Source organism: Arachis stenosperma, chromosome 6 (assembly GCF_014773155.1).
Source record: "Arachis stenosperma cultivar V10309 chromosome 6, arast.V10309.gnm1.PFL2, whole genome shotgun sequence".
Lineage (NCBI taxonomy): Eukaryota > Viridiplantae > Streptophyta > Magnoliopsida > Fabales > Fabaceae > Arachis > Arachis stenosperma.
The window spans coordinates 14,658,030-14,718,977 of NC_080382.1; the positions used below are offsets into that span (position 1 = coordinate 14,658,030).

At 37.1% G+C, this 60,948-nt stretch overlaps 8 protein-coding genes across 12 annotated transcripts; 6 read left to right on the forward strand and 2 right to left on the reverse strand.

Annotated features, from left to right (window-relative positions):
* Positions 1 to 1,055: 1,055 nt before the first annotated feature.
* On the forward strand, positions 1,056 to 1,625 carry LOC130932935 (oleosin G-like). The gene has a single exon (XM_057862402.1). The coding sequence runs from the start codon at positions 1,065 to 1,067 to the stop codon at positions 1,518 to 1,520; it is 456 nt and encodes a 151-aa protein (XP_057718385.1). The 5' UTR covers positions 1,056 to 1,064; the 3' UTR covers positions 1,521 to 1,625.
* A 13,535-nt stretch (positions 1,626 to 15,160) lies between these two features.
* LOC130933068 (disease resistance protein RGA2-like) lies at positions 15,161 to 18,479 on the forward strand. The gene has a single exon (XM_057862568.1). It carries the CDS (start codon positions 15,222 to 15,224, stop codon positions 17,808 to 17,810), a length of 2,589 nt encoding a protein of 862 aa, XP_057718551.1. The 5' UTR covers positions 15,161 to 15,221; the 3' UTR covers positions 17,811 to 18,479.
* Positions 18,480 to 20,638: 2,159 nt separating this feature from the next.
* On the forward strand, positions 20,639 to 25,226 carry LOC130935489 (protein FAR-RED ELONGATED HYPOCOTYL 3-like). 2 transcript variants are annotated; one of them, XM_057865254.1, is made up of 4 exons: positions 20,639 to 21,123; positions 21,894 to 24,084; positions 24,169 to 24,315; positions 24,647 to 25,226. In XM_057865254.1, the coding sequence occupies exons 2-3, from the start codon at positions 23,041 to 23,043 to the stop codon at positions 24,280 to 24,282; spliced, it is 1,158 nt and encodes a 385-aa protein (XP_057721237.1). In that variant the 5' UTR covers positions 20,639 to 21,123; positions 21,894 to 23,040; the 3' UTR covers positions 24,283 to 24,315; positions 24,647 to 25,226. The 2 variants fall into 2 exon arrangements, with proteins under 2 accessions (XP_057721237.1, XP_057721238.1); XM_057865255.1 differs by having other exon boundaries at positions 21,913 to 24,084.
* LOC130933724 (protein FAR1-RELATED SEQUENCE 5-like) lies at positions 21,907 to 23,034 on the forward strand. The gene has a single exon (XM_057863343.1). It carries the CDS (start codon positions 21,907 to 21,909, stop codon positions 23,032 to 23,034), a length of 1,128 nt encoding a protein of 375 aa, XP_057719326.1.
* Positions 25,227 to 25,630: 404 nt separating the features above from the next.
* LOC130936355 (uncharacterized) lies at positions 25,631 to 28,592 on the reverse strand. The gene is made up of 12 exons (XM_057866419.1): positions 28,467 to 28,592; positions 28,290 to 28,368; positions 27,792 to 28,193; positions 27,564 to 27,692; positions 27,368 to 27,465; positions 27,194 to 27,278; positions 27,019 to 27,093; positions 26,835 to 26,924; positions 26,613 to 26,747; positions 26,368 to 26,489; positions 26,172 to 26,241; positions 25,631 to 26,081 (listed from the first exon to the last, which is right to left on the reverse strand). Exons 1-12 carry the CDS (start codon positions 28,571 to 28,573, stop codon positions 25,884 to 25,886), a joined length of 1,590 nt encoding a protein of 529 aa, XP_057722402.1. The 5' UTR covers positions 28,574 to 28,592; the 3' UTR covers positions 25,631 to 25,883.
* Positions 28,593 to 29,448: 856 nt separating this feature from the next.
* On the reverse strand, positions 29,449 to 31,451 carry LOC130935964 (uncharacterized). 2 transcript variants are annotated; one of them, XM_057865908.1, is made up of 3 exons: positions 30,970 to 31,451; positions 30,391 to 30,867; positions 29,449 to 29,903 (listed from the first exon to the last, which is right to left on the reverse strand). In XM_057865908.1, exons 1-2 carry the CDS (start codon positions 31,283 to 31,285, stop codon positions 30,419 to 30,421), a joined length of 765 nt encoding a protein of 254 aa, XP_057721891.1. In that variant the 5' UTR covers positions 31,286 to 31,451; the 3' UTR covers positions 29,449 to 29,903; positions 30,391 to 30,418. The 2 variants fall into 2 exon arrangements, with proteins under 2 accessions (XP_057721891.1, XP_057721890.1); XM_057865907.1 differs by lacking the exon at positions 29,449 to 29,903 and having other exon boundaries at positions 30,126 to 30,867.
* A 5,156-nt stretch (positions 31,452 to 36,607) lies between these two features.
* On the forward strand, positions 36,608 to 39,548 carry LOC130936486 (disease resistance protein RGA2-like). Of its 2 annotated transcripts, XM_057866559.1 has the most exons (2): positions 36,608 to 37,759; positions 38,150 to 39,548. In XM_057866559.1, exons 1-2 carry the CDS (start codon positions 36,769 to 36,771, stop codon positions 39,382 to 39,384), a joined length of 2,226 nt encoding a protein of 741 aa, XP_057722542.1. In that variant the 5' UTR covers positions 36,608 to 36,768; the 3' UTR covers positions 39,385 to 39,548. The 2 variants fall into 2 exon arrangements, with proteins under 2 accessions (XP_057722542.1, XP_057722541.1); XM_057866558.1 differs by having other exon boundaries at positions 36,608 to 39,548.
* Positions 39,549 to 40,175: 627 nt separating this feature from the next.
* On the forward strand, positions 40,176 to 43,133 carry LOC130935190 (putative disease resistance protein RGA1). Of its 2 annotated transcripts, none has more exons than XM_057864793.1 (2): positions 40,176 to 42,144; positions 42,679 to 43,133. In XM_057864793.1, the coding sequence occupies exons 1-2, from the start codon at positions 40,344 to 40,346 to the stop codon at positions 42,912 to 42,914; spliced, it is 2,037 nt and encodes a 678-aa protein (XP_057720776.1). In that variant the 5' UTR covers positions 40,176 to 40,343; the 3' UTR covers positions 42,915 to 43,133. The 2 variants fall into 2 exon arrangements, with proteins under 2 accessions (XP_057720776.1, XP_057720775.1); XM_057864792.1 differs by having other exon boundaries at positions 40,177 to 42,589.
* Positions 43,134 to 60,948: the final 17,815 nt, after the last annotated feature.

Sequence of the window (60,948 nt, forward strand, 5' to 3'; positions counted from 1 at the left end):
TTTCATAAACTTATAAATTTAAAACGAAACATTAAACAATTTCTGAAAATTCATTAAAAATTATCCTTCGACTCATTAGCATCTAAAGAATCATTACTGGGAATTTTGACTTTGAAAAAGTTAATATACAATATAGCTCTCCAAAGTGACATAAGAGTTAAAATTTAATTTTTTTCCGAGTCAGAAGTAACAAATAGTTATATATTATAAATGACCAACTATATTTACAGAATATGTAATTTTTTTTATCACTTTTAAAATAAATATTTTTAGAACTAAAAAATCAAAAATAAAATAATTTATTTATAAACTATTATTAATATAAATATTCATTATTTAATTTTTTCTTTCAAAAAATATTTAACTAAGTTGTTTATCTAAATTAGGTCTTAACATATCCATAGAAAGTGATCCACATTCAAGGAAAAAAAAATATAACTTTATTTTTGAAGTTAAATCCCTAATAAGGGCATTGTCTACCACCATTATTTATATAAAAAAAATAAAATAGAAAGAGATGTGAAACAAATTTAGTTAAGAATACAAGGGATAAAATTTGTTTGCCTACCACTATTATTTATATTTATGGATAAAAAAAAGTATAAATATTTAATAAATAATAACATAACAAGTACACTAATTTTCAGCTATTTCATTAAAACAAACAGGCAAGTTTCGCTAACAACAATTTCTGTCTGCCACACCCCTTATTCATACAAATCTCTCATAATCCCACAGTATCGAAAGATACAGAATAGTATAAATATTTTTTTAAAATCATATCTAAATTAACAAATTTGTTAGGTAGAGAAATAAATGAGTTAAATATCTGGGCAAAAAATAAATGAAAAAGGAAAAGTCCTAATTCGATGCAAGGAAACGAGATAGAAAAATGCAAGAAAGAAACTCCACTTTCACTGTTCCACATACCCTTTTTGCATGTCGCCAAAATATCATCTTTTCTCTAACACTTGTCTCTCTCACTCTTTCCCTCTCTCTTTAATTTACACAACACAACAATACCATTCTTCTCTCTCATTCCTTCACCACCATTCTCAATAACCATGGCTGACAGACCTACCTTCCAAACACCATTATCACCGCACCATGCATTCCTCCGAAGGCTCCAAGATCACACTCCCAACTCCACCCAGCTCACCGGCCTTTTAACCCTTCTCATCACCGGTTTAATCTTGCTCCTCCTCACCGGCCTAACCGTCACCGGAACCGTAATCGCCATGATTTTCTTCTCCCCCTTGATAATCATCTTCGGTCCTATTTGGATCCCAATCGGAACCCTATTTCTTCTCATAACCGCCGCCTTCTTATCCATGTGCGGATTCGGGATCGTTCTCGTCACCGCAGTGTCTTGGATGTATCGTTACTTCCGGCCCGGTTCCGACCGGATGGATTACGCTCGGAGCCGGATCTATAATACAGCCACCCACGTCAAAGACTACGCTAGAGAATACAGTGACTACTTGCAGAGTAAGGTCAAAGATGCTGCACCCGGTGCTTAGCTTCTTTATGATCCGTTCATTCAAGACGCGATCCAAACCGGTGTTTGTTTAGACCGATTTGGATCGAATAATGGTGAACCGGTTTTTATAATTTTTGGTATTGTTATTTTTATGGTGTATAACTATTACTATTCTGTAAAAGTTAATTATTCCCTTCTGCTGTTATTTTATTCTTATGTTGATTCATTTCTTCCTTTTTCTTAAGGGGTTTTTTTGGGGGTGTGTAATTTTGATAGAGACATGAGAATTGCCATCCATATCCGATTATGTATGTTTTTTTCACAAAGAAGAAATGAAAATAAATATGTCAATCTTAAAATTCCTAACTTCAAACTTTGATTGGGATAGATGACATAATAAAAAAGTTGGATGATATAGATTAGAGTTGTGGGCTCAATTGACACAATTTTAATACTTTTGCTTTGCAGCATAATGCATTAAAATAGAAATTTTTAATTATATAGAAGGATGCTATAATATAAATCTTGATAACAAAAATACAATATTAAAGTTATATTCTTTGAAATTTGACTTTAGAAACACATTATTCTAATTTAAAAAATTTAGAACACAGAAAGAGTGTGTAGCTGATTTAGAGAGTAATAGAAAGGTTAAAGAATAAGATAAGAAAAATTAGAGACTGCTTTGATTTGATTGGAGATTCAATCAAATTAGAATTCATAAATTCACAACTTGAAAATTAAAACCATGAAAAATAAAGGAATTGTATAACAAAAAGCACTGTGCACTATCAATCAAATGAATATTGATCAAATTTGTAAAGCTGAAATAAACAGAATAAAAAAAAGGGTAGCTGGCAGAATTCTAAGAGGAATAGAAAGAACAAGTCGAGAACAAGAGAGAGCTTATTTCCACGGCTATTTATAGTACAAGTGCGTTTATAAATTCTTTACCATTGGAGATAGGTAACTACTGCCTACTGCCAGCAGCCGTTTCATACTTTGTGCATGAGGCCGAAGTTGTGTATTTAACTATTGGAAAATTTCATAATACCCACAAATTTGTGACCAACAAACTTAAAAAGTGTGAGGTTAAAAGGGGGATATCACTATTTGTGTTTGTATAAAGTAGTTAAAAAATGAGGTACGTGAGAACACATCTTAACTATTTATCCGTCATATCTATTTTATTTTCCATCTCCATTAGCTTTTTAACCTAAATAAAATAAAAATATCATATTTACCAACTACCATATTATTTTAAACTGTAATTTATTACATGTATACATCGTTTATCATAATTCATATATATTATTTGTACATAGTAAGCATTACTGTTTGTATATGAATTGTATTTTTTTATAGCGATTTACATACATTACGAAAAAAGATATGTATGTAATAGATTTTATATTGAGATAATTTTATAAATATGATTTTTTTTATTTTATCTAGGTGAAAAAGCTTTTACATTATTGCTTTTTAATTTTTATCATTTCTCAAAATTATTTAAAATTATTATCTATTATGTATTACTAATTTTACAACTAAAATATGTCACATGTCACGTTTTTATTGTAATTAAAATAAATATTTTCCTTCAAAATTAAAGAATTCTATATATCCTTCATTCTCTCCCTTTTTCTATCTTTCTTATTCTTTCACCCATTTAATCTCTCTTATATATCATTATCAATGACTAATTACAAATTTGATAATCAAAATGTGCATCATGATATTCTTTAATTGTAACTAAAATTAAAATATAGCTATAATATATTACTAATTTAACAACTAAAATATATCACATAACACTCTTTCATTAAAATTAGGATGAAATATTTCCTTCTAAAATTATTATATTACTAATTTAACAACAAAAATATATTACATGACACCTTCTAATTAAAATTGGGATAAAATATTTTCTTCTAAAATTAATAAACTCCTTTTTTCCATTCTCTTATCTACCTCTCTCCTTCTCTATTTCTCTTTACCATTCCTACTTTATATATAACTTATAATTTATATTTTATGTTTTATATTATTAATTTGACAAATCAAAATATATCACAATATATTCTTTCATTACAATTAAAATAAAATATTTTTCTCCAAAATTAACAAACTCACTCTCTCCTTCTTCTTCTTCTTCTTCTTCTTTATCTTTCTCTCTCATTCTCTATTTCTCTCTACTTTTCTATTCTACATAAACTAGAATTAATAAAATAATATAATTTAAATAAATTTATAAAATTATAAAATACATTAAATTTATAATTAAATATAATTAAAAAAATAATTCTATAATATTATTCACATAAAATATATATTATTATATAATATTTTATTAATTTTTTATTTAATTTTAAATTTTTACCGCTTATCTTTTTAATTTATATTTTCATTTCCTTCAGATATTTATCTTATGATTAATAATAAGAATCAAGATTCAATTGTTTCAAAAAAAATTATTTTTGAGTTAATTTTATAACTATCAATATAATATTTTATTCTAATATCTAATTATATTTATATATAGAAAGATAAAAATATTACTTTTAAAAAACAAGTATGAAAATTAATTATTTTTATTTGTGTAATAAACTTAACACCTAATCAAATATAAAAAATTAAATAACTAAATTCTTTCAAGTTTTAGATAACAAATGTTAAAGTTAATTATTAGTAAAAAATTAAGATATTTCATATAAAAATAATAATTAAATACTTATTATTTGATTTTTTATATACAGAAAACTTTGATTTTTTTAGTCGACGAAGATTATCACCTGTGACCTTTTTATAAAAGTTGTTTAATTTTATAAATTTTTTGTACTATAATCAATAATATCAAAATAAAGCATAATTTTAAAAAAATTATATTACTGAAAAAAAAACTAGTATTCACTAAGTTTTTCATATAAGAAAATAAAAAAAGAAAAATTAATATCATTTTATTTTTCAAAACTTTATGACTTTTTCGTACGGCGGTGGAAATTAATGTAACGACTTTTGCTGTGATGCACATAGAGTGGACCGAACCCAGTAAATTCGAGCTTGTTTCGGTGTAACGTGTGATTCCTAGATTTAGCAAACGATATGCTAGCTCTTTAGGACACAACTTATCGATGCTGGAGTTTGAAAAGCTGTAATTCTAAAATTTGACATGAGACCGATTGATACCATAGATATGTACAACAAAATCAAAGAGATTATGAGGCGAAAGTGTTTAAGGGGATTGACGAACGAAGTGAAGAGTGCTATGTATATCTGAGTGGTCAAGGGAAGGAGAGTCGGAAAATATCAACCATATCATTTTAACACACACGTATGTTGTAATTTTTGCACCCGATTATGCTTCTTTCTCATGTTTGGTAAAAAGGTTAAAACCATGTAACATTTTTCATACTATATCAATTTTCGAGGGTGAAAATTTTTCTAAGGAGGTTAAAATGTAACATCTCAAGTTTTTTTTTGAAATATTTTACATATACCCTCTAATTTTATCAAAATATCTAAACTACCCTTTACCTCTTTTCTAAACCCTAACCCTCACACACTACACACACAGGAGAAGCAGAGAGTGAGGATCGGGAAGAAGAGAGGGGAGGAAGGGACGGCACCGGTGGAGCTGGGAGCCGCCATCGCCGTCGTTGCTGTGGATCAGGTAGGGAGAGGGAGAAGGAGAAGGAGTTCGAAATAGGGAACGGGAGAAGGAGAAAGGAAGAGGCGCGAGAGAGGAGGTGCTATCCCGCCGTCCTCGCCGTCGCCCCTAGAGACCGTCCCTGCCGCTGGAAGGGGAGCTTCGTTGTTGCCGTCACGGCTGCGGGTATGGGGCTTCGAAGAGAGAGATAGGAGCTCGCGGAGGAGAGAGAAACACAATGGCTAGAGAGAGGAGAGTCTCGTGAGGAGGGGAAGTTGGTACGCCTCCACCGTTGTCACAAGTTGCACCACCACGCCTCTGGTCACCTGGAATCGCGCTGACGTCGCCGGAAGCCGCCGTTGGAAACTCTACAAGTTTACCCTAGCTCATCTTTGCTTCTGCCTGTTCTGTCCTTGCCGATGGGGGGTCACCGGAGCAGCTGATGCTGCATCCTCTTATTTCCTTTGGGCTGTTGTTGAGGTTGCTGCAGTGAGAAATCGAAGTTGTTGCTACTACCTTGGTCCAAATTTCGTGCTCTTTCATTCCATTCTACTTCAATCTTCCTCATCTTTTATCTTGGCACTCTGGTTTGGTTTCTTCGGTCCCTTGGGACCAATTTGTGAGTAGACTTTACATTTATAACCGTTAATTTTTTTGGTTTATGCTATCCTGAGTTTCTAATTATATTTATAAAACTATTGTTGAAAAACTTTGATTTGATTAGAATAATTAATTTATTATAATTGAAAAAAATATTTTTATGAAGCTCATATCTTAGAAATTTTATATGAGACTATATATATGTTCGATGAAGTTTTATATTATTTTAGAACATTTGATTTTACTCGAATATATATACTTTTGAAGCATTGAAGTATTTGTTAGTACTTACTGACTTTGATATTGGGAAATATGTTTGAAATTACTTATGATTGAAGAAGTTATGATTAGAAAAGATTTCTTATGAGAAAGTATCATTTGATTTGATTGAATACCGTATATTTGAAAGATCGAAGATTTATTATATTTGAATTTATATGTTTTGAATTGCTTTGGGAGGCTCGTATTAGAAAACCGTAGTTAACGGCGGTTATGACATTAACTTAGATGCATCTAACTCAGACTCCAGCTAGCAGGGGTGTTGCTAGCCTAACGTGTAGGTCACACGTTAGATCTGTTATTCTGTTAGGGCACACAAGAGGAAAGGGCTACCCATAGAGGTGGAGCCGCCCAAGTGTGAACTTTTGATTTGATTTCTGTATGAGAACTCCCTTATTGATTCACTTATTATGATCAATTACTATTTTCTAATTAAAAATTACATCAATAATAATGTTTATATGGTCTCATGTGGATTATAAATGTATTGTCTAGTCACTGAGTTACAAAACTCATTCCGTTTTCCTACAAATATTTTTCAGGAATAAATACTTGAATATGTGAGCCCTTCTATTTAAGAATTATGATCTGCAATGGGTATCTGTTCCTTGTTGAGTTCCTAGACGTTGTATGCTCCATATGTCACAGGTAGGATTCAACCATTCTTAATTATTTTAATTTTTATTAAAAATGTATAACTATTTATTTTAGAACTTGTAAATTATTCAAAATCTTTGTAACTTTCTTATTTAATTTATATTTTAGTTTGATAGGCTTGCTAGGGAACTGTTTCTCTGAGCACCAGTCATGGTTCATTTTAGGCCGTGACACAGTTAATTAGTAATAACCAGGGACGGATTTATACACATTGTAGTGGGGGCAAGTACTCCCACTACAATTTAAAAATTTTTTGAGTAATATATGATAATAATATTTGTTTGCCCTCGTTAAATTATTGAATTTGACCCCACAATTAGGTGTGTACATGGCCCGGCCCGGCCCCCGAACACTTTAGGGGCTAATTTAGTGTGATTTCATCGGGTCTAGAGTCGGGTAAGTGTCTCAAAAATAGACACAGTCATTATTTCGGGTCGGGTCTGGGCCATAGCTCGCGTCACCCGAACTCGGCCCGGTGGCCCGGTCATCATACACAATTAATATTTTGTGTTACTAGTGATGGATGATGGCTATTCTTATGTGGAATTTAAATATTGTAAACCTTAATATTTTGTGTTATTAGTCATTATAAGATTATAAGTTAATGTTCAATGTTTAAAATGCATAAGACTTTAGACTAATGGATAATATTGTGTTACTTGTATTGATTTAAATATTTGGTATTATTAGACAAATATTAGTATTGATTATGGTTATGCTTTAATTTTAGAGAAGGGTTGATTCTTGTTATATTTTTTAAGTGAATTTTACTATGTGAATTGTAAAATAATGGTTGGACATTAAGTGATTTTTACATGCTAAAGACCCGATTTTCACCTGGTTTTTACCCAGTTTTCACCCGGCCCGAAAGTGCGTAGGTTTCATCGGGTCTAGGATCGGGTTAGGGTCTAAAAATTAGGCCCGGTCTATATTTCGGGCCGGGTCTAGGTTAAGTCAAACCCGGTGTGGCCTGGCCCATGTACACCCTTACCACAATAATTTTTTACTCAATTTTTGGTATTTATTAGTCAATTTAAGAATTTTATATTAGATGTTTATTAGAATGATTAATTCTCAATTTAAATGAGATTTCTTAAAAATAAATTCAAAAGATATTATTTATCTCTTTTTAAAATTAGTTTTAGTTTTTCCTGTAGCAATTACATTAATTAATTTTTTTTAATTATGAATATCACTGAGAATTGGTTTTTGATTGTATGAGAAGTGAATTTCTAAAAAATTATTTAGTGATATATATAGAAGAGAGATATTTCGATTGTATTGTTAGAAAAAAAGATTACTCAATTTTTAAAAAAATATGAAACCTAAAAAATAAAATTCTAAATTATATATTATTATTTAAATTACTATTTTAGTATTTTAATTTTGTAAATTATATATTTTGAAGACTAATTATATTTTTTACAATAACAAAATATAATTATAATAATAATAATTATGCTATATGTACATAAAAAGTAACTATCCGTATAAAATATATATCGATATATAAAATATATATTGAAAATAAATTAAATAATAAATATATTTATACACAAATATATAATATTTAATGAATAATTTGATAGCTGATTTTTATGCACATATAATATTTTTTATTATAAAAATGATTAGAGTTTATCTATTTTGTGTTCTAAAGGCACATATTAAAATTCATTGAGAATATTTTTATTAGAAATACAAAAAATTTAAGTTTTTAATATATTTATTTTGCAGTTATTAAATGAAAAAATTCAAAGCTTTCCACTAATGATAAGCTTGTCATGTGCCCTTAGGACACGTGTTAGCTAAACTTAAATTATTATGGGAAAATTACTCTAAAGGACCGTTAGGAAGACTTAATTATTAAAAAGGACCTTTAATATTAAAATTATTAAGGACCAAATCTTTTTATAATATTTAAGAAGAAGAACTAAATCTTTTTATAAGAAGAGAAATATATTCTTAACTATTTTTTTTATTTATTTTGTATAATCTTTAATATATGCTATTTGATTTACAATGTTATATAGATATTTATGAATATTCACTTGGGATTAATTAGTTAATTAATTTAAAAAGAATTACTCTAGAAGATTGTTAAGGAGATTTAATAATTAAAATATTAATTCTTAACTATTTTATTTATTTATTTTTTATAATTTTTATATTAAAATTTTTTTTTCTAAAATTTTGGTAATTTTTATTATTTATTTATTTATTTATTACTTTTATGATCTTTTGTCTTTTTTTTCGTTAGGTAAAGATCATAAAAATAAAAAAATAAATAAAAATAAATAATTAATAAAAATTACTAAAATTTTAAGAGAAATAAAATTTATCGACATAAAATTATAAATAAAAAATAAAAAAAATTAAAGATATATTTATCTCCTTATAAAAAGATTTGATTCGTTTAGTTAAATATTATAAAAAGATTTGATTCGTTTTCTTAAATATTATAAAAAGATTTGGTCATTCTTAATAATTTTAGTATTAAAGGTCCTTTTTAATAATTAAATCTTCCTAACAGTCCTTTAGAATAATTTTCCTAATTATTATTATGTTATATATAGTTTGCTTTTACTGTCAAAATTTTTTGGATCCGTTACTAATAATAACTATATTTTTGTATGAGTATAAAAAATATTTGATGTATAAATAGTATTTTTTTCTATTAAATGTTTATAAATTGTTGTTGTAAGTTTGTCAGATGAATGATCATCTATACTTAGAGCAAATATTAGTTGAATCCAAAAAAATATCCAAGTCTTGCGTAATAATATATTAATATGACCATCTAAGTATCAAATAATAACATGAACAAATTAAAAGAAGGTCTACATCTATAATTGACCAAATATTTTTGTTAGTGCTTAGGATAAGTCAAGTAGCAAAGTTTGGTGCACATATATTCCATTTTATATTCTAATATTTGTTTTATATAATCCAATATTATATGTGCATAATCTAATTTTTAAATTTTTTATTTTAATAAATAAATTAAAAACTTAAAGCACATGCTTGAACCTAACTCATCAATTAATTTAGTTGTATAGGTTAGTATTTCTCTATTTTTATTCTAGTGATCGATTTTCATTCTACCGATTTATTCAGCAAAAAAATAAGAATGATTCTAAATGGAACATATTATTTGTTTGTTTAAAATTATTAGGCCTTGATGGAGATTGCAAACACAATAAGTTCAGTCTACCAATATGCAACAATAACTAGCAATAGCTACGAGATAAGAGGCATACAAAATCACTACAAATTGGTGATTAATAAGAAGGAATATATTCATACATCAAGAAACAAAATTATGAGGATAATATTTCACAAAAAAGAGTTCTAGCATCAACAAACAAAGTTCCAACATCCAATTTAAAAAAGAAAACAAGGTAATTCCTAAAGCTTGTTTAGTTTTTCTCGGTAATGTTACTGTGGTGTCTCCTGCAAGCTCATGTTCTCCAATGCCAAATTTAGTCCCTCTAAGGTTGCATTGGCCACAAGATTTCCATCCTTAATCTTGACAGGGCTAACCTCAGAGAGAAGGTCCAAACATCGTAGTTGACATACCTCTTGAAGCAGGGACTGAGACTTACAATACCCTAAAATAAATTGTTCGGTGACATCATTCGGATCCGTTTCATCATGGCAGGTTTCCATCTTCCACTCATCATTCTCACCTAAAAGCCCAAATATCGACCAAGCATAAGCTGAAGCCTGCATCATCTCAATCAAACAATTTAACAAATAAAGATTGGCATCAATCAAATTGTACTAAGAAAAGATCAACTAAAAAGGTAGATGATTATACATACAGGATATCCAGGTAATGATGATTCATCAGATTGGGAATGAGGAAACTTCAATTTCAAGTTGGAAATCTCATTTCCTATCATAGTGGTGTATGGTTCTGACAAGTCAATCGTGCCAGATGCCTTCTTAGACTCAAACCTCAGTAGAGAGAACCAATTTGAAGCATCATTTAAGGCGTCCATGGCAAGGCGTTGGCCTTGGATGGTGGTGAGCTTGCAGGAGAGAGCAATGCGGGTGCAGAGGGCTACCAGGTTGAAGAGAACAGAGGCCTTCTCCAAATGGATGTTATGCTGAGAAGAGTGCTGTTGCGGGCTGATGGCATTGTACCAAACAAAGATAGGTGGGTTGGGTGAGGCATTCATAGGGAAGAAAGGCTCAATCATGCAAAGGCATTTGAAATAACGGATGAGGCAGTCACGGTGAAAGGGTAGAGAAAGGTCATCATGCAGCATCTCATTGCGCAATTTGTGTAGCATTTCGAGAAGGCCTTCTACTTTCTTTGCCACGCTCTCAGAGTATTTGAGGACAAAGTAATTGCGCAGGGACTCGTAGAGATTCAAGTGCTCACTCTTCTTCAAAGGAAGGTATTGAAGAATATCTGAAAACCACGGAGACGGCGAAGATGAGAGGATTGCGGAATTTGTTGGATAAGGAGGAGGCATGTCCCATGGGTTAGCCACCAGCTTTCCATCCTTGACAATCTTGAAAGGATTGAACTCGGAGAGGAGGAGGTCAAGGTATATTTGTTGTAGGTTGGGTTTCCTGCAAATCCCTCTCACTACTATCTCAGTGACACATTCTGCATCACAAGAATTGACCGATGAGTATACTTCAGTAGCAAGTATCTGGGTAGGATGGATGATTCCCTCACACGAAAAGCCTTATTCGCCTCCGCCTTAAAGAAGTCCAACTTCTGGGAAAGATGAGTTACCAAGGTTTTGCCTTGGTCAAAACGGTAGTCATGTTTCCGTCCAGCCACACCCAAAACCGCAAATATCAGACAATTTGCTTTAAGATAAAACCAACAAACCTACATCATCATCATCAATTTATCATCAATAGAATGAAAAAATAAATGTAAAATCAATCAAGAGTGAAGACTGACCGGGCTAAACAATGGGGCACATCGGTGTCGTTGGAGAGCGTAACTGGCGTGGTTGTTGTTGAGTTGTTGCCGTAATTCGAGCTCGGAAGCCTGAGCGGAGAAGAGGTGGTGCAGAAACTCCGCGAAGTGGACAGTCAAATCGAGGGTGGCGGAGACCACATGCTTGGCAAAAACCTGCCAGAGTTTGAAGAAGAAATTGGCGGCGACTTTGAAGGATTCCATTGCAAGATGACGGCCAAGGGCGGTGGTACGGTCGCAAGAGGCACCAATCTGGCTGTAGATGGCTCCAAGGTTGAAGAGAACAGCGGCCTTCTCCAATTGGATGGCGTTACGCTCGGAGGAGACCCCTTCCTCATGCTCAGGGTTGATGGCGTCGTACCAGACAAAGATGATGGGATCGGCGTCGGCGTCGGCGTCGGAGGAGAGAGAGGTGAAGAGTGGCTCAACCATGCAAAGACATTGGAAGTAGTGGAGGAGGCAGGCACGTTGCATGGGAAGGGAGAGGTCCCCTCTGCGCTCCACCATGTCCCTGCGGCATTTGTTTAGGGTTTCCAGAACGCTTTCAACTTTTTGTGCATCGCTCTCGGAGTATTTTGAGGCTACCAACTTACGTAAGGGCAGGTACAGCTCCACCGGATCAGTTTTCTTCAGTGGAATTGACAGCATCGTTTCCGGATGATCGTTGCTCATGGCCACGTCGAATGAGTGAGTATATAGGATGTGATACGATTAGGAATCACAGAATTGGAATTAGAAATCATCCTATTCAATTTATGCTTCACGCAAAGGTACCTCCTAGTTAGCATGAAAAAAAAAGGCCTATAACATGGGATTGTTTCTATTTGAGATCATGTCAGACTCAAATTATTGTTGGGCTGACTATGGAGAGCTCATGAAGTGAAAGAACATAAAATGAGAAGACACCACATCCAATTCAAAACTTTAAAGTTTTAACTTAATGGGTCTCTCATCTTATAAACTCATCACTCTTCCATACTTTCTTTGATGTGGAACTAACTTCAACACTCCTCACACTTGCAACACTAACAATTATGCCTTATGACACTCTGATTGTAACTCGCGTAACTCGCGAATCATCCATTCCAAAAGTCAAAAACTTGAATTTTTAGCTAAAAATACACGATTGATTTTATATCCAATACTCAATCTCCTTTTGGGCTTCAAGTATGAACAAGGCACATGCTTATCATTCTTGTACTAAAATTCAATTTTTATTTAGAAGAGTAAGCCACCTATCCTAACAGTTTAATAAGAAGTTAAGGAGTTCTAACATACCGCAAATCTAATGACAAATGATAGGCTTTTCACTACCTCAATGATCCAACTGGTCGATAATCAATTCCTCTGCTATAATACCACAGCATTTCCCCTGTTTTCATTCCATAGTCCTTCTGCAGTGAGGTCTGTAAAAACCAAAGAAAGCAGGGATACAATCTTGAAGTTACAGATGGCAATGCCTTTAAATTATATGCACCAAAAGGAACATTGAACATAGCTATGGAGTACAGAGGTACATGAACTAAGCTGCAACAATACACAAGTTTTTGCAATTACTATATTCTTGAATAAAGAAGGGCTGCAACTTCTCTCTCTTTTTTTCCTTTGCTCGAAAGAACTTATCGTATCATATTATTGTTGTCTTCAATGTAATTTCTAAAATTTCTGACAAGATTAGTTATTTCATCAGAGCATATATTCCCTTTTTCTAAGCCTTATAAATCCATGTGCCTTCCCAAATGCAAGGAATGAGAGAAATAGCTAAGACCACAGGGAACTGATTGATAACACACAGAAAGCATTACAAATTGACGTTCTTAAAGAAGAATCAACTGAATCTGTAAAACCTTGGAAATCGTTCACAACTGTCCACAAGTATGAACATTCTGCTTCTTTAATTTCTCCTGTAAAACATACCCTATACCAGGAAGTGCATCAACTGGAAGTTGATTTAAATGATCATCAACCTCAAAATGTAACTTTCTGATTGTCAAAATATACCAGAAAATGTTCTTCATCTATCTTTGTCTGAATTTGATTTGTTTGGCAAATCTTTCGATCTAAACTTATTAGGTGTGAGAACTCTTGTATTTCCTTTTAGGAAGTAATGAAGATGGAGTAGCTAATGGAAGATGAAGAAGAATTGTCTTGACAACCCGGATTGGAGTCAAAGTGCCTTTTGTTTTCAGTTTCCATAATGTACACTATTGTTCTTGTTTTGTTTTAAACTATATGTCTTTGATGGTTTTTCAAGTTTATGTATGTTCTTTTGTAATTATTGTACTTTCTCTTATCAGATGGTATTTCAAGAAGTCTGATTTAGTGTTGCCACGATTAGAAATTCTCTACAAATTAGATATTAAGTTACAATCTGAAGGAAGGACATGCATGAATGATATTATCTAACTAGCTGAAACATATTTAAGTAAAGAGTTAGCGCAGGTAATTGAAATTGTGGAATTTCTCAAGAACTTGGATAGCATTTTATTTGGTGTGATGATTACTATGGACTAGGTGCACCGCACGAGCACTAACATATTTGACATGTGCTGCTATGCTTTTATCTTTTCCCATTATATTGCACCGGTTCTAATTGTTAAAAGTTTTATTTAGTACAAGACATTAGACTTCATAAGTTCACAACTTGAAAATTAAAATCTTGACTTGCATTTGGATAGATGAAAAAGCTTGATAAGATATGCATTGGAACCTGAAGTTGTGTACTAATTGACAATCCATTTAGTGTTCTCTGGATTTGATGAATGGGATGCAAAAGATCATAAGTAAAGTTCAAGCTAAACCAGATTAGTAGAGGGAAAAAAAATGACAAATAATTACCATTAACAATTTTTTTACAGGAGAAATCTTCAAAGTTCATCAAACAAAGCACTCTTGTAGCAGAACTAGATTGGAGAACATGAAATTTCAATGCCACATATATAATAAAGTAATGCAATTTGGACTAAGAAGCATAATTTTCACAGGGCGGTTTTGGATAGATTTTGAGCAAAAAACACATCCGGTCAGTAATTTAATATTTATCATGCTTAGTCTTCATTGTTATGTATGTTACCCCGATATTTATCATGCTTAACCCAATATCTTTTGGACCTGTTTGAATCTGAACACCTCTACCTACCTGATATTAATTAGAGCAGCAGTGAGAACTATTTAAAATACAGAATGAGTCATGCTATGTATTAAAACAAAGGATTTAATTTTAGTTAAAATGTTCCCATAGTATTCATACGAATAATTAAATCATATTGAAAAAAGAATATCTATTTGTAAATTAGTCTTTTGAAAATACATCTAATGATATGAATTGTGATATTAATTTAACATTTTTTAAATAATTTGTTTAACCAATATTTTAAAGACACTTGAGTTTGCTTCATGTGATGCTGGCGTGTTTCCGCCAATTACATTAATCTCTTAATATGTGATTGGTTAACTCTTTAAACTCGTGAAATAAAAAACTGCATTAGCATCCAATGATCCAAGAAGACTTTGGATTTTAAAATTTGTAATTTATAGACTTCGCTGCTGAAGATTGAAGACTCTGACTGCGTTCATCTTCTGCATACTCTCTCATATCTTCTTCGATAACCATCATGGCAGAATCATTCATCTTCAGCATCGCTGAATCACTCATAACTAAGCTTGCTTCTCGTGCATACCAAGAAGCATCTCGAGTGGCTGGTGTCTACGATGACCTCCAAGACTTGAAAACCAGTCTCTCTTATGTGAAAGCTGTGTTGTTGGATGCTGAGCAGAAGCAGGAGCAGAACCATGAGCTGCGGGAGTGGCTGAAGCAGATCAAGCTCATCTTCTATGATGCTGAGAACTTGCTTGATCAAGTTGACTGCGAATCACTGCGCAAGCAACTGCGAATCACTCACAAGGACAAGGTAGGTGGCTTCTTCTCGAGTTCTAATCCACTTTTGTTTCGCTATAAGATTTCTCAACGGATCAAAGAGATTAGGAAGAGATTAGACAGAGTCGCGGCCGATAGGGATAAGTTTGGGCTTCAAACAATTGCAGCTGACAGGCGAGTTGTGCACAGGAGGGAATTGACTTACTCCCATGTTGTTGAGTCTGATGTCATAGGAAGGGATCATGATAAAGAAAAGATTGTAAAGCTCTTGATGGAACCGAGTCTTGACAACAATGCTGGCTCTAAAGATATTTCTGTGATTCCCATTGTGGGAATTGGAGGTTTGGGAAAGACCACTCTTGCTAAGCTTGTCTTCAATGATAAAAGGATAAATGAGTCCTTTCCATTGAAAATGTGGGTGTGTGTGTCTGATGAATTTGATATCAAGCAATTGATTATTAAAATCATCAATGCTGCTACTCTTAACGGTACCACTTCTGGAGATGCTCATGTTGTCCAACAAACCTTGAAAGACTTGGACATTGAACAATTGCAATATCTTCTAAGAAATAAGCTTGCTGGTCAGAAGTTCTTACTTGTCTTGGATGATGTATGGAGTGAAGATCGTGCCAAATGGATTGAACTGAGAGATCTCATCAAAGCGGGTGGTGCTGAAGGAAGTAAAATTGTAGTGACAACACGAAGTTACTCTGTTGCTTCTATAATGGGTACTGTGCCTTTTCATGATTTACAAGGTCTTTCTTTTGAGGAATCTTTGTCTTTGTTTGTGAAATGGGCTTTTAAAGGAAGAGAAGAGGAAAAGTACCCTAATTTGGTAATGATTGGAAAAGAAATTGTGAGAAAGTGTAAAGGAGTTCCTTTAGCAATAAGAACATTGGCAAGTTTACTATTTTCAAAATATGAGATAAATGTTTGGGAATCACTTAGAGATGATGAGATTTGGAATTTACCACAGAAGAAGGATGATATCTTACCTGCACTAAAATTAAGCTACGATCAAATGCCATCCTATTTGAGGAAATGTTTTGCTATGTTCTCACTTTTTCCAAAAGATTTTGAATTTCAGAGTCATGGCATTCATGCACTTTGGCGTGCAGCAGGTTTGCTTCCATCACCAAGCAAAAATGAAACTTCACTAGACATTGCAAATCGATATCTGAGTGAATTAATGTCAAGATCTTTTCTTGAAAATGTTTCTGACGTAAGCACATACTATTACTTTTTTATACATGATTTAGTGCATGATCTTGCACAATATGTTGCAAACGATGACTACCAACTAATCAGTTCTGAAAATCCAAATATACCAGAAAATGTTCTCCATCTGTCTTTTACTGAACTTGATTTGTTTAGCAAATCTTTCAAGCTAAACTTGTCAAGTGTGAGAACTATACTATTTCCTTTTGGAATAGAGAAAGCTGGCAATGAAGATCTGTTAACTACATGGGTGTCAACTTGCAAATACTTGCGATACTTGGATCTGCGTGATTCCACATTTGAGACTCTACCTAGATCAATCAGCAAATTGAAACATTTAAGATTTCTTTCACTCAGGAATAACAGAAGAATAAGGAAACTCCCTGCTTCTATTTGCACGCTCCAAAATTTAGAAGAGTTGCATCTTCGTGGGTGTGTGGAGCTTGAAACTTTGCCAAAAAAGTTAAGAAACTTGATCAATCTGCAAAGAATATCCATAACCTCAAAGCAATCTGTCTTGCCAGAGGGTGACATTGCAAAGTTGGGTTCGCTTAAATACTTAGATATTTATGCTTGTGACAACCTGGAATCTGCATTTGTAGGGGTAAAGTTGTCTGCCCTTCGATTTTTGAGGATTATGAGGTGTAAGAATTTGAAGTCTTTGCCACTTGACACGCACCATTTTCCTCAACTAGAGCAATTCACTGTCGATGAATGTGGTAATTTTGAACTGTCAGATGGACATGAGGACATGAACTCTGTCTTGAGGTTAAAGACAATTTACTTTAGCATGGTGGTGAACTTCCCTTATTCTCTCCAGGGATATGCAAACACATTACAAACTTTGGTGTTTGCAAAGTGCTACGAGCTGGAGGTGCTTCCTGAATGGCTGCTAAATATGACTTCTTTGAAATATCTTCATATCTGGAATTGTCCAAAGTTGATGTCTCTCCCTAATGGCATCCCTCGCCTTACAGCCCTTGAAGTTTTGCGAATCCAAAATTGCCCTGAATTATACAGAAAGTATCAGCCACATGTTGGAGAGTATTGGCACCAAATATCCCACATCAAGCATGCTGACATTAGGAAGACATGGAGAAGTCGCTAATGGAAGAGGAACATGATTTCTATGACAACCAAGGCTGATGTTCAAGTGTCTTTTATTTTCATTTTGGTGATTGTTTCAGTTTTTGTTTGCTGCTTTTTGTGATAAACTTTTTCTATCATATACTGTAATTTAAAAAATCTGTTTTAAATGATGTTTGTCTTGGTTGAAATTCTCTACAAAATCAAGTTAGGATATCAAAGAGGGCCAGAGGGGCATACATATATGATAATTTATTATTTTGCTGAAGCCTGTATTAGTGTACATAGTTAGCAATGATAATTAAATAAAATAGAATTTCTAAATAAATTTGTATGGCACTTCATCACTTGTGATTTGTAAAATTATGCCAAGTACAGGCACCAAAGCCAATGGTGGTTAGCTCATCAGCTTATGCATAATTCAGATATGTCCATCATACACATTTAAATTTACTGCTATATATGTTGTCTTTCTTGGCCCTGACAAATTAGAATTGTTAACTTCAAATCTTGATTGGGATAGATGGTATAACAAAAGCTGCATTGTGGACTAGAGTTGTGAGCTCAATTGACACAATACATTACTAATCACTAATGATGCTATTATAAGTGTTAAGGATTATTTGATGCAAGCAATGTAAAATATCTTTGGCGAATTTCATGCTAAACTACATTAGCAGTGAAAGAATGGGGCATGGCTGCTTTAGAACAAGAAGGCAGTTTGGATTGATATTAGCAGCATAGAGCATTAAAACGCATATTTCTAATTATATAGAAAGAAGGACAAAGGTGATGCTATCATTATAGATCTTCATAACAAAAATACAATTTTAAAGCTTTGATTCCTTGTCTTGGGGTTTGACTTTAGGAAGACATTGTTCCGATTTAAAATGCTTAAAAGACAGTCAAAGAAAAAAAGGAAGAGTGTTTAGCTTTTTTGTGAGATTATATATTAGAAAGATCAAAGAATAAGAGGATGAGAAAAATTGGAGAACAGCAGTATTCGCTACTTCAATTTGATATGTTGCAGATTCAATCAAATTAGAATTCATAAATTCACAACTTGAAGGGATTTTATCACAAAAAGTAGCACGGTGCACTAACTAACAACCAAATGATTTTGATCAAATTTGTAAAGCTGAATAAAACACAATAAGAAAAAAAAGGGTGGCTGCCAGAATTTAAGAAATAGAAACATTAAAGAATAAAATTATATTTAAGAGTGAATACTCCATCTGGCCCTGACAGTTATCCGAAAAAGACAACGAGGTTACCAAGAAAAAAAGAAACACCCAATCCGCTCCTTATCTTTTTTTTTTGACTGATTAGTTTCTGTGCAAAAAAAAAATAATATTGACTTTTTTTTGGTATAAGGGCTAATTAGTCCCATAAGAGTAAAGCTCAAGGGTCGGATTGGGTATTTTTTTTGTCAAAGACCTCGTTGTCCTTTGAAGTAATTGTCAAGGCTGTTATGGATTTTTTTCAATATTTAAAGAATAAAATTTTCATTTTATTTTTTCAAATGGCTGTAGAAATCTATTTATAACATTAAAAAAAAGAATAATTACCCAAATCAGTCCTTAAGAAAAATTAATACACAAATCAATTTTCAACGGAATTGTTTTGGACATTAAACCGACGAAATTTGATCACTTTTGAACTGCCCAAAAAACATCTTAGATTAGAGGGAATTTTCATTGGCAGTTAGAGGACTTAAATACTGCCTGCTGTTGGGCCACCATGAGGAATTTTCGATCACTAGAGAGATTTCGAAGTGGCACCAAGTGAGAGAATATAAAATAAAAAAAATATCATATCCAATTCAAAACCTTAATGATAAGTTAATGATCTTTTATTTTATAAACTTTTCACTTTTTCTTGTTTTCTTTTTTATGAGACTAATTTCATGCACTCGTTAGCAAAAACACGCTAAGATATGGAAGATAGGTTTTTACCAAAATCTCCTCAGCTAGAGAGATTGTAGTAGCTACTAGTTATTACATGCTGAGGAGTATTACTTCTTGGGAAGTGCTATGGTGCTGAGTGGAAGATTCCTCAGCAGGTGAGGATGCTGGTTGTTTGCACTTGGTAGAGACACCTGTCCTGGAAATTAATTAAACCCCTCTGCATGTGTCGCATCTGGAGGCAGGTACTGCAGGCACGGTCCCACAAATCAGAAGGAGTTTTCCAAAGCGGAGGTTGTTAACAGGTTAGGTAAGATTAATTAATAAATTAATTAATTGGAAAAAAAATAGTGAGATAGAGTAATTTTTTTGTCTTCACATTCAGGCTTCAGCAGGTGGACAAAAATAGATGGGCCTGGAGGAAGTTAACGGTGATGGGCGAGAGATGGACTGCAGCCTTTTACCATTGAGGTTCAAGTGATCCATGGGGTAAATTTTGCTAAGATTGATTAGAAAAAAAGAAGGGGGCCTATCCTGTAGAAATCCTCTATCCCCGCTGATTTGTGGAGTGAATATTCATTTTATTATTTTTTTTTACAAGTCCACAGATACTAATTCCAATTTTTTTTTATTACTTACAACATTCGAAACGACTTTTTTCATGAATTATTTTTTTAATTCTCAATCAACTATTTCAATTTTACGATTCTATTTATACATAACATCTTCTTTTTAATCCCTCCTTATTAAAAAACACCATGAACTAACTAACTATAAAATCACTTAAACTTTGCTTAAACATTACGTTAATAGACAAAATTAACCCATTAAAGTGACCCTAAAGATTATAAAAGATAAAAAATTTGGGATACAGGGAAGTGTATTTACCACTCTAAACACCGGGCTCAACTATTTATAAAACTTGGCATTTAAAACCTTGTAACACTAGACTCAAATATTAAGGGTAATGAGGCATCCTTTTCCTATGCCTACATGCCCAATCCCCTTTTTTCCCCTCCACACCATTGGATCTTTTCATCACAGCCCAACTAATCTTCTTCCCTATTCTTCTTAGAAGCTAATGAAATTGAATAATTTATAAGAAAATTGAAACCCTAGCCGTAGCTCTCGTGGAGGTTATAGTGCGCCGGCGTTCTGCATATGTGGCTTCGGTGGTGATCGAGGTGCCGAAAACGTGTAGGATCGCAACTCCGAATTGTAGCTCGTTTTCCCACGTACTTGTCTCCTCAGGCGCGTTGAAGCCGTCGTGCGATTGCCGATCTTGTTCGCGTCTTCTGTCGGAGTTATGCATCGTGCACGTCTCGTCCGGTGACGCACGGTGGCTGTAAATTAAACGACTTCGCATTCCCTGGTTGCCCTGAAGAGTGCTCTGATTCAAAGTCTGCCACATCTTGAATTCTATTAAAACAAGTAAGTCTTTGAATCAGTAGTTGGTTGGATATTTTGAATACAATGAAATAAAGTATACCAAAGATATTGTCTCTCCTGTTTGAGGTGGTTGTTTAGCTGTGAAGTATGTTATTATAATTATAATTTTACTGCACTCGACATGCATGATGAAGTGGTATTACCATGTGACCGGGTGGCTTCATAATTGGTAGCAGTTGGATAATTAGTAAGTTAATTGTGTGAGAAATTAAAGTAAGTGGATGTTATTGTATTTAGTCTTATCGGGGTTATTATTGATGGATTTTGTTGATGATTAGTTTCTTGTAAACCGAATGGTTTGTACCTCTAAATGGGAAAACAAAATCTGCACAACAGTATATACAAAAATGGTTTGTTTTGTTATGGAAGTCAATTTTTGTGTGTTGGCCTATTCAAAATGTGGATGCTGTTCTGTTGTGGTTGTTGGGGTTTATTTCTGCTGGAATTCAGATTTGTTTGTGATAAGTGTTGAAACTATTGATGTGGGTATGGCCTATTTTTTTTAGCTCCAGGTCTCCTAGTTGTTGTGATGAATGCTCAAATAGGAAACCTTGTGAAAACTATGTTTGATGTCCTGGATATAAACTTCATCATGAAAGCTAGTTCGTCAAAGTTAGGTTGTTTTGTTGTAAGAATGTTCTTGGAATAGGTGATTCACTGGTTAGCGAAGTATTGTTTTTGTTGTAAGCATGTTTGTTGGGTTTAGTTTTCACTGTGTGGGAATATCCTCTTGTTATGTAATATTGAATTAGGTAAACTATTTCAATGGAGGTGTCTTTGAGCGAGGCGGATGCTGATTGTGGAGGGAGTGATGGTGATGTTAACGAAGTAGAAAATTCTGATTTGGAAGACCTCGCTGGACTAAGTGTGGATGACATCCTGAAGAAGGTATGGGACAGCATTGAAAATGCATATGAGTTCTATCGGGGTTTCGGAAAATTGCATGGATTCGGGGTGCGAAAGGGTGACTCAGGAAAAGACTGTGACGGGAATGTTGTAAGGTACATGTTTTTTTGTAACAAGGAAGGGTTGAGGGAGCGTAAACACTATGACAGGGTTGACCGAACAAGGGTACACAAACCGGAGACAAGAACCAACTGCAAGGCAATGTTATCGGTTTATTTTGACAAAAATGATAAGCATTGGAAGGTTAGGAAGTTAGTAACCGAACACAATCATGACCTGACACCGGCTGGAATGGTGCACCTGATTGCCAATCATCGTCGGTTAACGGAAGTTGCAAAGAGTCAGATAGCCGGTATGCAAGCTCATGGTATTGCGACCTCTAAGATTGTAGGGTACATGGCTGGTACGGTCGGGGGATATTCGATGCTGGGGTTCCTGAAGAAGGATGTCTACAACTATGCTGACAAAATGCGGCGCATTAAAGTAGCTGATGGCGATGCGAATTCTGCTTTAGTTTATCTAGAGGGAAAAGCCGAGTCAGACCCCATGGCAATCGCAAAATATAACGTGACTTCTGACAACAGGCTCGCGAATCTGATTTGGGCCGACGAATCTAGCAGAGTGGATTACCAATTCTTTGGCGATGTTTTGGCGTTCGATTCAACCTACAGGAAAAATAAATACAAGAGGCCGGTTGTTATTTTCTCAGGATCAAACAATCATAAGCAGACCACCATATTCGGGTTTGGGTTGTTGCTTGATGAAAGTCTGGCGTCCTATCGGTGGATGCTGGAGAATTTGATGGAGATCATGTGCCGTAAGAAGCCAGCTGTAGTGGTGACAGATGGGGAGAAAGCTATGATAAAGGCTGTCTCTGAAGTCCTCCCCGAGTCGACGCATCGCTTGTGTGCATGGCATGTGGAGAAGAACGTCACATCGAATGTCAAGGATGATGAATTACGTGGGCTGTTCAGAAGATGGTTGTAAACGGACATGGCAACAGATGTATTCGAGTCGGAATGGGAGCAAGCCGCCGAGGAATATGGACTCGGCCAGAAGCAGTGGTGGTGCCAGATGTATGGGAAAAAGGAGATGTGGGCAAGTAGCTATCTTCGTGACAAGTTCTGCGCGGGGTACCGGACCACATCCCGATGTGAAGGAATTAACGCATATGTAAACAAGTTTTCCAAGTCCACCCACACAATTTTTGAGCTCGTGCAATGCTTAGAGATGGTTGCCCGTGAATATCGGAATAAGAAAATGCTTCTCCAGTTTCAATCCATAAACTCGGTTCCGGTCATGACAACATGCCTGAGAAGTCTTGAACGACATGCCGCTTCGGTGTACACCAGAGAAGTTTTTGGTGATGTAAAGAAGGAGATCGAAGGGGTTGGTGCCTTGATCCTGATTAGAAGAAGGAGGATCATGAATTCCATGATATACACCCTAGAGGAGTACGAAGAACCTGATGTCCACATAATGTCATCATTTGGACGGTCAACTGGGAAGTTAAGTTGCCAGTGTAATTTCTGGAAGAAGCATGGTTATCCATGCAAGCACATGTTTTTCGTCATGAAGGCAGAGCACTTAAAGGAGATTCCCGACAATATAGTTCTGCGTAGGTGGAGAACTGATGCAAAGTCCGCTGAGCAGTACACAGAAAATTGGGGGGACTATAGTGAGCGTGGTGTCATCCTTCGTCACGGGGCTCTCCATTCCGCCTCGCAATGGCTGTTTTTCCTAGGGGCACAAAGGTTGTCCATTTTCCAGAAGACTATGCGTGGAATTGAAAGTTTATGTAAAGAGCTAGAGATGGACTATAGGGCATTCGGTTCTAGCATGCACCGGACCGGAGAGAACGTTCGTGAAGCCAATCCGGTTGTAAGAGATCCAGTTGTTGCTAAGACAAAGGGTGCCCCGAAAATTCCAAAGAAGAAGGCCCTTGGTAAAAGGAGGCGTTGCACCGGCTGCAAGGGCTTGGGACACACAAAAAGAAACTGTCCAGACAGGGGTACCGGTAGACAAGATCCTGATCAGGTTACTTATTTAATTTGTAAGGTTAATTTGAAAATGTTTAAAGTTGAAAAAATGCATCTGTTTAGTATTATTTTTTTGTCACAGGCCGAGAAATGTGGGGAAATTAATGCCACCTGCGTAACCTCCAACGATGATTGGGAGTCTCTCGTCGGTGATAATCTATGTGCTGAACCCAGGGGCAAACTCAATGCGGACTAGTTTGAAGGGTTCGGAAAAGCAACAACGGTTAAGGTATCATTTTAGAATGAAAAATGATGAAAGGAATATATGATCAGTAGTAAGGGGTTAAGGCCAAATATAGTGTGCTGTCCACTGGCGGCAAGAGTTGCTGAATGTTAACATAAGTATGTTGTTATCTAAGTTATGTCTGTGTGGTTGTTATCGTACATTTAGTCCTTCGTGGGTTAACTGGGCTGAATAGTTGGTGGCATGGTAGGATACTAGTTAACTTTCCATTATGTATGACATGCTCAACAGATCATTAACTCCTCATGCTCGACGGTGTTTAGTTTCATATGATATAGATGATTATATATATGATGAGTAATTTATTCCCTTGCAGATGCATCGTGGGATTTGGCATTCCATAGGAGGATTCTTTTAACAACTTGCCAATTTTACGCAGTATGTTGGTAGAGGGTGCAAGGAGTGTGGTTCGAGAATGACCCTTGTATCGAAGACCTCTTTGTATATGGGCAACGCCAATTTAAATGGAGCCCTTATCTGTTGCCAACTGAATCCGGTTTTTTTTTTCTTTTGTCGGTTATTTCAGTCCTTGAAGTTATGCTTGTTTGTTTTTTTTTATATTTTGTTGGATAGAATAGTTGGTATTTAATTTTTGTTTTTGGGTATTTTCATGGACACACAATTCGTGCTTCTTTAGGTTCCCGTGGATTGGTGTTGTTTCTTTTCATAATACTATTTCTCAACATGTGTATGAAATTGATGGATCCGGAATGAAAGCCCATCACTGTAGTGCAAGCTATGTACGGGAAAGAAATAATTTAATGGCTTTATAATTTTTTTTTGTACCGTCATGAATAAGATTTCGTTGGACAAGGTTTTCCATGGGAATGAAAGCATTATGAGAGTTACGTTTCAGGATATTCATGCCGTGAAATTATAAAGCCCACATTAAACCGGAAACGAGTTAGTAAAAAATATAAATTAATAAAATACTTAATTAAAAAAATGTGTTCAAAGATTTAATAAATTTTTAATTGTCGGCATTTTTAAAATGTAAAAAGTTATTTCGTTAATTTTAATATTCTTAAATTAAATAAAACGTAATTACGATTTTAAATTAATATGAAAATTTAATCAAAAAGATTACGATAAAGTAATTATAAATTTATGAAAATCATAAACTTTATAAAAGTAATCAAATAATTTAAGTAATTTTAAATTAATGTCTATTTTTATTCATGTGCATTAATTTAATTTCAGTTTTTACTCAAATATAACTAATAATTTATCTAATTTTTTTTATAATGGGTCTAAGTGCATCAACTCATTAGAATGCTGTAAGCATCATTGAATTCTCCTTTCCGTCACAAGAGGAACATTTACGTTGAACTGTACATTCCAATAGTTCTAGGTTGTTTCAACCAAAACATTCTTAGAGCTACATCAAAATATATTCCTCATACTGTTTTTACAAAATAAGCATATTATGGTGCCTAATATCACATACTAGTTTGATATTAGGTTCCCTAATACGCTGTCAAAATACTTAAAGTTCCATAGATGTAGAGCATGAGACTTAGGAATTGAAATACAACTAGTAGTTATAGGACATGTCAAATTGTGATGCTCTGGCTAGGAGAATCTACTGCCATAGAAATTTTCTTTCGCCCCTTTTTTTCCTTCTTAGCGGACCGTTGCATTTGAATATCCCAGTGACGAACTGCTCTGCGACCTACGTCATGAGCAATGGGATTATAAGGTCCCATCACCAAGTCTAGTGCAAGCCTCATTCTTGTGTGATCGTTGACATCCTACGGAACAATTACAGTTAAATAAGGATGTGGAATGGGTTGGGACTCAATTAAATTATGATTATGAAACTGAGTCCTTATGTAAGATACCTCCAATTCAACGTTTCCCCACACCCAATTCAACATCATCCATTGGCAAACCCAAATCCCACAGTCATTCCTGCGCGTTATTAACAAGCATAAATTAATCAGCAATGGGTGTACTGCCAAATTAGGGAATAGTTAATGGAGATGCATCCCTTAATGCAAATGCAGAGTAACGGGCAACATATATGGTGATGCTTACGATCCTTCAGGTTGCTGGCCTATTGGGGGCTCCGAAACATCAAAAGTTGATGGGTGTGGTTTGAAATGTTCTTCATTCTTCCAAAATCTCTTGTCCTCTAGCATGTTTTCCAGAAAGAAGGCCTGAGACCATGAATAAGTAATGTAAGTTATTAACCAAACAGCAGCATTTCCAAATGTGATTAAGAGTAATATGCAAAGGCAACATATGGCTACGGTGAACTCTTCAGGTTCGGCTAATCTTACCACGAACTTCATCTGTGAGACCCTTGCATCCCGGCGGTCGCTGTCCTTGGCGGAGTCGAGATAAAGCAACTTACAGTTGACAAGGTCTACCACCATTAAAAACCAATGGTTGTCTCTGTGCATGGGTACATATATCTATGGCCCAACATTCACATAAATTCACGATTAGAGTCGCTAGAAAAACAGACAACACAAAAGGCTTTAATGCGATCAAGAACTCACCATCCACAAGTCATCTGCATATCCCATGAACCTATTGCGGATAAACTCGAAGGTGTCGATGTTGTGGTTTACCGGGCTAAGAGCAACTTGCTGCAATAGAAGTAGCAACAAAATATAAACCACGGTTAATACTAATGAGGGGAGGATGAATTATTGAAAATATAGGTGAGGTCGTTAGACGTACAGAAAAGGTCGTCGGAAGATAACAGGACTCCTTCCTATTTTCATGCGTTAACATAGTGCAAGCAAGGTTTATAACCTGCATATTCATGAAATGCTTATATATCTAAATCGTTGTCGGAGGTCTAGTTAGTTTGGTCATCGGCTTAGGGTTTTGACACAAGGGAATTCATACTTACATCGTCGACGATCATATGCCCCGGCCGGAGTGTCAGCAGTGCATCCCGGTCTCCACGGGAGTTTTCATCATGTACAAGGACCTCCCTGCGTAACATTGTGGAATGTTAAGTCAAGAATAGCGCCAACAGGACAATATGTCCACAGTATTTACTAGGCCTAATCCCCATACGCACCTGTTGTCCAGGTCCGACGAGAATATGTATGCTGCAACGGCGAGTTCCTTCCCGACGAAGTGCATTCCTTGTGGTGGTCGAAAGGATAGGTTGAGGCACTAGTAAAAGAAAATACAGCTCGATCAGAAAAACAAAGTAGTGCTCCACAAGAGGTGGTTTATGTTTTAACCATGCATATCATCGAGGAGAGTATTACCCGAGGCATGTCTTCAGCGCCGTGGTGACCATGGTGAGTGTGGTAGGTGAAAGGAGTCCCCGGCTCAGTTTGCTTCAACTCAGATCCAGCTGATGATGTGGAATCCAGATTCTCAAACGTAAGCTTCCTCTGCAGAGTAAAGCAACAACGACATGGCAATACATGACGAGACTTAAAAAATTGCAGACGTATATTATGTACCCCATTGGTTAAAAAATATAATGTTACCTTCATTGACATGGCCTTCGTCTTTCCTGTTGCTGCTTCACTGGGTGCTTCCTCACGGTTAACGGTACAGCGTCGAGGATTCCTTGCGGTTGAGGAAGCCAACTTCTCGTTCGAGCGCGTCCTTTGAGTATGGAACTTTCGGCCCTTGGAGGATTTCTTTTCCGGTACATCTTTTACTTTTTTGTTGACATTACCTGGATTTCTTTTACCAGTCCTGATAGAGGCAGCGACCGGTGCTTTGGAGTTTTCCTCCCCAAGTTGGTCATACCCCCTCGTATTAACAAGGGATATCAATGACTGAATGGCCTTACCATGATCTGCCAGTAGGTCGGTAATGGTCCGTAACTGGTCATTGTGAGTCTTCAGAATAGTTTTCGTCACCCCCCTGTCCTCCAAAACATGCTGCGTTCAAATAGTAGTTATATTTGAGGCTTGAAAAACCCAATGTTGAATTCTAAACTATGAAAAAGAAAACCTCAAGGAATATGTTATGTTTACCTCCTGAACCGTGTTCAGAACCGTCAACATCTTCTCCTCAAGTGATCTCCCCCTATCGTCCGCCCCTTTAGCGACCACGCTGATAAGTATGGAAAAAAATTAATGGCAATCCTGTAACAGGGGCACGAGGCCCTAACTTGAAACAGTTACATTAAATCTGAAGGTCTCTACTTATACCTTGCTAGAGAGACGTCGACGTCCGTGGCGTCCCCCTCTTTGTTGAGCAGAGTACTCTTATCCTTCATGGAGTTGATTTGCTGCTCATCCAAAGTCAAGAACTTCATTTGCTGTGACTTCCTTACAATAACTTTACATACGATAACGAGGCACGGAATTTGCGTTTATATTTTGGTTACTAACACTATGTTGGGTCATAGTAGAACCCATTGGGTATAGGGAGGCCCAATATGTAGAGAACCAACAACAATGCCCGGTTACGTCCCAACGTGCTTCTTTTATGCTCGGAATCCAAACGTAACTTAAATCCCTTAGGAAAATAACACAAATCAAATATCAAAGACTAGATGGGCTTTAAGCATTACGGCAATATGTTTTTTAATCTCAAAAGTAGCAGCAAATTAGCTTATCGAGACCACAAAAATTGTGAGTAGACATTTGGGGAGATAGAAACCTGCTACACCTTCCTCCATGTCTAATCAATGGTTTCGTTCGATTTGACCGGCATGGTCTAAGGAGTTAGGGTAATGATGATAACAGGATGCGTTAGGATGAACTAGGGTGAATGTTAATTCTTAATCTGTTAGGGAAATAGTATTTATCAACATATAAAAATTTGCCTAAGATATTTTGAATTTCCAAAACGGGTTTAAGTGTTAAAAATAACTATAATGTTTTATTATGATAATAATAAAAAATATTAAAAACATATAAATATCTTGATGGATTATAAAATACTGTATATCAAACACTTAAAGGATATAAAACCTATATTACGTATACATAACATATTAATAGAATAATTTGGTATTATACCGTTTTAGTGATTAATTTCCTATTTATTTAAAAGTTGTTTACATGAGTATAACAGAAACAGTATTCACTTTTTCAAATTTAAATTCTCTCAAAATGACTAAATCCAAAGTATGTAAGCAAAGAATCCACTTATACGCGAAAAGCAATTTTTAAAAAGTGGTTACATTCAAAACGTAGTTGCCCATTTGGTGGTTCAAAACATGCGACAAATACTGATCGAAATATCTTTTCACCGACTATTTTCTACTATCTAGTTCTGTTGCAATGGAAAACGCAATTCCAATTCAAACCGAAATGACCGACATCGTCACAAACCTTCCGCGGAACCTTTGTTTTGTTTTAACCAATGAGATTTTTAATTAGAATCCGCGATAACTCCGCCTAAAGGAAATACATCAACCAATTGAGTCGTTGGATGTGACCGCCAGCAGTGTAGGGTCTTTAGGAATGACCCACGTCAGATTTATGAAAAGATGGCTATGTGACCCACATCCCCTTCAACACGCCTCCTCCCAGAGATGCACGTTATTTACGAAATCGGGCTTTCCATCACGTCTTCATAACTTATCCCTTAAACCCCAAAGATAACCCTTCAATCTGAGGTGATGCCTCCCAGTCTTCCTGAAACAGAACAAGGCCAGCAAGGATGACTTGTTATTCATGTTACTTATCTTCGTCGAAACCCTATTAGTAATTAAGTTTAATTTTTTAATCTACAGAAACTTCGTACACTGTAACGGTTATCACTTAATAACTAGGAAAGCCTTGTGCCACTGGAATTTTAACTTTTATCATCAAACTTTGCTTCAACCGGCAACAAAATTAAACCCTAAAATGAATCGGAGACACAATCTTAAGCTATGACAATAAATACCATTAAATAAGAACCGAAAGTCAATAAACTAATGGAACAATGAACTTCGCGGACGTCATGTAAAGTAAGTTTAACGGAATAAATACAGCCTAAAGGAGAAAAACAACGTTCTTAGCAACAGAATCCATGTTGAAACTGAGGTACATATCATAACTTGGAATTTTTACCTTCCTCATTCTTGTGAAAACTAAAAGACAAAAGTAGTGAAAAGCACACAAAAGGGACATCACAAACCGGACACAACGAATCCCATTCTTCCTGCCTACATGAACATCTGATTGTAGAGGTTCAACCTTTGTTTCAGCTCAGCGTTCTCTTTCTCGAGCATCATTACATGCTCTGTGGCTGACAACCTTGCTATGCGGTGTGCCTCAGCAAGGTCCTCCTTGTATCGAAGAACAACTTGAAAATTGAAGTCAAAAATTTGAACCTCCGCCTCCTCAAGGAGTCGTTCCAAAGTGATGAAGGCGGCATCCTGCCTTGCCAATCCCTCGTCCGTCGACAACCGCCCCGAAACGAAAAAGTTTATCCCCTTTGCGGTGCTTTGCAAAGAAACCCCAAACCCATGATATTTCTTTCCTTCGCTGCGGAAGACATCACGCATGAAAAACACTGGCGGTCCAACTTCAAGTCGAGCACAAACCTGTAACAAAAGTTGCTCCATGTCTTCCATTATGACGAACGCCTTGGGGTCAAACTCCGGCACCATATCTAGGAACAGTTTTGCACAACACATGACATCCACGTCAACACCGATGGTTACGATACGCAAAATAAATAAATAAAGAAACCATAAACACAAGCTACACGCACCTGGCTTCTGAGGCAGCAAGTCCGTCCCGGCGGCAACAGATCCGCTGCTCCCGTCTCCGGTAACGCTGCCAGAGTCTCCGATGGACATAGCTCCAAAGCTTAACACCAAATCTTCAGGCTCCGGGACAGTATCCTCACCAACTGGGTCTTGTCTTGGCAAACTCAGCCACTCTTCCGCCTCGCGCCTTACCATGAAGCCTTTTAACTGACTCCCCTTGAAGCCATAGACTTGTTGATTGCATTCTTCCCAAGAGGTGTAAATGCCTGGCTTTCGTCCTCTCCTAACGACGTAGTAACGAAACCGACCAGAATCCATCTATGCAGCACCTTAAGTGTGTTTCTTTTCAGGCAGAACAAATGTGAAACGAAATGACTTATAAAGGAAGCTGAACGAAGTCTCCAGCATACTGAACCGTCAAACTACCACCGGTCCAACCATTCATCATCATACTACCTGCATTCATTATCCTTCAACGTATTTAATTTCTTGGCACTTAAACTTCTTCGATTATAGTGGGTTACAACATTTAATAACTCATGCTGTCCAGTCATTCGTGTCCACGTGTCTTAATCGATGTTACATGTAAAATATTAGCAATAGTGTCGGTGTCTTTTAGTAAAAACTATTACGTGCTAATGCATAAATACAATTAACATATGGCTTTTATTATGTTACCTGTATACAATTTAAAATAAAAATATCTTTCTCGTGAATCATGTGAAAAAAAAAATTTTGATAAAAATTTCATTTAATAATAATGATATTTTAAATTTTAATTATTACAAATAGAAAAAAATTACATAAAATCAAAGATATGCAAATTTCTGTTCTTCTAAATGTTCTATAGAAGCGTTGTGGCGACTGCAAGCTTCCTTTTGCTGCTTCAGAGTTCAGACTCAATACTAGCTCTACCCACCATTTCCACATGCCTCCAGCTTTTTCATAGGTAATCGGGAATCTGCATTTCCACCAGGTCAGAATTTCATAATTTATAATTTATGATGATCACTTAATTTTTATATTTATTATTTTTCTCCCATTTTCAACTTGCAAAAATTATCATGTCTTACGTAGATGTGTGGTGATCCAAGCTCCAATACCTCTACTAAAATTAGTTATTAAATATTTATAAATAAATACATATGTTATTTAACTTATTTTCTATGTGTATCTTAAATGGTTGTGGCGATTCTCAAAGGAGGAATGTCCACTGTAGAAGAAGGTGGTCTACTCGTGCCATAACATGAATCCAAATGTGTTGCTGTCCTCTCAAGTTTTACCTGTCCGGGGGACCTTGGAAAAATATATGTCAGTTCAAGAATCAACAAATAAGACAGAAAATGATTACTGAGTTGTCTATGAAGGTTGGTGATGAGAGAGAGAGACGCGTTTCTGGAAGGATGTATGGTTGCGTGGTGGTTCTCTGAAAGATAAGTTTTAGAGGCTTTTCTCAGTTTCAAAACAAAGAAAATCCGTTATACGAGATTGTGGGTTTTGGGATGGGGTTGAGTGGATATGGAACTTCCAATTGAGGCAAGAGCTATTCCAATGGGAGTTGGAACTAGTGAACCAGCACTATGATGCTTTAAGGCTGGTCCAACTCACTTATAAGAGAGAGGATAGAGTTGTGTGGAAATTTGATAAATAAGAATTTTTTTTTATTAACTCTTTTGCACAGGTACTGCAGGCGGAAACAACTACAGAGGGTATAACAAGTTACAAATTTACTAGGACAATTTGAAAAGGTCTAGTTCCACCAAGAGTTAAACTTTTTGTTTGGTTTGTATTGACTGGCAAGGTCAATACGAAGGAGAGGTTGAGTCGGTTTGAGGTTATTAACCCGAAGGATGTTGTATGCGTATTATGTAACAAAAGTGTTGAATATAGTTAACATTTGTTTCTTGGCTGTGATTTTTTTTTGACATGTATGATGTGCTTAGTTATCATTTGTTGGAAGGCAATGGTCATACCCAGAGACGTTAAAGAAACATTTTCTAAGTTGGGCTGGGATATCAACTACAAAGGAGGTGCACAAGAGATGGATGGTGTGTTTTTGTGCGATAATTTGAAATATCTGGTTAAAAAGGAATAGAAGGATTTTTTAGAATAAAAAAAAAGCGTTGACGAAATCATCTATATGTCCTTTACGAACTACAAGGAATGGTTAGGTGTAAATCTTTTTTGTTATTGATGACAATGTCGGATATGACAAGGGGTTAAATAGGGGTGTGCATAAGTCGGGTGAAACCGGGTTTGATGTGACCCAGATACAACCCGAAATATATACTGGGCATATTTATTAGACCCGAACCCGATCTTAGACCCGATGAAACCTATACACTTTCGGGCCACGATTATACCGGGTAAAAATCGGGTGAAAACCAGGCTGTTAACATTATATTACCTTGATACCTTCTTATAAGCTAGCATGTGAAAATATCCAAATTTCCAAGACTCCAACCATTATTTGACATGGTAAAATTCACTTAGAAAAATATAACAAGAACCAACTCTTCTCTAAAATTAAAGCACAACCATAATCAATACTAATATTGTCTAATAACACCAAATATTTAAATCAATAGAAATAACACAATATTATGCATTAATTAGTCTAAAATCTTATGCATTTTAAACATAAAACATTAACTTACAGTCTTATAATAACTAATAACAAAATATTAAGGTTTACAGTACTTAAATTCCACATAAGAATAGCCATCATTCATCACTAATAACACAAAATATTAATTGTATATGATGATCGGGTCACCGGGCCGATTTCTGGTGACCCGAGTAATGACCCAGGTCCGACCCGAAATAATGACCGGGTTTATTTTTGAAACCCTTACCCGGCCCTAAACCCGGTAAAATCACACTAAATTAGCCCCTAAAATGTTCGGAATCGGGCCGAATCTTCGGATCAGGCCGGCCCATGCACACCCTTAGGGTTAAATATTAGCGTTCTTTTTGTTGGGTAGTTTTCTTTTGGTCTATGCTGATCCTCTTTGTTGTCTTTTATTTTATGGTTTCACTTGATGTGTTGAGCTTCTTTCTTTAAAAAAAAAATATATATTTTATATTAATGCCTAATTTCAGTAATTAATTTTAGTATACACAACTCAAAGATTTGAGTTAACTTTAATGTGTCTAATCAAACAAAATAAGTAAAAATAAATGAAATAAAAAATTATATTTATTTTAGTGAATTTTGCTCTATATATAATATAAGACATAGTCATATATTTAGAGAGAAAAAGGCCATAAATTTTAGCCTCCATTGGAGGCACCTAAAAAAACCGCTTTTATTCTTAAAATAAAAGAAAAATACAATTATAAATAATTTACTGGCATTAAAAAGATATACTCGGACAAAATAAAAATTTAGAATTTAAAAATGAATGAGCAATAAAATAATGTATACTTAAATATCACCAAAAAATTAATTATTATTTTACACTATGTAAGTCATTATAGTCGAACAAAAATTGATATCATCATTCGAAACGTCCTTAAAAAGAAAAAAAAAAAACAAAAAAACTCAGAATTGCGCCTTGTCCATACCTATCTAAAGGTATGATGTTTCAATATGAACTCGTTGCTACTACCGTAATTGAAAATGTCATCCAATTTTTTATTATTCAGTAGGCTTAAAGACATCTCCTAATTCTGTTCTATATTAGTTAGTTATTAACAACTTCACTACCGTTGGAGATAGGTAAGTACTAGCAACTGCCATTTTATTCTTAATGGTTAACTAACTATATATGATCTTAATGGTTATTAATATCAACAACCGTGTATTTAGTTGAAAGTAATCATAGTGGATTTTAGTTTGGTAAATTTGTGCTTGAGGCCTGAAGTTTTGTGTATTGCTATCCTTTACTGTTCATTTCCTTTTACTTTTTTTTCCTTCTTCCATCCATCACATTTACGATCCATCTCCATTGTTGCTATTAGTTTTCTTTTTCTCTTTCAGTTATCAAAATTATTCGAAGTTATTAAGTAAGAATTTCTCAAAAAAATACAATGGCATGCTCTACTGTTAGATGCGAAGCAAAAGCAGAGCACAACCTTGCTTTCCTCTTATACTATGTTCGGCTTAAAGCCCAATTAAGAAAGCAAAAACACACTGAAGAAGCAAAGAAAAGCAAAAGCACTAGAAGCTTGCTTTTTAAAATATGAGCAATATTAGGAACCAAAAGGGTATTAGTCAAAAATCAGTTAAATACCTCTAAAATCGTTACGAGTTAATATATATGGATGTTTTTTCTGCTAAGTATCAGAATGTTTCTTTTTCATACTAAATGGATGTTCTTTTATATATTTTTCGAATTTTTTTGTATTGCAAATGTGAATGTCTCTAATTTTTTTAAGAATTTCATATTTTTTTTTAAATTTTATAGATATTTAATTATTTTTGCTAAAATATAATTAGATGTTTCTTTTGTTAAGTATTATGATGTTTTTTTTATATTAAATAAATAATTTTTTATAATTCTGTAATGGTGTAGTTTACATTCTCTTTAATCATTAAAACGAGGACACCTAATATCCCAAAACACAGAAAACAACATCTGCAATAAACTCCTAATTACAAACATGTGTGTTAAATACAAAATAGGAACTCAATCATCCACCATCCTTCTCACTAGTATCATAGCACCATCCACCTTTTTAACCTTACACGCGCCCAACACAAGCACATGTAAGAAAAGCAGGGGCAAGAAACAGGCACTGTTAGTGCAAGCAGTACATCATCGAGCTCCAAAAATATTATGAATATGAATAATGCATCGTCAATAACATCATCAATTTTCTCTAGTAACGGCAAAACTAAATCACATCCCAATTATGCTCTCTTACACCCATATATGATTGGAGTGATCAATCACAATAATAAGAACTAAGCCAATAATGAATCCCATCAACGTAAGACCCTCTCAACGTTGGATCTAAGATTTGATACAGAGAAGCTATGGAATCTTTCTGAATAGTCTAAAGTTGGAGGATCTAACTTTGATCCCATTATATTGAGAAAAGTTTTCTTTTTCTTTTTTTTTTCTTCTATTGTTAGCATCAGTTAATGTTGAGAGAGGTTTGTGTTTGTGATTGTTGGAAGTTGGTAGGTTAATGTGAGAGAGAAAAAGAAGGCTTTTATAGGTTTTAATTAGGTTTACTTAATTAATTTCAAATTTTTTAAATTTTGAATTAAAAAAATTTAAAATTAATTATTAATGTGGTTTTGTTTAGTTTTTAGCTGATAACCTTTTAGTTTCATATACTTTTTCTTAAAATATTCAAAAAGAAATAAATTATTAAAAAATTGTTGAAGGAAAGCAATGACTTTTTTTTGTTATTATTTGAAATTAAAATATTTTTAAATAATAACTTTTTATTTATCAAAATTAAAGCAAACTTACTGTTTATATAAATAAACTAATTTTTCACTTAAAAGTCAAAACACACTTATCAGCAACTCATCAGCAACTTCATCTGATGGAGGGTTTTCATTACATTAGTCTCTTAAAATTTGTGATTGGTTAACTTTTTAACACTAGTGAAATAAATAAATAAATAAAAACAAACATGAGTTTGGTGGAATAGTTAGCATTACTCCATTCGCATCCAAACGGTCCACCAACTCGTGGCGCCAGAGATTACTTCATCTTTGCCGAAGACTCTGGATTTTAATACTTGTAATTTGAAGACTTCGCTGGTGAAGATTGAAAACAGTGTCTGCGATTTTGCATTCACATCTTCTGCATACTCTCTCATATTTTCTTAGATTGACCATCATGGCAGAATCATTCATCTTCAGCATCGCTGAATCACTCATAACTAAGCTTGCTTCTCGTGCATACCAAGAAGCTTCTCGAGTGGTTGGTGTCTACGATGACCTCCAAGACTTGAAAACCAGTCTCTCTTATGTGAAAGCTGTGTTGTTGGATGCTGAGCAGAAGCAGGAGCAGAACCATGAGCTGCGGGAGTGGCTGAAGCAGATCAAGCTCATCTTCTATGATGCTGAGAACTTGCTTGACGAAGTTGACTGCGAATCACTGCGCAAGCAACTGCGAATCACTCACAAGCACAAGGTAGGTGGCTTCTTCTCGAGTTCTAATCCACTTTTGTTTCGCTATAAGATTGCTCAACGGATCAAGGAGATTAGGAAGAGATTAGACAGAGTCGCGGCCGACAGGGATAAGTTTGGCCTTCAAACAATTGTCGTTGATAAGCGAATTGTGTATAGGAGGGAAATGACTTACTCCCATGTTGTTGAGTCTGATGTCATAGGAAGGGATCATGATAAAGGGAAGATTGTAAAGCTCTTGATGGAACCGAGTCTTGACAATAATGGTGGCTCTAAATATATCTCTGTGATTCCCATTGTGGGAATTGGAGGTTTGGGAAAGACTACTCTTGCTAAGCTTGTCTTCAATGATGAAAGAATAACTGATACCTTTTCATTGAAAATGTGGGTGTGTGTGTCTGATGACTTTGATATTAAGCAATTGATTATTAAAATCATCAATGCTGCTATTGTTAGCGGTACTACTTCTGCTGATGCTCTCGTGTACCAACAAACCTTGAGAGACATGGACATCGAACAATTGCAATATCTTCTAAGAAATAAGCTAACTGGTCAAAAGTTCTTGCTTGTCTTGGATGATGTATGGAGTGAAGATCGTGCCAAATGGATTCAACTGAGAGATCTCATCAAAGCCGGTGGTGCTGAAGGAAGCAAAATTGTAGTGACAACACGAAGTCGTTCTGTTGCTTCTATAATGGGTACTGTTCCTTTTCATGACTTACAAGGTCTTTCTTCGGAAGGATCTTTTTCTTTGTTTGTTAAATGGGCTTTTACAGAAGGAGAAGAGGAAAAGTACCCTACCTTAGTAATGATTGGAAAAGAAATTGTGAGAAAGTGTAAAGGAGTTCCTTTAGCAATAAGAACATTGGCAAGTTTGCTATTTTCAAAATATGAGATAAATGATTGGGAATCAGTGAGAGATGATGAGATTTGGAATTTACCACAAAAAAAGGATGACATCTTACCTGCACTAAAATTAAGCTACGATCACATGCCATCCTATTTGAGGAAATGTTTTGCTATGTTCTCACTTTTTCCAAAAGATTTTGAATTTCAGAGTCATGACGTTCATTCACTTTGGCGTGCAGCAGGTTTGCTTCCACCACCAAGCAAAAATGAAACTTCACTGGATGTTGCAAACCGATATTTGAGTGAATTAATGTCAAGGTCTTTTCTTGAAAATGTTTCTGACGTAAGCACATACTATTACTTTTTTATACATGATTTAGTGCATGATCTTGCCCAATATGTTGCAAGCGATGACTACCAACTGATCAGTTCTGAAAATCCAAATATACCAGAAAATGTTCTCCATCTATCTTTTACAGAACTTGATTTGTTTAGCCAATCTTTCGATATAAACTTATCAGGTGTGAGAACTATACTATTTCCTTTTGGAATAGAGAAAGCTGGCAACGAATATTTGTTCACAAAATGGGTGTCAACTTGCAAATACTTGCGATACTTGGATCTGCATGATTCCACATTTGAGACTCTACCTGGATCAATCAGCAAGTTGAAACATTTAAGATTTCTTTCACTCATAAAAAACAGAAGAATAAGGAAACTCCCTGCTTCTATTTGCACGCTCCAAAATTTGGAAGAGTTGCATCTTCGTGGGTGTGTGGAGCTTGAAACTTTGCCAGAAAAATTAAGAAATTTGATCAATCTGCAAAGAATATCGATAACCTCAAAGCAATCTGTCTTGCCAGAGGGTGATATTGCAAAGTTGGGTTCGCTTAAATATTTAGATATTTATGCTTGTGACAACCTGGAATCCCCATTTGTGGAGGTAAAGTTGTCTGCCCTTCGAGTTTTGCGGATTATGAGGTGTAAGAATTTGAAGTCTTTGCCACTTGACACGCACCATTTTCCTCAACTAGAGAAATTCACTCTCCATGCATGTGGTAATTTTGAACTGTCAGATGGAGATCAGGACATGAATTCTGTCTTGAGGTTAAAGACAATTTACTTTAGCATGGTGATGAACTTCCCTTATTCTCTCCAGGGATATTCAAGCACATTACAAACTTTGGTGTTTGCAAGGTGCTACGAGCTGGAGGCGCTTCCTGAATGGCTGCTAAATATGACTTCTTTGAAATATCTTCATATCTGGAGTTGTCCAAGGTTGATGTCTCTCCCCAATGGCATCCACCGTTTTATAGCCCTTGAAGTTTTGCGAATCCACGATTGCCCTGAACTGTACAGGAAGTATCAACCACATGTTGGAGAGTATTGGCACCAAATATCCCACATCAAGCATACTGACATTAGGAAGACATGGAGGAGTCGTGAAGAGGATTTCTGTGACAACCAAGACTGATGTCCAAGTGTTTTTTTATTTTTCTTCTTCCATGATGTCTAATTGATGTTCTTGTTTCCTTTTGGACCATGTATTTGATGATTGTTTGTTTTTGGTTGTTACTCTTTGTAATAATTGAGCAACTTTCTCTGTCATATATTGTAATTTAATAAATCTGATTTAAAGGTTTGTCTTGGTTAAAATTCTCTACAGAATTAGACATTAAGTTACCTCTTTTGAAAAAAAAAATTATTTGACACACATATACATGAATATATAAAAATTCACAAAACATATATAAATTATTTGCCCCAGGAAAAAAAGGTGAAGGAATTTATTTCAATTGTTCAAAATTTCTAGAGAGATTAGTGACTGATTCAAATGAACTGTAACTTGAAAATTCAACAACTTGACTTCGTACTTTACTTTCACATAAGATCCATATTGACTTGTTGAGCAAACACCAAAGGCAGTTGAACAAACGATATATAAATTGAAACAAAAACAATATATATACGTTATTAATATATAGGTTCCTATTAATATATACGTTCAAGGAAGAAGAGAAGAACAATAATATACGTACTTTGTGCGTATGTCAGTGAAGCAGTGAAAAGGAGAATAGAGGTGTGGAGGAAGACATGTATATTGAGATGTGGAAAACTTTAAAAGTAAACGAGTAAAAAAGGAAATAATTAAGTCATATAGATATTTTAATGGAATAGAATTTTAAATCAAATTTGTGTCTGGGGCCTGAAGTAGTGGGTAATATCTTTCTTGGTTCACATGCTTTATTTTTTTCTTCCATCCGTCACATCTACTATTCATCTCCATTATTGCTATTATTGATGAACGGTACGACTTAGTTTTGATATCTTGACTTTGGCCTTCAACGCATACATTACTAGCCTTATTCAGATCTGCATTATTGCATTGCTATCTCTCTTCTCTTCTTTCTGATTCTCTGATATGTGTTAACCATGGCGGAATCATTCATCTTCAGCATCGCTGATTCACTCACTTCCAAGCTTGCTTCTCGTGCATACGGAGAAGCGTCTCGGGTGGTTGGTGTCTATGATGACCTCCAAGACTTGAAAACCAGTCTCTCTTATGTCAAAGCTGTGCTCTTGGATGCTGAGCAGAAGCAGAAGCAGGAGCAGAGCCACGAGCTGCGGGAGTGGCTGAAGCAGATCAAACTCGTCTTCTATGATGCTGAGAACTTGCTTGATCAAGTTGACTGTGAAACACTGCGCAAGCAAGTCATCAGAGACTATGGCACTCCCAAGGACAAGGTAGGCCGCTTCTTCTCGAGTTCTAATCCGCTTGTGTTTCGTTATAAGCTTGCTCATCAGATCAAAGAGATTAAGAAGAGATTAGACAAAGTTGCAGCTGATAGGGATAAGTTTGGGCTTCAAGTAATTGATGTTGATAGGCGAGTTGTGCATAAGAGGGAGATGACTTACTCGCATGTTGTTGAGTCTGATGTCATAGGACGTGCTCATGATAAAAAAAAGATCATAAAGCTCTTGATGGAACCGATTCTTGACAACAATGCTGGCTATAAACATATCTCTGTGATTCCCATTGTGGGATTTGGAGGTTTGGGAAAGACCACTCTTGCTAAGCTTGTCTTCAATGATAAGAGGGTAACAAAGTCTTTCCCATTGAAAAGGTGGGTGAGTGTTTCTGATGATTTTAATATTAAATCATTGATTCTCAAAATCATCAATCCTCTCAGTGATTTTGCTTCTTCTACTGGGCAACAAAACTTAAGAGACTTAGAGATTGAGCAATTGCAACATCGTCTAAGAAACGTGCTTGAGGGTAAAAAGTTCCTGCTGGTCTTGGATGACGTATGGAATGAAGATCGTGTTAAATGGGTTGAGCTGCAACATCTCATTTCAGTGGGTGCTCAAGGAAGCAAAGTTATAGTCACAACACGTAGCCAGTCCATCGCTTCCATGATGGGTACCGTTGCCTACTCGCACCATTTAAAAGGTCTTTCTCCCAAGAATTCATTGCGTTTGTTTGTTAGATGGGCTTTTAAAGAAGGAGAAGAGGGAAAGTATCCGGATTTGATAGAGATTGGAAGAGAAATCTTAAAAAAGTGCAAAGGAGTTCCTTTAGCGGTAAGAACATTGGGAAGTTCACTATTTTCCAAACACGAGATACAAGAGTGGGAATCACTGAGAGACAAGGAGATTTGGAATTTGCCACAAAAAGAGGATGACATCTTACCTGCGTTAAAATTAAGCTATGATGAAATGCCATCCCATTTGAGGCAATGTTTTGCTTTGCTCTCCCTTTATCCAAGGAATTTTCGATTTGATTCTTTTGGCGTTGCTTCACTTTGGGGGGCAGCAGGTTTGCTTCCATTGCAAAGCAAAGATAAAACAATGGTAGACGTTGCACACCAATATTTGAGAGACTTAATGGCAAGATCTTTTCTTCATGACGTTTCTGATTGTGGCACCTTTTATTTTTTTGGAATACATGATTTAGTGCATGATCTTGCAGTATATGTTGCAAAAGATGTGTGTCAATTGGTTAGTTCAAACACTCAGGACATATCAGAAAATGTCCTGCATTTGTCTTTTGTTGAGAATGGTTTGCCTTACAATTCCGTCAAGCCAAGCTTACGAGGTACGAGAAGCATTCTGTTTCCAGTTGACGAAGTGGGAGCCAGTGAAGCTTTCTTGAATGCATGGGTGTTAAACTGCACTTACCTGCGATATTTGGATTTAAGTAATTCTACATGTGAGACTTTGCCTGAGTCAATTGGTAAGTTGAAACATTTAAGATCTATTTCTCTTTGCAATAATAAAAGAATAAAGAGGCTCCCTAGTTCTATTTGCAAGCTCCAAAATTTGCAAGTCTTGGATCTTGAAGGGTGTTCAAATCTTGAAACTGTACCGAAAAAGTTAAGAAACTTGATCAGCCTGCAAAGATTGGAGATAACCACAAAGCAATCTATCTTGCCAGAGAGTGACATTGCAAAGTTGAATCGTCTTGAATATTTATGCGTCAAAGATTGTGATAATTTGGAGTCCTTGTTTGTTGAGACAAGATTGCCTACACTTCGAACTTTGCAAGTTCGTGGCTGTGCGAATCTAAAGTCTTTGCCACTTGATACTCACCATTTTCCTCGGTTAGAAACTATGCTAATCCAAGGTGTTGGCAATGAAGATTGGCTTCATAGATCAGAGAATACTAATTCTGTCTTGAGGTTAAAAACCATTTTTCTTTATAATATGGTAACATTGCCTCATTCTCTCCAACAATATGCAAGCACATTACAAACTTTGGTGATTGTAGGTTGCTACGAGCTGGAGGTACTGCCTGAATGGCTGTCAAATCTGAGTTCTTTGAAATTTCTTTTTATGGGCGGTTGTCCAAAATTGAAGTCTCTTCCCAGTGATATCCACCGTCTAACAAGTCTCCAAGTTTTGCGAATCATAAATTGCACCGAGTTATATAGAAAATACGAGCCACAAGTTGGAGAGTGCTGGCCCATGATATCTCACATCAAGCATACTGACATTAGGAAGTAATGAAGAATTGAAGATGGAGTATCTCATGGAAGATGAAGAAGAATTGTCTTGACAACCCGGATTGGAGTCAAAGTGCCTTTTGTTTCTTCATCAGTTTCCGTAATGTGTACTATTGTCCTTGTTTTGTTTTGAACTATATGCCTTTAGTGATTTTTTAATTTTCTGTATGTTCTTTTGTAATTCAAGATGGTAATTCAACGAGTCTGATTTAGTGTTGCCTCTAATGAGATTCTGTACAAAGTAGAAATTAAGTTACAATCTCAAGGAAGAACATGCATGCATGACATCATCTACTTGCTGAAACATATACATATTTGAGAAAATAGTTAGCACATGTAACTAAAATGGTGGAATTTCTCAAGAACTTGGATAGCATTTTATTTGGTGTGATGATTACCAGGTGAGTAGGTGGATCACAAAAGCATAGCAGCACAAGCACAAACACAAACACATATGACAAGTGTTTCTATGCTTTATCTTTTTCCCATTATATTGCACCGCTTCTATGAGCAAGCCTTTGGTCTGAAAATTTTCTGTTTGTTTTTTAAAGTTCTGTACTACTCTTTCAAAGTTCAAACTTCAAACATCTATATTTATGCATTTTGCTAGATTGTCGTATTGCCTATTGAGTATTGGCAATGGTTTCTGAATCTGAACCTCTTGATTGACTTCAAATCTTTATCGATCATTTTGGAAGAATATGTTAATTGATATAACGATGGGAGTCATTCAGATAAAGACGCTAAAAACGTTTTTTTATAAAGATGTTTTTTAATAATTAAAAGTTAACACATATAATCGATTAAATTGTGTTATTTTTGTCAAAATTAGGCTAGACAAATTGATTTGACCGAAAAATGGTGAATCAAATTTTGAACTGAACTAAATTAATATTATCTTTTATAGAAAATGACTGCAATATCCTATTATAAAAAATTATTAAAATACTTCTATTATATATATTAACTTTGAGAATTCTAAATTTTAGTCCTGTATTTTTCTATCGTAGGGTTAGAATTTAGAATTTTTAAAATTAATATATATATATATATATAATAAATTAATTTTAATCATTTTCTATAATAAGAGTATTGTAGTCATTTTTTATAAAAAAATAATATTAATTTAGATCAATTCAAGATTTGATTTACCATTTTTTCGGTTAAATCAATTTGTCTAGCTTAATTTTGACAAAAATAACATGATTTAATCAATTATATATGTTAAATTTTAATTACTGAAAAACATCTTTAAAAAAAGACGTTTTAGTCGTTTTTATCTGAGTAATTCCCTATAATGATACTTAAATTAAGCAATTAAGAGTGATAGGGATTTTATTATAAGTGCTCTATTGATTAGATATAAAATAAAAATAGGATAGAAAAAAAATTTGATGCTGACAAATATTGTAGGGATAAGATCAATAGGATGAGAAAAATGAAGAACAGAATTAGTCAAAACATGAATAATTCAAATACAAATGCTGACAACTATATTTGAGTGAACAGTTAGCATTGATAGTTAAATATTGTGAAATTTATGAATAAATTTGGTGGTCACTCTATTTTATTTGATGATAATCACTTGTAATTTATAATTTATAAAGTTAATGGTGATAAGCTTATACATAATTTTGATATGCCGATTTTACACATTTAAATGTGTGGCTATATATGTTTTGTATTTCTTGACCTATTGACAATGCTAAATTTAAAAACATCAAAAAATAATAAGAAAAGAAAAAGTTGGAAAGAAACAGAGAAGATAGATTCTTTTTGTTTATATGTTATAGAATCAATCAACGTCAATGGTAACAAACTAATAATTGATGCAAATATGCAATATATAGATTAATCACCAATAATCACTATTATTGTGTGTTGCATAATGATATTTTATGTAAAAATAATATTAAAATGATTATATATTATATTAATTAATTAATTTAACTAAATATAGTGAACTGTTTAACCATTTTCAATTATCATTTTCATTCAAACAAAATTAATAAATAATTACTAAATCATAATTATCTCTTTGTACTTCACAGTAAAATAAATTTTTGATAAAACTTTTCCTCGTTTGAGCCCTTAGCCCATAGCGACTTAAGTAAAAAAGTAAGTCCAAAGGCCCATGGCTTACACCAGTATTATTATGGATCCAATGAAAAAAACCGAAAAGCAGACCACACAACCTTTCTTCTACTGGATTAGATAGCAAACTTAGAGTTCTTTTTTAATTTTGACATGGAGTGATTGTTGGTATATAGCATAGTTATGGAGGTATATGGTGTTTTATCGGATTGTGATGGCTGCGCCGAGCAAATCGAACGGACCGATGGGGGGACTGTAATTGGACGGTCCAATTTCAGTAATCGTACGGTACACAAATTGGATCGTCCAATTTGCATACTGAATCAACGTGGCGTGCATGCAACGGGTTCTTGGTTGGCTTCGTTGCATCCTATATCCCATTTGAGTGTCATCTCCCTCTCAGTAGCCATCATTTTCACTCTCATACATGATCCCTCTCTGTTTGTATCTCAACCCTACAACCATCTTCATTTTCAACCATTGTTGGACAACAAAGCAGCTGAAAAAAAATTTGAAATACAATGTCAAGAAGACCAAATATTAAAGAAGTGAATCAGTCAAAGCTTCACATTGTTAATAAATAGTGGCAAAAATCAAATCGAACCGACCAGTTTGACAAAAAACCGATGAACTGAATTATAAACCAATTAAATTCGGTAAAAACCGTTCCAACTGATTCAATAACGGTGGACTCTATGGTGCTCCATAGCATCGCATCTCCACGTGTGATACAGTGCATCCTACGGTCCTTCAACGTGCCACTTGTCAATCCACCTTCAATGCTACTCTATTAACGTGCTTCTTATTGTTATATGTGACAAACATTAATTATATAATAAATCTTTGAATTAAATAATTATATAAATATCTAATTTAATTTTAATTTTGTATTCTCTATTTTTCGAATTAATGATATTTTTAATTATGTACCATTATTAATAGAAATATAAACTTTACTAAAAAGGTATTAATCTTTATCTATTTTAATGTTAGTATTGTGATTAAAGTTATCTGCTTTGATACTAGTATTAAAATTTACTGATATGATGGATTGGTATTCTTATTGTGTCAAATTAAAATACTATTGTAGTAGTACTAACTAATTTTATGTCTATATTTGTATTAGTTGTCTTTAAAATTTGAGACTTAGTTGTTCTTAAAATATTGGTGAAGATGTGTATTTTAAAATTTTTAAAGTTTTTGACTATTTTATATTTTTTATTTACATATGACCGATTTTATCGGTTCAACCAATAATTTATCGATTGAACTAATAAACCAATAAATCAGTAGTTTAACCAGTTTGATCACCAGTTCGATCACCAGTTCGGTTCTTACAATTATGTTGTTAATTATCTTGGGTATCTAAATTATGTAAGTTTTTATTTTTTAATATTTTGATTTAATAAAAATAATAGTGATAATATTAAATTTTAGTAGTAATATTATAATAGTACTAAGTAGAGATTAGATATGTATGTATGATATTGTTATTGTTAGGTGTTAGAAATAGAGATTAAAGTAGACTTAATTAGTTTTTATAAAGTCTGTGAATAATTTTAATTAATAATATGTTATGTTTTGATTTGGAATGAAATTTATGATTATTGATTAATATGTTTTGGAATGAATGAAACCAATTTATAAAATCTGTAGATATTATTATTATTATTATTATTATTATTATTATTATTATTATTATTATTATTATTATTATTATTATGTGTTGGAATGAAATTTTAATTATATATTTTTGTTTTAATTGTATTGTACTAAAAATAGAAGTATGGATTTAGGGTAGTTTAAGTTAAGTAAAAAAAATATTAATTTAATAAATTATTTATGATTATTAATAATTAAATTTAACATAATTTAGTACAATTTAGACAATAAATTAGTAAACATTAAACCTAAAAAATAAAGTTAATATATTGTTTTATGAATAATAATAATAATAATAATAATAATAATAATAATAATAATAATAATAATAATGTTAGAGGTTAAAAGAAGAAAAAATATATATTAGTTTTAATTAGTTTTTGTTATAAGCTAATAAATATGAATTTAGGATTTTTGTATAACAGATTTAGTATGTATATTTGAAATATAATTATACTGGTAATTATAATGCACATATAAAGATAATTATGTTATTGTTAATTTAATTATATTATACAGGTAGTTATAACGAAAATGTGATATTGTAGGGTTTACGGATGTTGACTAATGATATTCATATTCAGAGGTGTTACGGCCCGGCCCAAAATCAGCACGGGTCGACCCGACCCAAGCAGTACCCGACCCGGACGCGCGCCCTCCAACCGACCCGGACGCGCGTCCTGTACGGTTCACACACGGCTGCAGGGTAACGTCCTTGGGGATATGGGCCTGTCCCATGAGGGGCCCACTACTGACATGTATATAAGGGGAAGATTGGCTCTTCCCACGAGGTACGTCATATTCTCTCCCCTATCATTCTGCTCGCCTGCACATTGCTGACTTGAGCGTCGGAGTGTCTTTGCAGGTGGCACCCCCCTCAACATCTCTCCACGACCAAGTGCTCCAGTGCTCGGCTACTCGACAACTCGCGAGCGGTGCGACCCAAGCCAAGGCGCCCTTCCCCCTACATCTAACCACCCGACCTGTTCGGAACCCGACTACTGTACATTGGCGCCGTCTGTGGGGACGTCTACATGGAAGTCGTACTGGGTCCCGGCGACCACGCTCGGGCAGCCGGAGCGGAGGGGGCAGCCTCCGTCGCCTCGCAAGGGGGGCGGCGGAGGTCCCCCCATCGACACACGAGGACACGACCATTCGGAGGAACAGGCGGCGATAGCGCCATAATAATGCAAGAGCTACGCCACAGAGTTCAGAACCTAGAACGGCAGCTTGCCGACCGGGAGCGGGAGGGACGGTCTTCCGACCCGAGCTACACCCCGTCTCCCGGGAGCGAGGAGGAAGACTCCCACCGAAGCCGCCCGAGGACGGAAGCGGAGAGCTCGCGGGAGGAGTCACCCGTAAGAAGGAGACGAAATGACACGATCATCTACTCCCGCGGCAGACCGACCCATCGAGCGACAAGAGGTCGCGAAGACGGAAGAACACGACAACCTGTCATAATGGGCGTCACCCCGTTCCACCGATCTATCCTCGAGGTCCGGCTGCCGAAACACTTCGACAAGCCAACGGACATGAGGTACGACGGAACTCAAGATCCTCTAGAACACCTCACGGCCTTTGAGGCCAGGATGAATCTAGAAGGAGTGGGGGACGAAGTGAGATGCCGCGCCTTCCCGGTAACCCTAGCAGGACCTGCGATCAGATGGTTTAACGGCCTCCCTCAAGGTTCCATCTACAATTTCTCAGACATCAGCCGCGCCTTCCTGGCTCAATTTACAACGCGAATAGCAAAGGCCAAGCATCCTATCAACCTCCTCGGGGTAACCCAGAGACAGGGAGAGCCGACCAGAAGGTACTTAGATCGGTTCAACGACGAATGCTTGGAAATCGACGGCTTAACCGACTCGGTGGCCAGTCTCTGCCTGACGAACGGCCTCCTCAACGAGAACTTTCGAAAACACCTTACTACGAAGCCGGTTTGGACGATGCATGAAATCCAAACGGTGGCCAAAGAGTACATAAACGACGAGGAAGTCAGCCGAGTCGTGGCTGCCAATAAGCGGCAGTCCGGTTACGGCCAGGCTCGTCAGTCCGGTGGCGACGGGGAGAGAGCAAAAGAAAAGGCTAGGGAGGAGGCATCAAACAAAGCACCTAGGCCGTTCCCTCGAGTCGGGAAGTTTACTAACTACACTCCACTCACCCTCCCCATCGTGGAAGTCTATCAACAAATAGCTGAAAAGGGAATTCTTCCGAAGCCCCGACCACTCAAGGACCGCACGGGTGGAAACAAGAACCTTTATTGCGATTACCATAAGGGATATGGCCATCAAACACAGGACTGTTTCGACCTGAAGGATGCATTAGAACAAGCGATAAGGGAAGGAAAGCTAGCAGCGTTCTCCCATCTCATCAGGGAGCCGAGAAGGCGTTATCGTGATCAAGACGAGGAAGGCAAGACGCGCTCGACCAAGCGGCGACAGGAGCCCGAAGACAGAGACCACGGCCTCACTGTAATAAACGTGGTAACGGCAAAAAACACTGCACCAAAGTCCCGGTCGGCACACAAGAAAGACGCCAAGGTTCTGGCAATCTCATCTCCACCGATGCAGAGCACCAAAAAACCTCCGACCATTTCTTTTGGCCCAGAAGACCAATGGTTCAGCGACGCCTCGGAAAACCCTCCCATGGTCATAACGGCCAGAGTGGGAACCGGCCTCGTCAAACGGATCCTTGTCGACACAGGAGCTGATTCAAACATCATGTTCCGCAACGTGTTCGACGCACTGGGGCTAAAGGATGCCGACCTGATGACTCACCAGCACGGGGTTATCGGGTTAGGCGACCACTTCATCAAACAAGACGGAGTCATTTCCCTACCAATCTCGGTGGGACAGGTGCAAGGCCGAAGATCGGCGATGGCCGAGTTCGTAATCCTACGAGACTCCACAGCTTACAACATCATCTTGGGAAGAAAAACAATCAATGATGTTGAAGCCATAATCAATACCAAGCTGCTAGTTATGAAGTTTGTCACCGATGATGGATCCATAGGGACCATAAGAGGAGACCTCGAGACGGCGGTGGCTTGTGACAACGCCAGCCTTTCCCTCAGAAAGAAGTCCAAGGAAGCATCTGGCGTATTCCTAGCCGACCTTGACGCCAGAATAGAGGACAAGCCGAGGCCGGAACCAGAAGGGGACCTGGAGAAATTTAGCATCGGTGACGAAGGGAAAAAGTTCACGTTCGTTAACAAGAACCTCCCACATGAGCTGAAGGAGCCTTTGATGGAAATGATAAGAGCCAACAGGGACTTGTTCGCATGGACACCAGCCGACATGCCGGGCATAGATCCACAAATCATCTCGCATCACCTAGCCGTCAAGCCGGAAGCACGCCCAGTGGCTCAGCGGAGGAGAAAAATATCGGCGGAAAGAGTAGAGGAGGTAGCCAAGCAGACGGCCGGCCTCCTAGAAGCAGGCTTCATACGGGAAGTAGACTACTCAACGTGGCTCTCAAATATGGTCCTGGTGAAAAAACACAATGGCAGGTGGAGAATGTGCGTGGACTACTCTGACCTTAACAAAGCATGCCCCAAAGATTGCTTCCCCCTCCCCAACATAGACGCACTCGTCGACGCCGCGGCAGGATACCGGTATCTGAGTTTCATGGACGCCTACTCCGGTTACAATCAGATACCGATGCACCGACCAGACGAAGACAAAACGGCGTTCATAACGCCAGGGGGAACTTTCTGCTATAAGGTAATGCCATTTGGCTTGAAAAATGCGGGGGCGACATATCAAAGGCTGATGAACAGGATATTCCACGACCTCATAGGAAAAACGGTCGAGGTCTACGTGGACGACATCCTGGCAAAAACAACACGACCTGACGACCTCCTAAACGACCTGGCAAGAGTATTTGCGTCCCTCCGTCAACACGATATGAGGCTGAACCCCCTCAAGTGCGCCTTCGCCATGGAAGCCGGTAAATTCCTGGGATTTATGATAACTCAGAGAGGGGTAGAAGCTAACCCGGAGAAATGCCAGGCAATACTCCAGATGAAGAGCCCGGGCTGTATCAAGGACGTCCAGAGGTTGGCAGGTCGATTGACCTCACTTTCCCGGTTTCTCGGAGCTTCGGCGACAAAGGCCCTGCCCTTTTTTAACCTCATGAAGAAAGGGATGGCGTTTGAATGGACACCCGCATGCGAAGAAGCCTTTCAACACTTCAAGGAAATCCTGGCGGCACCTCCCATTCTCGGGAAACCAAGGGACGGAGAACCACTGTACCTATACCTCGCCATAACAAGTGAAGCCCTGGCCGCAGTTCTAGTACGAGAAGACGGGAAGGCTCAACAGCCAGTCTATTTCATAAGCAGGGCCTTGCAAGGGGCAGAGTTAAGGTATAGCAAGTTGGAAAAGCTAGCCTTAGCACTCCTAACTTCCTCGAGAAGGTTAAAACAGTACTTCCAAAGTCACCAAGTTGTCGTTAGAACGGACCAAGGAATCCGGCAAGTTCTCCAGAAACCCGACCTGGCGGGAAGAATGATGACTTGGTCCATCGAACTCTCTCAATATGACATACGGTATGAGCCCCGGCAAGCCATCAAGGCGTAGGCCATGGTGGATTTTTTGGTTGAAGTAACAGGAGACCCAGGAGAAGACATGGGTACACGGTGGAAGCTCCACGTGGACGGAGCCTCCAACCAGACCTACGGAGGAGCCGGGATCATCCTGGAGAGCCCCATCGGGGTTGTATACGAACAGTCGGTTAGATTCGAGTTTCCCATCTCGAACAACCAAGCAGAATACGAAGCCCTCATAGGAGGCTTGACCCTAGCGGCAGAGGTCGGAGCAAGAAGGCTAGAAGTATGCAGCGATTCCCAAGTCGTCACTTCCCAAGTAAACGGCAGCTACCAAGCCAAGGACCCCTTGTTACAGAAGTACTTGGAAAAAGTTAAAAGCTTGAGCCAGATGTTTGAAGAAGTCACGGTCCAACACGTACCCAGAGAAAGGAACACACGGGCAGACCTTCTATCAAAATTGGCCAGCACAAAGCCAGGGGAGGGAAACCGGTCTCTCATCCAAGGCATGACGAGAGAACCAGCAATCGCACTACACATGACAACCCTAAGTCCTTCATGGCTAGACCCCATCGCCAACTTCCTAGAACACGGCCAAGCCCCTAGTGATGGAAAGGATGCGGCGAAGTTAAGGAGAGAAGCGGCCAAATACGCCGTCATCCAAGGACAGCTGTTCAGAAAAGGGCTCAGCCAACCCCTACTAAAGTGCCTGCACCCCGACCAGACGGACTACGTCCTCAGGGAAGTCCACGAGGGCTGCTGTGGGCATCACATCGGAGGCAAAGCCCTAGCAAGGAAATTAATCCGAGCGGGATACTACTGGCCGTCGATGATGGCAGATTCCAAAGAGTTTGTCAAAAAGTGCGTAAAGTGCCAACAGAACGCCAACTTTGCCAGAGCGCCGGCCTCCGAGTTAAGCTTGCTAACGACCTCCCGGCCATTCGCCCAATGGGGAATCGACCTCTTGGGACCCTTCCCGGTCGGACCTGGGCAGGTCAAATATCTCATAGTGGCAGTTGATTACTACACCAAATGGATAGAAGCCGAACCACTGGCTAGCATATCCTCGGCCAGTTGCAGAAAATTCATGTGGAGGCAGGTAATAACACGATTCGGGATACCAGAAGTCGTCATCTCGGACAATGGCACGCAGTTTACTGACAAGAAGTTCACAGAATTTCTCAGCGGCCTGGGTATAAGGCAAAGGTTCTCTTCGGTAGAACACCCTCAGACGAACGGACAAGTGGAGTCCGCCAACAAGGTTATCCTTTCAGGGTTGAAAAAGAGGCTGGACAATAAGAAGGGTGCTTGGGCCGACGAGCTAGCGTCGGTCCTCTGGTCTTACCGAACAACCGAGCAGTCCTCCACCAAGGAAACTCCTTTCCGATTAACGTACGGGGTGGATGCGGTAATACCCGTAGAGATCGGTGAACCGAGTCCGCGACTGCTTTTGAAAGGAGTGGAGGAAACTGTAGAAAAGGACCTGATAGATGAAGCCCGGGAAATGGCCCATTTGACGGAAACGGCGCTTAAACAAAGAATAGCTCTGCGATACAACACCAAAGTGCTCAAGAGGGAATTTGAGCCTGACGACCTCGTCCTAAGGCGGAATGATATCGGCCCACCGACCCCCGGAGAGGGCAAGCTAGCGGCAAACTGGGAAGGTCCCTACAGAGTCAAAAAGGTGATGGGAAAAGGAGCCTTTAAGTTAGAAAGGCTCGACGGCAAGGAGGTCCCGAGGACATGGAACGCGGACAACCTTAGAAGATTCTACTCCTAGAGGACGGAGCGACACGCCGGCTAACCTAGCTAAGTAGTCAATTTGTCAGTTATAGTAACTTTCAAGTCCTTTATGTGGTTACCGAATAAGATATATTTGTGCAAATTCTCCACCCTATTTTGTCTCCGTTTTTCAGATAAACCATCTCGTCGCGACTAACGACGACACCTGACCCGGGACTGATCACCCCGGAGGTCATCAACTACCGTTGTAATGAGTAATCACACGAGAGACCACGGGCCGCCAGTATAAACGACTATAAACCAAAAACGGTTAATAGAAACGATAACGCAATCAGACGAGTAAGAAAAACTTTATCGCGACAAAACGAGCAAGCGACCAAAAAGTCATTGTTCACAAGCCAAAATAAAAGCGGCTAAAATTAAATTGTTCATAAGCCAAAACGGCCGAAATCAAGACTGTTTACAAGCCAAAATAAAACGGCTAAACGAAAAACAAGGAAATAAGGAGTTCATTTCTTAGGGACATCGACAACTTGGCCATCCTTAATAATCTTAAAAACACCGATTGCCGACGTGTCGAACTCAGGGGCAACGATTTTAATTTGAGCTTTCAGGGCTTCCTCAGTGCCCAAAATCGCGTCTTTGCCCTGTTTGACGACGTCTTTGTACTTAGCCTTCCATGTTGCCAGTTCAGCCTCCACGGCCTGCTTCTCCTTTTCGACTTCGGCCGCGCGCTTCTGCGCCGCGCCGACCTGTTTCTCCAAAGCCATCTCGCGCTCGACCAAACGTTCAACCGTCGCATCCGACTCTTTCTGTTTCTTCTCGGCAGCTGTTGCCTTTTGTTCGGCGGCGGTAGCTTTCTGCTCGGCAGTGGTGGCTTTCTTCTCGGCGGCATCCAATTTCTCTGAAGATTGAGTCAGCTGCTCCCGAAGGGTCTCAACTTCGCTTTTTAGCTCATTATTGGCCTTCCCAGCGGAATCCAACCTCCGTCGGAGAGACTCCATCCCGGACAGCTCGAACTCGGCCTTCCGAGCTATGACCGCACCACGCAGGAGGGTGCGGTACATCCACCTCGCCTGCCCGGCAAGGGATGACTCATGGAAATGCTCCTCGGTTCCAGGGATCAGCTGGGTGTCAATGAAATTTCCGGCGTCGAAATTCTTTTCCATCACGGTAAGGACGCCCTCAGGGCTAGACGACGCCGTGGAGGCCTTCTTCCTCTTTCTCTTCAGGCTGGGGACCTCTACCACCTCCTCCTCATCGTCCGGATTGGCCACCGAACCCCCAGTCCCGATCACCTCACGGATAGGAGAAGCATCGACCGCCTTGTCACCATCGGTTGCGGCGCCTTGAGCCGATGTGCCGATCCCTTCGGTAGCGGCCCTCTGCTCGGGAGCATCCTGGCCCTCCGGGGGAGCATTAGACCCTTCAGGGGCGGCTTGCTCGTCACCTTCCTCATCATCGGCAGCTAGAAATGTTTGGAACAAGTCGGGAAGACCCGTTACCGACGCAGACATATCCACTGCAGGGAAACAAAGAAGGTCGGTTAATCGCCACACAATATCAATAAAAGGAAAAAAGACAAAGGGCAAAGTAAAAAGCTCCTCACAAATATAATTACGACCGGACTCCCGGTCACCCATGAGAAGATGGGGATTTACTGGGTTCTTCCCAAAGACTGCCATCAACACCTCGGCAATCTGCTTATCCACCTTCGACATACTCCTATAATTCACCTTAATGAAAGAATTGGACCCTGCCCCGAAACTCCAATAAGTCGGGATGAGCCGTACCCCCTCCAAAGACAACCAAAAGGGATGACGACCTTTGGCAGGGCGGACCTTAAAATATTTGTCCTTAAACCCGTGGTAGGAATCTTCGAACAAACCAAAAATCTTCCGACCCTGGGCAGCTCGGAAGGACATGAACCCTTTTTTGTGTTTTCCCTCCTTAGAAGGGTTTGTGAGGGTGAAGAAGAAGAGGAAGACATCCACGGACACCGGCAGTTCGAGGTATTCACAGACCATCTCGAAACAGCGGATCGAGGCCCAACTGTTCGGATGCAACTGGGACGGTGACACGGAAATCCGGTTTAAAAGCGCCATTTGAAAGGCTGAAAATGGAATACGAACTCCGACTTGAGTGAACATGGATTTGTAGAACCACATCCAGTCGGCGACCTGGCGGGGATGGAAGTTGATTTCGTACAATCGCTCGTGAGGAGCCGGGACGAAAACGTCATAATTGGCCTCCTCGTCAGTCCCGCCACACAAGTACCCGGCTTGTCGGAACTCGGTGAGCTCCTCCTCGCCCATTTGGTTGGGTGATTCCTTCACGTCGGAAACAACCCAGGCATACGGATCATACGCCGCGGGGTTAACGGAAGCCCGGGAAACCGTGCGAGCCATACCTACACGGGGGGATCATCCAGTTAGTCTAAGAGATCGGTAGATCGGTTGCTCAGTTCAACCACACCACTACTCCCCAACTAAGGACAAAACACTAGAGGTGGACAGGGAAAAGCCTACCCTGGAATGGCTCCCCCCCTCTAACGCGTGTAACCGCCATAGCAGGGCCACACGACAGTAACAGAACCAAATAACAAGCATACAGAAATAATGCATAAAAGGGAGGTTGATTAGAAAGTTACCTAAATTGATGAAAAGGAGATGGAATTGCGAGTCTGGGAAAATGCAAGAAGGACGAACAGAGGCACCACAGCAACACCTTGAAATCTTGTAGCAAGGAGGAAGAAAGGAAAAATAGGGAGTGTGAAAAGGTATAGAAGCGTCGAAACTGATCGTTTAAAAACCGCTTCCAAAGCGCGAAACACCTGGGGGCAGAAGGGACTTTTCAAACGGGGTTTTTTCACCCCATTATGAGCATTCAATGCTCGGCGCAGGAAACGAAGCGATGAAACGGTTGCTTGAGCAACCAAGGGACACGCGCGTTGGGGGCACATCTCTCCCACGAGCGACCGACCAGACGAGACGCGAGACGACACGCCATTGGTAGCCCCCACAGCTACCATTGGCGCGTGGGGGCACTGTTACGGCCCGGCCCAAAATCAGCACGGGTCGACCCGACCCAAGCAGTACCCGACCCGGACGCGCGCCCTCCAACCGACCCGGACACGCGTCCTGTACGGCTCACACACGGCTGCAGGGTAACGTCCTTGGGGATATGGGCCTGTCCCATGAGGGGCCCACTACTGACATGTATATAAGGGGAAGATTGGCTCTTCCCACGAGGTACGTCATATTCTCTCCCCTATCATTCTGCTCGCCTGCACATTGCTGACTTGAGCGTCGGAGTGTCTTTGCAGGTGGCACCCCCCCTCAACATCTCTCCACGACCAAGTGCTCCAATGCTCGGCTACTCGACAACTCGCGAGCGGTGCGACCCAAGCCAAGGCGCCCTTCCCCCTACATCTAACCACCCGACCTGTTCGGAACCCGACTACTGTACAAGAGGTATGTAAAGTGTCACATAATGTTGTTATTTGGGACAATTCTGTTTGGAGACAAGTCGGGTGCAGCGGTGCACTGAAAATTTCAGCCTTTGCTCCGTAACTTTGTTGGGATCATATAGTTTAGTTGGGATTCGGCATGCCTCACACACTTGTATAGATCATTGTGTAGGGCAACTCGTATCGACTGCAAGGAGATGGATAGTCCACTGACACTATTGCTTACTTGGGCTTGGATCCGTCTACCATTTCTTGTGCCGATTTCCGGCAATCCTCGAGTGTTTCCGACTGCAAACAGGTAAAATGAATTAATGTATGCGTTGAAAGAAGTACTAGAAATTGTATTTTATTTTTTACAAAATAAGTTAACCAAGAGATTGTCTGACGGCAGGTGGTGTAACTAGGATCGTAAAAACTATGCTTACCAATATCATTCGCTTGCACACTACAAGATGTTGTTGGATGATCTGCAAGAATGACATGTACGTTGTAAAAAATTAGTACCTGCTTTTGTTTGGTAAATGAATTAATTGTTGTGTAATCATCTGATAGTTTCGATGTGTTCAGTTTGTTTGGCAGGCTTATGGCATTGAATGCATTGAGCCAAACGTGATTTCTTTAAACATCCGTCATCATTTTGTTATTTGGAGTGCCACGGTGCCACTTATATCTTTTGAATGCATCGAGTGGCATGCATCCGATAGCTTCAGGAGGCAATTTGGCTTGATCCAGGGCGTTCCTAATCAAGAGCGAAATTTAGGTACATCACACGGCGAAGTACTAACTGGACCTAAGAATCAAGATTGGTTCGACACCTACTCTTTTTGGGTGATGTAATGGACCAATCGGTATAGTCACATTCTTGCTGATGACTTGGTGCATTTACATTATCCTTTGAAAATTTACATGCATTGGTACCAAGGAGCATTCGGTGCCCACTTGCAATTGTCGGACCTCGTATTTCAAGAGAATCCAAAAGGTCCTCCAGTTCATAATCAGAAGAATCAATAGCAACAACCACCAGCACCACTGCACCACCACCGGCACCGGCACCTGCGTCATATTGTATACATTTAGCATAGAATATCATCAGTTCCGACTCATACACCCGATAGTCTACACCTCTACAGATGGTATAATCTTTCATTACCTTGATTACTGCCTCCCTCAAACTGAATTTTATTTTCACCGTGAATTCACCATCCATCACAGCAAGAAGCTCTGCTACAATCACACCGCAGGATATATATTCATAAATATATATCTTAACAATTAAAATCTCTCTATATATTATAAGTAATAAATCATTTATTATGTATACAGTAATAAATTATTTATTATATAAACAATTGATAAATACATTTTAACGGATATAATTATAATAGTCTATATTATAGCTATTTTATCTATATAAAGAACTAGTAAATATAATCTATAATAAAGAACTAATAACTAATAAAGTAATCAAATGCTATGATCACAAATTATAATTCACAGATTACATATATTACTCATCTGACTTTGTTGATCTACTACTTTAAACTATCACACAGTTATCTTTCTTTATATACCTGCATTTATATATTGGGGAAACTCCGACGCATGCATAGCCTCCAAATCCAACGACCGCATAAAAAGAAGGCTCCTAAAACGGATGTGGGTTTGCTAGTGCATTTACAACTTCTGCCATATATGCGTTCATAATGCCGTCATCTTCATCTTTGTCTTCACATGGACCAATAATCTCATATAGTTACTTTCAAATTCTTCCTCGTTATCACTATTATAATCTTCCAATTTAATATTTAGGTCCGCTTCAGATTGCTCGAACTCAATATACAGGTCGATGCACGACATTCGGTGGCGATTTTCAATATACATTGAAAACATTTCATGCATACTCGCTTCATCCGTTACGTATTTGGTTTGAAATTGAACGAACCCACCAAACACAGATAAAGGATACCTGTACAAAATACATGATACTCTCCTAGATATTTGAGAATCTATCTTTTCACAAATCACACCTTTTAATTCCTCAAATGACAATGTGAACGGTATAACAACATCTAATGGATTTTCACATACAAATTGAACTCCCTCATATGTTTGTAATAAAATCTATCCATAACAATATATTTTCAAGATAACTCTATCATCCTTAATAATATATGTATATTAAACACTCTCAATCTTACTATTATTTTTTTCTGAAAGAACGGAGGAGAAGAATGAAAACAGAGGAAGAACATGATCTGAGAGTTGAAACTCATGATGAAGAAGAAGAAGTGGGGAGTTCTGTGAAATTTTGGTTTATGTATACGTAAACAAATAAATCAGACGGTCCGACTGCGTGCTGCCATTTCAAATTTTTTCAGAACACAAATCAGACCATCCGATTAGTGTTCTCTCGCATTAAAAAAATTTTTCAAGCCAAGAAATCAGTGGGTCTGATTTCAGTCCACCCTAACTCCTGCTTCACACAAATCGGACCGTCCGATTTGTGTTCCTTTCTCTCTCTGCAAAGAAATCGGACGGTCCGATTTCTTCCCCCCTTAATTCCAAAAAGTAACATCGTCACAGCAGTGTATATCACCACAAAACTCCATAACCCAACGTAACTCACATGTGTGAATCATATAAGAAAAAATTAGCCAACAAACTTATCTAATATGAACGGTAAAGTAAGGGATAATAGTCAAATTAGTTTTTAAGGCTGCGTTTATTTACAGAGACGGGATATTAAGACAGAGACACTTTGACAAATGAAACATAGACAAAGATATTATGTCCAGAGATACTGAATTAGTGTATTTTATATCCATCCTAATAAGAAAGACACAGAGACACTAACAAGGAACATAACTTATTTTTTATTTTTTCTTTTATTATTCTTGTTAATTTTTCATAATTATACTTTTTATCATTATATTTTTCTTCTCAAATTTTTTGAATGAAAAAAAGAGAGAATAGATTAGATTTTTATAATTTATTCTACTTTATTATCTAACATAATACAAGAATACTAAATTTTGTGTCTTTGTCTTTTATGTATTGTTTAGTGTCTTGTCTTATCATGATATGAAAAAAAAATGCATTCTAAAAGATAAGACATTTTTTAAATGTCTCTGAAAGATTCTTTTAGTCAAAATAGTCCTTTAAAGATTACGAATGAATTATATCTGTCCTTTAATTACTCCACTCACAATTTTTGTCAACAATTAATGGTATGAAAATGTTAACTGATTGCATACATGACATATAACATTTTCAATTGGATCCTTGACTAAATATGTTTACGAAAATCTATCAATTTAGTTACTACGTCATATTGAAAATATAGTTTTTGTAATTAGAGAAAATAACTGAATTAATAAATTTTCATAAATATATTTAGTCAATATCCAATTGGACATATTAGGTATTATATATGTCATCAATTAATATTTTATAATATCAATCTTTAAAAAAATTATTAATAGATTAACTAAAAGACAAATATGATTAATTCATAATCTTTAAAAGACCAATTTAATTTAAAAAAAATTATGAATGAATTTAAAAAATATATTATTTTTCAGAAAGTAATTTTACTATTAATTAATCCATAAAGTGTTAAGAAACCTGCAAAGTGTAATATCTGGATGACCCGAGCATCCAAAGCACTAGAATAAAAAACAGCAACTTTTGCACGCATTGGCGAGGTATCATTATAAGTGTTATGCTATCCACCTCATCTACTTCCATTTGTCATAATATTATTGAGGAAAGTAACACAAGGTTTGAATATCTAGAGTTGAGTCTTCATTTGTAATATAATGCATTTGATTTAGCTGTTTGTCTTTGTTGAAATTTTCTAAATAGGACATGAAGTTATGATCTCAAGGAAGGACATGCATATATGAGAAGTTTATTAGCTTTCATTGTTGAGTCACATATTTGCATAAATAGTTAGCATTGATAATTAAATATTATGGAATATCTGAATAAATTTAGATGACACTACATTTTTTTTTATGATCACTTGTGATTGGTAAAAACATACCAAGTACATAGCCACAGGCACGAAAGAAAAGAAAAGTGGCAACCAGAATTCCAAGAGGAACAGAAAGGTTGAAGAACAAGCAGAGGCTTTTTTATTTAAATAAATTAATAGGAGAACTAAATGATCTGTTTTTCCTAAATGAATTTTGAAAATGTAATTCTCCTAAATCATATAATATATAAATCGTCCTAGATTTTTGTGTTTTAAATAATATATGAATCATATTACTCTGGGACGATTTATGCATGAAATGCATTACTTAAAAACACATAAATCGTTCCAAGCCTTTGTGTGTTACAAAATATATATAAATCATCCTAGGTCACCGTGAATTAGGTTTTTTATCCTAAAAGTTTATTGTCCTAGCACGATTTACGTACAACTAGCCACCCCTCAAGACCCTAGCACGATTTATGTGTTACTATGATAAAACACATTAGGCTGTGACGATTTACATTCAAAAACACAAAGCTCAT

What these genes read in the sequence shown, in the direction of transcription:
- LOC130935964 (XM_057865908.1), bottom strand. Translation starts at nt 31,285, where the DNA reads ATGGATTCTGGTCGGTTTCGTTACTACGTCGTTAGGAGAGGACGAAAG. An exon ending in CTTGCTGCCTCAGAAGCCAG is followed by an intron (nt 30,868 to 30,969) that starts GTGCGTGTAGCT and finishes AACTGTTCCTAG; the next exon opens with ATATGGTGCCGGAGTTTGAC.
- LOC130935190 (XM_057864792.1), top strand. Translation starts at nt 40,344, where the DNA reads ATGGCGGAATCATTCATCTTCAGCATCGCTGATTCACTCACTTCCAAG. An exon ending in AATACTAATTCTGTCTTGAG is followed by an intron (nt 42,590 to 42,678) that starts GTTAAAAACCAT and finishes TGGTGATTGTAG; the next exon opens with GTTGCTACGAGCTGGAGGTA.
- LOC130933724 (XM_057863343.1), top strand. Translation starts at nt 21,907, where the DNA reads ATGGAGGTGTCTTTGAGCGAGGCGGATGCTGATTGTGGAGGGAGTGAT.
- LOC130936355 (XM_057866419.1), bottom strand. Translation starts at nt 28,573, where the DNA reads ATGAAGTTCTTGACTTTGGATGAGCAGCAAATCAACTCCATGAAGGAT. An exon ending in TTCTGAACACGGTTCAGGAG is followed by an intron (nt 28,194 to 28,289) that starts GTAAACATAACA and finishes ATTTGAACGCAG; the next exon opens with CATGTTTTGGAGGACAGGGG. An exon ending in TCGTCGGACCTGGACAACAG is followed by an intron (nt 27,279 to 27,367) that starts GTGCGTATGGGG and finishes AATGTTACGCAG; the next exon opens with GGAGGTCCTTGTACATGATG.
- LOC130935489 (XM_057865254.1), top strand. Translation starts at nt 23,041, where the DNA reads ATGGCAACAGATGTATTCGAGTCGGAATGGGAGCAAGCCGCCGAGGAA. An exon ending in GTAGACAAGATCCTGATCAG is followed by an intron (nt 24,085 to 24,168) that starts GTTACTTATTTA and finishes TTTTTGTCACAG; the next exon opens with GCCGAGAAATGTGGGGAAAT.
- LOC130933068 (XM_057862568.1), top strand. Translation starts at nt 15,222, where the DNA reads ATGGCAGAATCATTCATCTTCAGCATCGCTGAATCACTCATAACTAAG.
- LOC130932935 (XM_057862402.1), top strand. Translation starts at nt 1,065, where the DNA reads ATGGCTGACAGACCTACCTTCCAAACACCATTATCACCGCACCATGCA.
- LOC130936486 (XM_057866558.1), top strand. Translation starts at nt 36,769, where the DNA reads ATGGCAGAATCATTCATCTTCAGCATCGCTGAATCACTCATAACTAAG.